This window comes from Cladosporium halotolerans, assembly GCF_011745625.1.
Source record: "Cladosporium halotolerans strain TM138-S3 chromosome Unknown Sca60, whole genome shotgun sequence".
NCBI lineage: Eukaryota > Fungi > Ascomycota > Dothideomycetes > Cladosporiales > Cladosporiaceae > Cladosporium > Cladosporium halotolerans.
Window position 1 is genome coordinate 1 of NW_027191511.1, and position 55,232 is coordinate 55,232.

Genomic DNA, 55,232 nt, shown 5'->3' on the forward strand with positions numbered 1-55,232 from the left:
CTGAGGTACGTACCTAGATACGTACAGCAGCTCGATGTCTCCGATGATTGGCACGCGAAGGTTACCGCATTGGGTACTGGTTTCCAATGGAAACCGAAGACTTTGAACCGAACCAACCAGATACATGACCAAGGCCGAACCGTAACCTACGAAAACCTACCAACTGAACCGCAAAAACCAGATTGACCGAACCAATAAGTTCACTGAGTCTACTGCGGCTTCTTGGGAACAGTGGCGGCTAATACTTTTGGATCCAACTAGGATCGAGTGGAATCGGGAATGGGCCAGGCCAAACAAGGGCTGCCTGAATGGTGGATACGTATTGTTAAGCACATTAATTCTTATACGACTGCCTCGTCCGTTCTATCTACTCATGCTTTCTCTCATCAGGCCCTTTGACGTTATCCACACTTTGTTCTTTCTTTCCATCGATCGTTGGCACAGCACTAGTGCAGCACATCCACCATGCGTTACTACAGCATGCTTGTGTCGCTCGCTTTGGCGATAATTGTTGTGATACGAGCAAAGATGCGCATTGACGATGACTGCGTTGTTATTCTTTCTGCAAAGGTAAAGACTGTCATCTATATAGATAGCGCTGATCAGGCAGCAGTGCCCAAGATCAGGCGGCAGCAATCCTTCCCAAGGCAACGACAACTCTCCGCATACAGTTGAGGCATATTCACAACAATAATCATTGAGGGTCAGGCTCTTGAGGGTCGGGGCCTGCTGAACAGCTTGACCGGCTCCACTAGCAAGATATCGGACAACCTCAGCAATAAACGTCTGCACAACATGCTCCCTGCTGTGGGCCCAATTCTCAATCGCACCCATGTTCCTGGTCGTCCAAAGTGGAAGGGAGAGGGAAGAACTGCTGGCAGCCCTGACTACCCTTACCTGTTCGCCAATCCACTCCCGATCGCAGAGACTGCCATGCCTCAATTCACCGAGGTGGTCAATGGTGTTCCTATTGACTACTACGAGATGACTATCGAGAGCTTCGACATTGCCCTCTTCCCAGGCCATGGTCTCACCTCTCTTGTTGGGTGGGTGAAATGCAAAGATGTCTTAACGACCCATGCTAATGGCTCACAGATACAATGGAACCGCGCCTGGCCCGACTTTCAGAGTCGAGAATGGCCGTGAGACCGTTGTGAGAGTCTTGAACCACGGAAACCGCACTGCTGCAATGCATCTTCATGGTATGAGTTCGCACGCCGTCTGGGACGGATGGGCAGCGGACGAGCTCGAGATCGGCCAATACAAGGACTATTACTACCCCAACAACGAAGGCTCACGCACGATCTGGTATCACGACCACGCTGAACGCCACACTGCCGTTGATGCATACGAAGGCCAGTCTGGTGTGTATATCATCTATGACCCAGCTGAGGATTCCCTAGGTCTGCCCAGCGGCAAATACGATATTCCTCTCTGCCTTTCGGACAAGACCTACCAGGACAATGGCCAGCTTGTCTCAATCGAGGATATTGACCTCAATTTCGTCGGCGAGTTCATCCAGGTCAACGAGCAACAACCTTGGCCTTACCTAGAAGTCGAGCCCCGCAAATACCGTTTCAGACTGTATGATATGTCTGTCAGCCGCCCGTATGACTTATACATCGTCGACGAGGACGCCAACTGGCTCGAGTTTCAGGTCATTGGTTCTGACTCAGGCCTTTTCGGCCACCCAGTAGCGACCAACGACCTGACTATGGCCATGGGCGAGCGTTACGACAGCGTCGTTGATTTTTCTGGAGTCAAGGGCCGGAACCTCACCTTCGCCAACAAGCTCCAGAATCCTGCGATTGAGGACTTCGAAAATACCGACAAGGTGATGCGCTTTGTTGTCGGCCACGAAGTCAGCGACGACAGCAACAACAGTGCCGTTCCCGACACCCTGAACGCCAATCTCGAATTGCCCAGGAAACAAAATAGCACTAAAGTTGACCAGGCTTTCAACTTTCAAATGGGCGGCGACGCCACCTGGACTATCAACGGTGTTGCTTTCAGTGACCCTAATGCCCGTGTTCTCGCAAAGCCACCTCAAGGCGCTATCGAGCTGTGGGAGCTCCGCCACACTGGCGGCCCCGGCGTTCACCCTGTTCACATTCACTTGGTCAACATGCAGATCGTCAGCCGCTCCGGTGGTCCCCGCGGTCTTTTGCCTTACGAAACAGCTGGTCTTAAAGATACCGTTTTCCTCCAGCCAGGTGAAGTCGTTCACGTTCTCGCCTACTACGGCCCTTGGAACGGTCTTTACATGTTTCACTGCCACAACCTTGTCCACGAGGACCATGAGATGATGGCCGCTTTCAACGTCACCCGCCTCGAAGAGCTGGGCTATAACTTCGAGTCTACCCAGGGCTTCGATGATCCTGAGGGCAAAAAGTACTCCGCTGTCGACTTCAGCGCTGATGCCTACGACTACGACGCGAAGCACTCTCTCGTCCGCTCCCTTGGCGAGCTCAACGCCTACCAACCCGCATCTAGCATCAAGGCAGCCCAAGCCAGCTGGTACGCCGAGAATGGCGACAATAGGAACCCATCCACGACCTCCGTCACCCAATCTGAATCCGTCGCGCCCTCCAGCGCAGGTGAGGGCTTCAGCTCTTCCGTCACCAGCGAGGCCCTCCCCGGTTTTGAGGCATTGCCAACAGTCGACCTACTTGACGAGCTGGGCTTGGACAATCCCCTCCGCCGCGACGACACAACGACCTCGCCTAAGTGGCAGACTCTGGCCAAGCCGACTGCCTTCCCTGCAACTACCGCTACGCCTTCGCACAAGTAGATTCGCTACCGGCCGGCTGGTTCGTGTTTTCGTATTCCAGAAAGTCTCCTTGCTCTCAGCGATGCATTCGAGCATGAAAGCTTCGCCTCGCGGTAACGGCTTTTTATCGTCTCTCTCTCCTCTTGCAAATTTCAAGGGCGGCTGTTTTGCTGGTAATCGCACATACATACGTACATTATTGGACACCAGAGTCGCACAGACTGTTCTCACTGATTTGCATTACAATCACGAGCACGGCCTTCGGCGTCCTTTTATCTTTGTGCCCAGCGTCTACCCAGAGGACTTCCATATCGTCCGCAGCGTTGTAAAGATATTCGCAACCATCCTTGGGCTTCTCTCATACATAGTGATGGAAAGGCTCTACATTTCGAAAGAGCGCGTATGAATCAGCCGTCGCACATGTTATCTCATGAATATGATTCTACTTCGGCTCTGCTCTAAGACATTGCGGTATCTTACGGCGCTGGCTTCATTAATCCTCGTCACTATATTGGAGACGAGCAGGGACTCGAAATGGTCATTTCAAGCTTTTCGCGGCTCGTTCTTTCCGTCCAAGTCTTCATCGCCGGCTGGCAGCTGCCCGCTCTATATTTTCGGCTAAGACGGCGCTTATTGGTAGTACTCCTTGGCCCCGGCATGGGCATTACCTGTATCATCTCTTCTCTCTTTGTCTGGGCGTTGAGTGAGAATGTCAGATTCCTGAAGGCTCTGATTGTGGGGGCTTGCATCTCATCCACCGATCCTGTCACGGGCCGAGCCCCTAACATACTTTTAGTGTTGCTATTTGTATGATGGGAGGTGTGCTTGAAGTATCTCTCGGGTTATGAGTGCAAGGCAATGTTCATTGTGGTTTTAGGCAGCGTTTAGGGACGGCTCGTACGGTCTCCGTATATAGCCTAAATGAGAATCATTATCATTGTTATGAACATTATCCTCATGATCGATTCCTAACAGTACACAACCGAGTAAACTGGCTCAATTAACGGGCAGTCGGCTCGGGCTTGGCCGCGGCAGTCCGTACGCGGGCCACGAAAGAAATCGAGTCGGATTGATCGTGTGTCAGGGTGCAAGTTAGATTTCAAGTGGGGCGATGGTTGCTGTCACCTTCTGTGCTCGCGTAATATTTCCTCGTGTCGCTCTTTGGAGCAGCCCTAGTGGCCCTCTTACAGCTGTTCAAATAGTTTCTCGGCCGTACGTCTCCTCGCCTTCTTCGTCGATGATTTGCCCGGAGACCAAACTGACCGCCTTGGTCCTCAGATCTAAGGTGTGATCGATTCTGGCCAAGTATGTCCTCACTTCCTGATTGCAGTCGTGCGTTATCCTCCTGCGACCGGTCCCTAGCAAGCCCGCACGCTATATTTATTTCCTCTTGATCACTTCTTACTTCCTCTTGGATTTCGGTTGCGTTGCCTTCTACTGGTTCTGGGCCAGAAGGATCATCATATGGACCTTGTATATAGGAGGCTTGGCCATTGTCTTCGGAACGAACGCGTTGATGGATAGGGCTACTAGCATTCGGCTGCCATTGAAGAATGGCTAGATAAGTGCTCCTCGGTGATTTACTGTCCCTATCGTAGCCAAACAACGAAAGAACGTTTTCTAGTCCTTATGCAACTCACTAGCGCGCTGAATCTTGGGTCGCTGTTCTTCTCTATAGAGAGAGTTCTGCTCGCCTACCGCTTCTACGACTTGCAATATTTGGCTGTCTAAAGGGTCATAAGAGACATCAAGCTCTGACGACTTCCGTATGCCCATAGACAACATCACAACAACGTTGCTGTGGCATCCTCTTCCTCGACTGTGGTGAGACTGAGAATCTCATTACCTTGCTCTTGCCATGCAGCTGTAGCCTGGCTTCTCTTTGCGCCATTTGCTCTCTGTCGGAACCGGAGTGGCCGCATGCGCTCTTATACTTGTTCACGTCGGCGATCGACTTCGGCGCTGCCGCTGTCGCTTAACAAAGGTCGGCCACGTTATGATGGCAAATCGCAAGAACCAATACTTATACTACGGCAATCTATACACCTCCAGAGACCCAACTTTGGAATTCATCTGTTTTGTTAGTGTGATTTTCCTGCATGCTGCCGCACAGAGTGGTGTTCCATGACGAGGGCTGATTTGTACCGCTTGGGATTGAAAGGTGACGCTCTTGGCATTGGCGTTGGACAACAATGACTTTGAAAACCAACCTCGTGCCCAATACACGTTTTATTGATATGGATGGAATTGATGCTTAAAAAAGTGCTCAGAGGCTTCGAATTCATCGTAAGATTAACTTCATAAGACGACCTTTGACTTCTAAACCTAAGGCGGGTTTTCCTTAATTTGTATAAACTTTGTCTCTGGCCCTACCTACACCTTACCTCCATTTCGCCCTCACCACTGCTGTTGCGGCGGCCACGCCTGCTGTTCTTGCCGGTCTTGCTTTGGCTGGACCGAGTACTCATGGGTAGATGAATGGTGCATAACCTTTTGCTCAAGTTGAGCTGCGCTGAGCGAATGACAATCGGCGTTGTAGTTGTTCAGGGAAAGCGTGAAGGTAGGTTGGCGAAGGAGACTTCTGATGAGGTCACGGTAGCGCTCATTCTCCGAGAGTAATGCAACGTTCTCCCGGCGAAGATTGATGACATCTTGAGTCGTGAGAGCGACACCACTTTCGAGCTGGCTAATGTATTCTACTCGATATGAGGATTCAATGTATTTTTGCCCGATTCGCAGCGAGACTCACCCTTCTTTCTTGAGCGGAACGCGCGAGCGGACACCTTGTTCCTGAGTCGTTGGCGCTCCTTACTAGAGAGCCTTTTGCCCTCTTCAGAAGCCAGGAAGCGCTCATCCTCGCTCATCTCTTCCTCTCACTTCTTTGGCTCGGCGATTTGTGTAAAGAGTTGTCGGCGGACTAAATTGTATCAGATGGACGTATGATGCAATCATGTATTCCCAATACAATCGCGTGTGAAGGCCGCTGGCTATGATTGCGGCTACAATCGCGGCTTTACAGTTGCTCAACCTTCTTGGCTCTGACTACGACTTGGCTTTGACTACGACTTGGCTTTGACTACGACTTGGCTTTGACTACGTCTTGGAGGTGCTATGGTCTTGGAACAGTGGGTAAGCACGCAGCTTCAAATCCATTTGTTGCGCAAAGGTTTTGACCGATATCACCAAAAGATGACGTTGGAACTTGTGTCTTCACCAATGAACAGTGGCATTCATCGTCGCTATTAACGGAATCCTCTTGGCGAAAGCGAACGATCACCCGGAAGCACGAATGCTGCCGCCTCCCTACACAATACGTGTAGAGCAAGTATAACATAAAAGCGTCATTGGGTGCGAACCTGGCAGCAAAGCAGGGTTTGAAAGATTGATGGCATAACCCAAGCCGCAAAGCGGGCCGTTCGTGGTATCATGCTGCCCAGGCAGCAAAGATTGCGAAGCAGCATTTTGAACCAATCCTTGTCTATGGAAACATGAGAGACAGTGATGACATTGCGCAAAAATATACAAAGCGATATTACAATTGCATGCAGCCCGTGCACCTATTCGTACAAGAAATCAGCTCTAAACTTACACCTCTTGATCTTTCATGATACATGAAACTCGAAGAAACCATATGGATACGCTGAGTATCACTGCTATAAACTAACTTGTTGCGATCGGTCCATGGTAAATATCCAGCTTCGAAGAGAAATCTCAAATTGATCTAGACTGTGGAAATGAGGGGGATGCGGGGCCATCTTCGTAGCAAGGACTGACGCATCGCAACATCGGCTGAGCAGCGTCATTCGTAGGGGATCTACGCCATAACTATACTGGATTACTTTTTTTTTGCTTTCTTTTCCAACCACCTTGCGACTCTCACAAGTGGCACATCAACAATCTTCCAAAACAAATGCGCCACAAGAATTGACAGCACCAACATAGTAAGCCACCCCAACGCCAACGCTCCGAACCAACCTTTTAGCCCACCATCTAAAGTCTCAAATAACTTTGGCTGCATCGCGAAGCCTGCGGAGTGCAACAAAGGACCATGGACCAGATATAGAGCGTACGAGATCTTGCCAAGGTACTGTGGTACAGACAAGCAGAGAAAAGCATTGACGTAGTAGAGTTGTTGAATAGACCAGACGATGAAAAGCGCAGAAAGAGCATGCCAGAACATGTACGGGTGCGTGTAATTGGTCTTGTACATGGGTAGGGTAACGCGGTGAAGCCAGCTGAAACCGGGGGTGCGTTCGGGCGCATCGTCGGGAAAGGATAAAAGGTACAACGCGGCTAAGAAAAATATGATCTTCATTGTCGCCAAGGCGTATGCAGTCCATCGTGAGAGAACTGTTGCTCGTCGTGGGAGATTTGTCTGAAGCAAGTCGGACTCCCTGGCTTCGTTTGTGGCCTTTTTCGCTTGCCAAACATGAGAGTCCGCAACCAGAGCTCCGCCAGTGAAAGCAGCAACATCCCATCTCTCAGATAAGAAACAGTACATCGTGACCAGGACGAATGTTCCAGAACGCCATCGTTGCGAGAGACCGGCAGAAGCAAGCAATACCACGAATAGAACCATCGATCCCCTGAACTCGACCGGAATTGTCCAGGTATGAGGATCGTACTCGCTGTAGAACAGTCTCCACTGGAACGGCGTCGACCAAGCCCACCACATACTCGCAAAGTTTCTAAGCTGTTTCACGGAACTCAAAAACCGGGGGGGATGCTGTTCCCGCCATCCGGTAAGCCAAAGAGAGGATTCCTGGAACTCATGCCCTGCGTCGAAAGCTCCGAAAAAGGCGGCAAACATTACCAGCAACATGCTGGAAGTAGCAGGAAGGTATAGTCGCATCCATCTTCGAATTGTCAAGGAAGCTAAGCGGGAGAAGCATTTCACCAGTTCTGCGTCTGTATGTGCTCTCGACGAGGATAAGAAAGCATAGCTAAGAACATATCCAGAAATCACGAAGAAGAGTGTGACCATCGCTCGCCCTCGGATAATAAGGCAAAGGATCGGGAGCTGATGTGGATGTCTCCAGTCCTGGTTGTCGAGTTCTACGCCGAAGCCATGCGTAATAGTTTTGGTATGAGGGTACAGAAAGTGAAAGTTGAACACAACAAGACAGGCAATGCCGCGTAAGCCATCGTAGGAAGCTGTTCCACAAGTTGCTCGCGAAACACTGCGATCCGGGGCAGCTGACGGCGAAGAGATTGAAAACAGTCCTTGGAAAAGCTGTACTAGTCGCGCTTGGATGGGAATCTTGTGCATAGCATCGCAGAGCCTGGTGCGAAGGACTGGTCGGGCTATCCGAGGCGACTCGAATGTCTCTACCGTGGAAAATCTTTGCATGTGTCAGCCAAAAGCCGTCATGGCAATTATTCGTTTTCAAGCTCACTCCAGTGGTTGAACATTGGCGGACGGGGAGTCACCCTTCTCGTAGTCGTGAATATCTGATCCCTGTCTCAGCGCCGAGGACTGCATCGCCTGTACATCCATCGTAACTGTGAAACAAGCAACAGTGGTTGAGGTGCGTAGTACGCACAAACTGTGAGAGTTATCGAACAGTATGCTGGCCACATAGAACACGTTTGTTATATAAGGGTTTCGCTCAACGACAGCATCTCTGTAAATACGCGTTGCCAAGCTGTATCGTTTGGCCAAGGGACCTTTCGGGTCTGAGACGACACGAGGCACTTCTTTGCGAACTGAACGGATCTGAGGGTGTACGTGCGATCGTGACCATAAAGACGGTTATCAAATCGTGCACATCGAGACGAACCGGCGAATGGCCGACTAGACTTGGTTCCAGACTCTCTCTATTGTCTTGGTCCGCTAATAGACCGAGATAAGGTTCAGTAGGATCGTTCGTGATCAATGCCAAGGGCACCGCTGTGCTTGGATGTCTTGAGTCGATGTTCCAGAATGTCATCAACCTTGAACAAAAAGTCGCGAAACAGACGACAATGCCAAATCGTACTGTCGACGAAAGCGAGGATGGCAAACAATACCAGCTTTATCGGTGCAGCTATGTCTCCACAAATGGGCTTTTGCTAAACCTGTCGATCATATTAGAGGCTATGTTGTCTGACTGACTTGTGTGTTCCAACATTGCACTGATCGAAGTCATTCTGCCCGGGCAGCTTAGGTACGCTAAACGTGAGTTGCCAAGCGGCAAAAACTGGAGTCAACCCCTGATCACCTAATCGTTCAACTCTCTTTTTGGGAAATATGTCAATCGTCCGTCCGGGGCGGCGAGGGTCCCATACACGTCCTTTGATGCACGTCAGAGATACTCGCGAAGGGGCAAAGTAATGCCTGAGTAGTGCATTGATATGGCTCGAGGAATTGCGTCACGTTTCCTGCAAGCCTCCACGATTTGATCGAGGCTACAAGTAGAAATATTGCATCCCTAGTATTTGCCTTTCGAAATTCTGTTCGCGACGCATCACGATGCATAAACAACACGCCACATGAATGCGGCCTGTCGTCTTTGTGAGATACGTCGCGCTTCAAGTGAGCAACCTTAATATACCCAGCGGCCTTATTGAAAGACTTCGCATTTCAAAACGACCAAGTAGGCTAGAGAATTGTTTGCATCGTGTCCATCCTTCTCAGTCACCCATAGTGCTCGATATTGATGAAAGTAAACTATAGGTTGGCATTAGTGGTTGTGGTATGAACACTTGTCGAGTCATTGGCTATGATCTTACCTCGATGTACTGAGGACGGCCGGAGCTCACATCGCCAATCCAATTATGTTCGTTGAAGACTGGCCGCATTCCTAAATGCTCCAGCCTCTCGAACCAGTTTACCAACTCCTGTACCGTGCTTGGAACACCGTCTTCCGATATCAGATGCAATTCGATCAGGAGTTGTCCCACAGGCAAGGTTTTGGCCCCTGTGCCCTCAATCGAATCCATTAAAGCAGCCAGCGCTTCAAATTCTGAGCCCTCGATATCCATCTTCATCACGTCGATGAAGTCATGTCCATTCTCTGCCATGATATCCCACACTGCCAGCTGGGGCGGTGATTGCTCTCTGTCGGTCGTCTTCGATATGGCCGCTTTCTTGAAATGGACCCTCGAGCTTGGCGGAACCTCCTTCGCCCAGCCGTCCACGGAGTAGTCGAATCCCCATATCTCAACGTTCAAGCGTTGCAAAAGAGCAGCCTCGAATGAAGAGTCATGCTCGACACCGAACGAGTACACAACCATGGTGGACTCCGGGTTGGCCTCTGAAGACGGTCCTGGAGTCAAGGTTTCGTGTCGCGACATTCCACAGACCCATTTCCCACCATCTCCTAACTTACCCACACGCTCCATGTCGTAGGGGCAGTAAAAGGTCGGACGAAACAGATCCCAGACGTTGTAGGGAAAGATAAAATCCTGGATGCGCTTGTTAGGCTCTTTGAGGAAGCTGTCCGAAAGCATGCGAGATCGGTCTCCGAGGGACTGCCGCCAAAGTCTCTCTGCGAGAACGAGGTTTGCACTGCCCCGGTGCTCTTCGTTGTACTCGTATAGAAGGTGTCTGGAGTGAGTGGCCGCTGATGATCGAGGGCCGAATTCCTTCGCCAAAGCGAATAAGAATGCAATGATGGCAAGCGCGAGAAAGAATGCGATGGCGAGATTGGGGCGTACGAGAGACATCTGGAGTCGAAAGAGTACATGTGGAAACCCACCAATAATGATATGTGATTTGTGAGTTATATAAAAACAGTCAACAAGTCTTGAGTTTCGTCCACCCGTGATGCCGTACGTGGACTTGGCTGGGCACCGCGTATGACCGGGGCTGTGGCATATGTCAGTCGTGCGCCTGAAACGTTTCGGTTGCTGTATGACGACGCATAGCATGCCAAAAAAGACTATCACATCAGCTTTTCCGCGTAACCAGGAAGTCGAAGCGTCGTATCCAGCATGCCAAGCGTAACCCTGCCCAAAGTTCCCAAGACAAATAGGCGGCTCACGAAACTCGGGAAAGCTTGGAGTTATGCCGCCTACTATCGCATAGCGGGGCTGAGCCGGATCGGTGGGACCACTAACACTTACTAGCCGTTACCAACCGAGCTATGACCCATACTGCCCGGGCAGAATGGCGGAAGGGTACTTTAGGTCTCGAGTCTTTCTTTCGTAGTACCACGGAGGCCAAAGAACAATATGGCTTTCTATCATATCTCTCTGGCTGGTTCTCTTGCCATCAATGCCGGGCTGGCATATCACAAACACAAAGCGACACCTTCCCCTTTGCTACTTCACAAAGCATCGGATGAGTCGCCTCAGCAAGCATGCGAAGGTTATGAATCGGATTCTGATTGGTCGACTACGACGGCAAACGATTGGGCAGTAACGTCGAGGCAGTACCTTACTGTGTACGGTCTGGCTGCGGCGGCTGACTGGTTACAAGTGAGTCGTGCCAAAAGCCAGCTCCATCAGCTTTGGTCCTAATGATACAGCAGGGCTCGTTCATATATGCGCTGTACAAACATCGTTATGGGCTCTCCGAGCCGAGGGTGGCAGCGCTTTTTGCGACTGGATTCGGTTCTGGAGCCTTGTCCGCCATCGGCATCGGATACCTGGCAGATCGGTTCGGGCGAAAGAAGGCATGCATGGCGTATTGCCTTCTCTACGCCAGCTCTTGTGCTTTGACAATGATCAACAGCTATAATCTCTTGGTTGCTGGTCGAGTACTTGGAGGAATAAGCACGACGCTGTTGTATAGTGTCTTCGAGGCATGGGTGGTAGCAAGAGCGTCAGCGCAAGAGGACAGCACGGGGGCAATAAAGCAAACACTGACTTCTGCTGCTTCTCTCAATGCCATAGTTGCAATATGCGCTGGGTTTGTCAGCGAGGCGCTCGCTTTAGTCTTTGCAACCAAAAAGGCGCCATTCGTTGGCAGCATTATATGCTTGGCAATCGCGGCTTCAATTATCGCCATTCATTGGGTAAGCACATTGCGTGCCACACAAACACAATATCAACCTCTTGTATTAACGAAGTAGCAGGACGAGAACTATGGGGGCGACCGAACAACCAACGAGCGGCAACCAGAACCGCTGACATTGTCTTCCGAGACAACATCACGAGGTATAACACCCAAGAGACTTGTGACTCACGCTGCTAACAGGCATACAGGAAGAGTGGCATCAATCACAATCATAAACTGTGTTATGGAAGGCTCGATGTACGCAATGGTATTTTTTTGGGCCCCATCCATCGAGCGGGCTCGGCCTGCCTCTACCGGCGAGGCGCCATATGGCATTATATTCGCGAGTTTCATGTGTGCAATGTAAGTGCACATAGATCGAGTCAGCCAGGCAGGAATCACTTTCAGCTGCCGCTCGCCACTGTCAACCTTATGATTGGAGAAAGATGTGCTGATGCCTGAAGGGTAGGATGCTTGGCACATGGCTTTGTTGGTACTCGACAACATCACCTAGCTCGTCGGCAAACGAGACACAGCTCGTTCGGGGTTGCTTACCGGTATCAGCCCTATGCTTGCTGTGTACCGTGCTAAGTTCCGATGAATTCGTCCGCTTCTCTGCGTTCTGGGTCTATGAGCTCTGTATCGGACTTTACTTCCCCAGTATGGCGCTTCTGAAAAGTCGAATAGTGACAGACTCGCATCGGGGCTGGACCTATGGGCTGATGAGACTGCCACTGAACGTCTTCGTGGTTTCCATGCTATGTACGACGGGCGAAGGTATCTGCCCAATCCACAACTTGTGAGTCGCGTTTACTGACAGCTCTTAGGTGATTCCTATCGCCGAAATCGGTTCATCATCTGCAGTGCACTACTCATGTGTACCTCATTGATCATATCGCCCATCTGCCCACAGGGGCGACCTGAGAAAAGATCTGGTGGTTGAGAATCGGCGACGTCGATAGCTGTCCGTTTCTGAGGAACGCACCTGGACTTATCGCCGCACCTCGATTCGCTTAGTCACAAGCAATATTACTGGTTGCATGGAAGTTCTAGTCAGCACGTGGACCGGTGTTTGGCTGTTTCCAACACATTCTGCGAAGCTGTGAAGTCCTTACTAGCGGTACATAACTACATTCGCAAAATTGCGCCGCCCATTCATAGATATGAATACTATTCAGTAATGGGAGACTAATTTTGGTTGTTTGAAAAGCTTCTTATCAGGACGACATCGATCCCTTTTCGATCGCGGTACACTTGTTAAAGAAATTGTAGGTGAAACGCACGACCTACAGCGTTGAAGGTTCTTATCCCCCGACAAATTGCGAAGCTACAGACCACGCACGGATGGCGTTTTAGCAGCTAACGTACATAAACAGGGCTCGCTACCAACGGCGATTGTCTTGCGGGTGATGCATGGGCTTCTGTGAGCTCATTTGGAGGACGAATTTTGAAGATTTGTAGCGGCACTGCAAGACGGAGACGCACTGCTGTTGCTCCGTGCCTACAGCCCTCTAGTTGGAGCTGAATGGTGTGTCGACGCGAGAGGTAAGGTGTCGAGAATGTTGTGGATCCCTCAGTGAGTTCCGTAAGAGGGAGGAAGAGACGCTCGTGTCTGTGCCAATGAGACTCAAACTCAATAGGAGCCGTCGTGAGGATGAATCTACGCTTTCGCACAGATTGCGAGCCGGTAGGGCATGGAGCAGCGCCTCCACCATCGCACGACGTCCAGTCTCGCAGGACCAATTTGATCGTCCGCAAAGGCGTACTCGTTGCGGCAGCAGCGATATAAGGGTCGGCAATGGCGTCCTGCAGAGTCGGTAGTTCGTATAAAGGCACTACAGATACAAATGTGGTGGATTCCAGCAGCCAAGATATTGTCACGTGCATTTCGTCAGGCTGTTTCGAAGCTTCATCGGCACTCGTCGAAGCTTGATGTAGATGAAAGAGAGCATCAAGGCTCATATAGTGCTCCTTCCCTTGCTGTCGAGAAGTACCCAGGTTCATGACCTTTGGTTCGCGTATCGTAACAGCTAGGCGCATTCGAGACTGAGCCGAGCAAGGTCTGCTGAACCGCCAGGTTTTGATTATCGGCGGGCTCCTGATGCTCTTTCCGTTACTGCATTTGTACTCGCCAGGAAAATCGTCGACCGATACGGGTGGTGGATTTTCGAGTGAGACGTTGGTTACACCGATGTCGACAAGGTAGCAGAGAATCTCACGCTCTCCTTGGAACAGCTGTGCCACGACTTGGTAGCGCACAGACCCATGAGCTCGTGAGCTGGTACTATTAATTCGAAGCCGTCGTGTGCCAACAGTGAGCGAAGGAGGATAGCAAGTGGCATGACCCAGAAGTCCAGTGCAGCCTTGAGACATGGGCGTTGGGACACGAAAAGTAAAGGGTATTACCAGTGACCCCTCGTCACCTGCCATATCGACCCTTTCCACGCTAGCGTGTGTATCGACGAGCTCGAGGAACTGGGTAGCAACGTTAGCCATATCAGTGGTCGCATTTTGGGGACCTTACAAGTTGTTCTAAGCTGCGCATCAGCACCAAACCCGTCGCCGAGATGCCGTAGGTAACACTGGTTTCCAGCTTTCCTGTTTGATGTTAATCCACAGATCACATGATCATGAAGTTACTCATATCACTGACCAGTTAAAGTGAGCTTAACGGCGTGTGAGCGGCATGCTTGGTCGCGATCAATGTGAACGGTACCGCACACCAAGCCAGGTAAATCGAAGACCGGCGCTGCGTTGCCCGTGGAGTGGCGCCCGTCGAAGCTGAAAGATATCGGTGAGCCTGCCATGATCCTATTCTCGATGAGAGAACAAGATGTGGTACAATTTTCAGGTGACACTCAAGACGTTCCATGGGTTTAAGTATCTCACACGTACGTAGCTCGTACATGCTGGACCGAACCGGCCCGGATAACGATTTGCGCAGTCACGAAACTGAGCTAACGATCGGTCATGTGGGCAGATGGCATGCAGACCCTATCGCTAAGTTTATGCTTTCCACGTGAACGTCTTGAACCATATTACCATAGTCTTGCTCTGTTTCTATAGTATGTATGGTGGGCATAACCCTAAGGCTGCATAATTGACAGATGATTGACTTTTCTACCACAACATCAGATTGCGTACTTTATGGTACGTCGCCAGCTGCAAGCCGTCATACATCGCTTGCACCATAGCTAAACATAAACACACCTAATCAAACACAATTACGTTACATGTAGCCCAACTCTCTGATTATTCATGACCCAACATTTCATTCGAAGCCACGCCACCTCCCCTCGCCACCAAAGACCTCTTGCTCATGACTTGACCTGGGTTACGGTCACCGAATTGCTCATCGGAACGCTCCTGAGTGCTTGCTGTATTACCCGGCGTATGATCATCTCCACTTCCTGAAAAGCCACCTGCGATTGATTTGGGAGATTCTTGGCCGGCATTACAATTTTTCTGCCGCTTTTCTGCCAGGACGATTTCGGGTCTCTCTGGCTGTCCGCCAAAACTCGCAAGGATGATGTCGGCATTAGCAGTCGGTGCGTCAAGAGTAGATAATTCTTCGACAGAAAACAACCGAGTGAGTATAATCCAGCGCAAAGGAATGAGTGCAATAATGATCACTGGGAATCCAATTGCACCAATGGTTTGGGATATGGCAACGCTCGCTGCGACACCAAACCAGCGAGTCAAGTCATGCCACAGAATGCGCCGCTTTGACAGGCGTGTTCGAGGATCGGCTTGCTGGTTGAATACGTGTTCACGGAATAGATACATCAGATTGGAGGTCATCTGATTGCCTTCAATCGAGGCCCATCCCACCATGAAAAATACCCCTGCGAAAAGAGCCCGTGGCATGGTGTGTAAGACGTCCAGGAGTGGCCCGGTCATGAGACCGCAGAAGGCAAGTGCCATCAAGAAGTGCGAGACACGTTGCTCCTTGACTTCGACGGCACGAACCACTTTGGTTGGCACAACGTTTTCTTCAGAGTCGCCAACTTTTTCTTTACGATCGATCACGACCTCCTCATATACGGTGCATGAGTCGGTGTGTACCGGCGCTTGAGGCACAAGACCGTTGGGCAACGGAACGCCGATGATACCAGCTGCAAAACAAGTGCATCCAAGAAGGAAGAAGTCCCAGTGAAATCCAGCGGGTTTGGTCAATGGAAACTGTTTAGCCTGGGCAGTGATAGAGGAGACGTTGTGGTCGTAATAGAACAATAGAGTCAATAGAATGCCCATCGGAAGGGAGATGAAGATCCAAGCAATCTCAAGATTCCAAAAGTCGATGAGCCACGGACCGGGGCCTGGGCGGTCGACGGCTGGGTAGAAGGCGCGGGTCCTGGGGATGCGCATCAAGTTGGCCTCTGTGATCCGACCAGGAATGTGCGAGAACCCTGTCCACCAGACAGTGGCAATAGGGTATGCAAAATCGGCAAGCACTTTGCGTACCCACGGGGTGAACATCTTTGTTTTGCCGATGTTCTCGAGAGCGTAGACACTGGCCCAGTAGCACAATGCAATGACGATGCTAAGGTATCCCCCGGTGATTTGACCGGCGTCTTCGTAGAACTGGGCAACAAGTTCCTCCACACCTTTGATCATGTAGATGATGCCGACGTACATGCCGAATGCCTCGCTCGAGTAGTCGGTGATGTACCGCATGTAGTCGCAGAGATTGAAGATTGCGGTGATCCAATGCGTGACAGCAGCCCAGATCGCAACCCAGGCGATGATCTGAGGATACTGATCGACCATGCCCTGAGCCTTAGTGATGTCGTAAACGGTGTAATTGAAGAGAGAGATCAGACCTGTGATGCCAACCACGGTCAATGGCTGGGCAGATAGCAGACTAAAGACAACAGCGGCCAGAGCAGAGGAGAAGAGGGCTTCATTGATTCCGAAGAAACCCTCAGTATTGCGGCGCATATCGAGTTGGAAGGCCAGCGCCGGAAGCAGGTTGACAAAAGTGATCCGGATGGTCGCAACCATAGTGCGGTAGTTGAGGCCGTCAACCCAGTCACTCCAGTAGTACGGAAGTCGTCGTCTGATGTCCCAGTAGATGCCTCGAAATGGGCGGAGAACGCGATAACGCCTCCAACCATCGACATTGTCCCATCGGTAAGGGTCGCTGGCATAGTCGTAGGATTTTGCCGTCTGCTGCCTCGAAAGAGTCTCCATGCTGTGACAACGTAGGCGTTGTACGGGCGGATATGGGACAGTATAGGAGAGGAACAAGAGGGAAGTGAGACAGGTTCGAGGTCAAACGCACGGGGCGCCGGGCAGCTGTCGACGTCACATTTTTTCTTTCAAGCAGAGACATGGCATCCGAGACAATAAATGTCTATCGTTGTTGCACATTGCTCGGCGCCTTCTGCCGGCCCAAGTCTAGCTTTGCCGTGCCGCGACGTCAAGCGCCGCACGGGCGGTCCCCTGTTCTGCCCGGGCAGCAGACCTTTGTTCGCAGCCGCTGGCCCCACTCGTCTCCCGTGTGCACTGCTAGTCGAAGCTTGTCCCGCTGGTTGCCAGGCTTCGTGCCAGTCAATGCGATGTACGATGCAGTCCTCACATCGCAGCCTCTGCCTTGCCAGTTCGGTTCCCGTGTCTAGCTGATCCAGCATTCCCGTTCGCATGCTGCTATATACCTGTGCGAGCCTGACTTTATCGGCCAAGGAACGTCTGCAACCCTCAGCATTCGCTCTCAGGAGCGCCCTTCCGCATCAAGGAACTCTCAAGCAGCCGTGTCGGCACCCAGGAAAGCACAGAACCATCTCCAGCCTCTCAGTCGGCTGACATGGATCACGCTGAGAAGCCTCCCGCCCCAACGAGAGTTCCTAAGGCCTGCGACAGATGCCGCATCAAGAAAGCGAAATGCTGCGGTGGTCAGCCTTGCTACCGGTGCCGTACAAATGACACGCTCTGCGTTTTCGGGTGAGTACACCCTTTACAACTGGAACAGTCGTGTCCATTTCAATGACTGATGGCTTGAGCAGAGACAAAGTCAAAGCAAAACGAACGCCGTACCCCAGAGGATATGTTGAAATGCTTGAACGTCAGCAGACACAACTAGTCACTGGCCTCCAAATGATGTATCGGACCTTGGTCGACATTGGTAGTTGGACTGGCGAACGATTACCTCGATACAAGGATTGTCCAGCCACACACGACATTCTGGATGCACTTGGCGTAGTTTCAGCGCAGAATGTGGAGCAGCCGGATTCAATGGTACCACGCTTCCAAGACATCCATCGAGTTACCAACTTCAAGGCTGTGGACGACTCAACAACATTCGATCTATTGGACGACAACGACGGTGCCTGTGGTTCCTCAAATGAGGCCGGAGAAATACTGTCTGGTGACAAACCATCCAGCTTACTTGCAGACAGCATAGGCCAATGGCAACCTGAGAAGGAGAGCACGCTCGTGGTGTCGGCTTTGGCTTTGGCGGAACGGTCAGCTACCACAATGAATCATGCAGCAGCCTCGCCGGGTGATGACCCGTCAGCGACATACAGCAATTCCATTTTCCATCAACCATTATGGACGCTCACCGACGACGTGAACAACACCACGAACCTAGCAAACCACGAGGATTATTTTGACACATGGCTGACCCATGTGAGCTGACGGCGAACTTATGATCCGTCGGAGGAGTGAACATCACGAGAGCGACAGTCATGGGTGTCGCGAATCATTAGCCTGGACATGTATCGAGTTCGCGAGACAGGAACAAGGCGAATGGTGTAGTCTTGACACTATGGCGCACATTTCTCGTACTTGCATCTCTATCGAACTCTGAGATGAGCCATATGGCATAGCGATTTAGACATATGTTGGCACGCAAACTTTATGGGCGCCGGGAAGATCTTGCTAAAAGCCTTACGTCAGTCAATAAGGCTCCAAAATCTCGTACCTGTCGCCAGATCTTGCGTCGAATGCCTTGTTGGCCGGCTCCTTGTCATCACTGTGCTCAATGTCCATACATCGCTACTGCGAACTCTCTGACGGATACCTATATCCCTGTCGCCACATTGACGCCTAATTCGTCATCTAGCATTCGCTCGGCGATATGGCGACCTCCACCATCAAAGCCTAATCCAAACTAAGGCAGATGCCTCGCTAGAATTGAAAGGGCTGTCGAGTCATGGGAAAAGCTGCAATCACCTGCTACCGAACTCATTACGAAACGTCCACGCAACATCCATGCTATGACATCGGCAGGGATACTCGGGTGGGATTTTTCAGTGCGCATGCTTCTCCTAGTCGAGGTTTTCAAGCGCCTAAGCTTCAACGTTGACATGGTGCTGACGGCACGTGCCGTTTCTTCCGGCCGTTTGATGTCCACTAGCAATACTACCTTATTTTGTTGGCGGTTTTGTGTGCGCTCGTCCGACCTACCGAGCTTCGGCGATGAGTGAGCGGATGTGGCATGACGTCGTCGTTGAAGCGGCCATTGCGTAGGTACACACCACGCCGGGTCTGGGCCGGATGCGCCATAAGGTATACCGCATCATACTACGCAAACTAGTGTCCAGTGACTCGAGTTGGTCATGGACATTTCGGTTCAGTAAAATATACAAACAGCTGATCTTCTATAGCTTCATTGCTGTTTGTTCTGTGTGTAACTAGATTACCAGACTCATTGAAAGCCCTAAGCCTACTTCGATAATGAAGATGACAGGTTCGAAGAGCCATCGTGCATACCAGCAAGTCGTCCTTTATATCAGATGCCTCTCCTGGTACTGCGACTGACAAATTCAGCAGTATCGGCGAATGGATGCCCATCGACCACCGCATGCAGCGCGAGTGGCTGAAAAGCGTGATCGAACATGTTGACAGAACGCCCAACGATCTCCACCCAGTGCTGGAAGACTTCAAGTACCTGATCGAGCATGACACGAGATTGTTTATACTGGTGCAATCGATGTTCGAACAAATCCCAAACAAACACCCCTATGATGCGGACCCATCAGCGGAGCACAAACAAGTGCGGGATTACAAGCATATGCTCGAGCTCCTAAATCACTTCCTCACAACTGCGCCGCGCTGGAGTAATTCTTGCAGCCAGGCCGGTGTGGTGGGATTGCCCATCAACGCTGCTTTGGACTGGCCTATGGGGACCCTCAGTGGCTTCGCTTTTTTCTTGGATCCGGCTGTTAATGCTTTCTTCAAACAGCTTCTGAACGCGTGGGGTGAGTTCTTAACCTCTCAACAATCAGCAAAAGAGGCACTCGGCAACGACGATGCAGGCTGGTTTGGTCGGTCTGGCAAGAAGCACCTGACCGCCACCGTCAACGCCGCATCTTTCAGCAACAAGCCCGTTGACTTCGAAATACTGTTTCACTGCGATCCCGCGAAGCAATACCATGGCTACACCTCGTGGGATGATTTTTTCACGCGAAGGTTCCGCTTCGAGAATGGCATACGCCCAGTGGCAGCCCCGGAAGACGACCGTATCGTCGCCAACGCTTGTGAAAGCAAGCCATACAACGTGACATACGATGCGCAACTACGCGACCGTTTCTGGATCAAAGGACAGCCTTATTCGATTGGCGATATGCTTGCACACGACCCACTCGCAGACAGATTCCACGGGGCAGCTGTGTACCAAGCATTTCTTTCCGCCTTGAGCTATCACCGCTGGCACGCGCCCGTCAGCGGGAAAGTGCGCAAAGCCTACGTAAAGAACGGGACTTATTTCTCGGAGCCGCTTTTTCAAGGACTCGCTGAGCCATTAAATGCAGCTAATGGTATTATCGATGAGTCCAACGAGACGACATCTCAGGGGTACCTCACAGCCATCGCAACGCGTGCAATCATCTTCATACAAGCAGATAACCCCGATATCGGGTTGATGGCGTTCATCGGCGTTGGCATGGCGGAAGTCAGCACCTGCGAGATCTCTGTTAGAGAAGGACAAAGAGTGCAGAAGGGTGAAGAGATCGGCATGTTCCATTACGGCGGAAGCACACATTGTCTGCTGTTTCGTAAGGACACGGCAGTGCGGGACTTTCTGAAACCTGGCCTTGAACACAATGTCCCAGTGAGGTCGCAGATAGCCGTGGTCGATCGAAGCGACGGATAGGAAATGCAATCGAAAATCTGTGATTGACAGGACCACTAGCGATTGGGAATACCATTTTGCGAATTTGAGTCATAACGTTAACGCAGGATGCGAGTTCACGCCACTAATGTGGGCGTTTGGTAAATGGCGATGGTAAGTAAAGAATATCCAGATCAATACATGCCCAATGCTAGGCAGAGTTGATGCTTATGCTCTTACTTAACCCAACGAACTCGGTCATTGCGGCCACATGTGCGCATTCAGAGCTGCACTTGACGCTGCATCCTCACATTTCTCCAAAATTCGGCGACCTCGTCTGGCAGCAGTGTATCCATAACCGAGATTTCCCAGCTGTCGCGTTCAGCGGTCACACGATCGTGGAAAGCGCACATCATGCGGTACCGATCCCCAACACCAGCAAAGTGTAGCATCATATCCCCTTTTACCACATGATACCTGTTCCAAGCCTCATCTTCGTCTCGCGGATACGAGTTGAACCATCTTGGAGGAACGTAGATGGAGCCACTGGCAAAAAGAGGGTCCTGTATCATTCGCTCCATGGCACTCTGTTCTGTGAAAGGAAGCTCCTCATCTGGTTTGTAGGTGGGGTAGGAAAGAACGTTGGTGAGCATGTTCACACTCCAAGCGTTGACGCGCATTGCAAAAACGCCGTTGTTCAATCCATTCCAGTCTTCCGTCACTAGCAGGTTAATACCGTCTAGGTCTTGGGGTGGTAGAAAGGTTTCCACGGCGATCAAAGGATTGATGACGAGAGTGTCGGCGTCAAACCACTATTCAAGATGTAAGTCAGTCACACCGCCATAGTTCCTCGTGGATAGTTTTCTGATCAGATCGGGATGTCTGAATCTGCTATGGAGGCATCAGAGCTGGAGAGTATGTTGAATGTTGGAACATACTGCGAAATCGTTAGGATATGTTTCATGTGACAGAGTATCTATCCTGGAACTTACCCATCAACCACTGCAACCGTGCGTCTTCCGGTTTTGTCATTTCGTGCAACAGCACGGCTAACAACGCGGCCTCTTTACTCCATAGACCATCGAGCAGTGGGCGGTCGAGTACGAAGACGGGATAATGGTGTATCTCACTATGTCTTAAATGGGTGTCGAATGCCGGAGACCGTCCTGTACCGTATTTCCCGTGCATGACAGTGCACTTGCCAACCCGAGACGAACCGGAGGATGCGTGGTTGCTAATAGGCAAGACATCTGATCCAAGATGGACGACTTGCGGTGCAAGAGCGGCGAAAGGTAAGTGGAGGGTCGCGAGGGAACCCAATGGTGATGGAACGGATCTTGCCGTCCAAGTCGCATTGCAGACATCATGCGTAGTGGTGAGCGTGTACTCGGTCCATGCCTCCTTACCAATGACGAAAAGTACGCATGCGAATAATGCATAAAACGAAATTTGAAGAAAAGTCTCGCGTTGCGTTCGTAGCATCTTGTCAAACGACTGACAAAGTTCTGGTTGTGTGGCCCTCGAGAGGATTTGCTTCTGGGACGGGGGGGCGGGATATCATGTGAGACGAAAGGATCATAAATGGGACTTGATTGCTTTTTGCATCAGAACACTTATCGCCTTTGGTCCATAGCTCACAACATCATGAGAAGTCGGAACCCGTATTGTGAGACGCCAAGTGCACGGTAATACGCGTCCTTGACGAGTCCCACTTGGCGACAAGAAGACCCATTGGTTTCTTGATCGTTTGCATCGCACTACGCTCTAGATAAGGCTTGAGCGAGGTATTGAAAAGCATAAAACCAGATAGAGACAGGATAGAGAAGGAGCGCAAAGTTCTCTCGCACTGTGACTTGGAACAATGGCACAGTAGAGTAGGTGACGAACATTCAACGACAATAGTATTCAGTTGATGATGGCATGAGGTAGCGCCTGGCAAAGGGCGACACTCTGTAGACTTGGTCTGAGGAAGTGGCATGATACTGAGTAGCAGCTCGGCTGCCCTACCGTAGGCACGCAAAGTTTGACTGCGCCACCGCGCACCCGCTGTCGATCGCGTTGCTGCCCGGGCAGAATTGCCTGGACACACCAAGGCTCGTGGACGGTCGACGGTGACCCGCAGTAACCCCCTTCCACTCCGGTTCGATGAGCTTGCAATACGCCTACTTGCCGCCACCATCACAGTGCAATCCTCTGCGTACACTGCACATCTTTTCTCTCGTGCTAGTAAATTTCCTGCACCACTGCCCCTCAACAGATATGACGGTAGAGTGGGAGACTGGCTGTCACACGCTCGGGCGTCAGAGGCTGGTTGCCAGCATGACCGCAAGCATCTCCGACCGGCTCCCTACGGTTCTGAGCGCCGTCCTGCAATCACATCAAATCACGCCCGGTGAACCTTTCCGTCTTCAGTGCCAGCTTTCCATTGATGCCCTGGCCAGTGCTACAGGTCACAAAACAGCATCGATACCTGTGGCATCATTTGATATCGGGCATCAACTCTCGCCGCCTCTGCAAGGATCGCAGGTGGGAAGCATCCATCAGACGAACGCTTCCAGCCCTCCATTCTCGGAGCCTCCTGTCGAGCAGTTGATTGATAAAGGGGCCTCCCGCCCGAACACCGACCATCTCCCTTTAACGAAGACTCGAAAGCGTGGCCGCTCAGCAATAGAAGCAGCCGAGGAAAGCACGCCTGCACGACAGACCAAGAAATCAAGGCAACAGACGCTCTCCACACACAACACTGCCCCACAAGAGGTGTCCTTGAAGTCAAACGACGGTGCGTTGGACAAGCTGATCACTGGCGTTTGGCAAGCTCTCTTTTCGGACACCAAACTCGATCCCAGCGAATTCTCAATATATGTTCAGACAATAGCGAACTCTGAAGAGCTTAAGCTTCTCGCCGGCTCCGAAATAGAGGAAGCTGATATCACGACGGGCGACAGCACTGTTGCTGCGCGGAGCCTCTTCAGTCGTGTCAATCTGATTGCCCGAAGAGTCAGTCAGACGAGCAGATTCTGCCGCGCGCTGGAGGTTAGCGTCCAAGCACGTTGGGTGCAATGCTTCGATGACCGCGTCCAAGTGCTATCGCGGTCCCACACGCCAGAGGTAGCCAAGAAGATGACAATGGGTGAGGCCTGTTCCGACTTTGGCTGGTCTGAGAAAGAATTGCGGAACAAAATGTGCATCTGGCGCGGTTATCAGCACATCGCAAAATGCGGAGGGTACGTCACCCTCATATTTGCAGGACCTGGGCTATATAGGTTTTGCAAGTACCGACTTTCCTTCGACGACAAAACTTTCGCGGCACTCCACGGCTTACGAGCGGCATTTGAAGTCGCGGCGGACACTTTGCAGCCTTGCTGGAGGCGTGTACTGGGATTCCTGGGCATGTCACAGGAGCGGAAGTATACAGGGCATCTGCACGATTGGGTCATTCGCGGGCCTGGCAATGAGCCTGTTCCGCTTGCGACCACGTACCATCAGTGGGACAGGAATTTTTCGTACCGCCATATCGAGGGTAGCGTCATTGACCAGGACGCATGGGGCGATCACGATCCTCGAAGTACATGTCGGCCTGGTGCGTCAGAAGCGCTAAGCTGCGAAGTCTGTCATGCACGTCAATCTGATGACAGCACTCAGAACGGCTGTAGGTGCTTTCCTGCCTTGTATGGTCATTCGCACGCAAGATTGCCGCCGGTCCAGATTATCCAAACGTCCAGCGGCAAAAACAACGGGCTCTTCGCATGTCTACCCTTCGAAGCAGGTGAGGCAGTGGGAGAATTCGTCGGCGAGCTCACCACTGGCATCACAGGCCTGGACGTCATGTTTGGCCAGACAGAGGATGCGTCTTACCAAATTTGGCAAGGAAGGTCAGGAAACTACACACGTTTCGTGAACCACTCGTGCAAGCCGAATGCGCAATATGAACACTTCAACTGGCGTGGTACGCAGCGCATAGTGCTTGTCTCGCAAGGGATTAAAGCGAGTGACGAAATAACAGTCGATTATTCTGACGTGTATTGGAAGGTCAGTCCGTCCAAAATACTTTATGTCTCCTGTGGTAGAGCTTGACGATCTTACTGACTTCTACGCCAGGACTTACGCAAGAAATGTCTTTGTGGCCAGACTGAGTGTAGGTATCGAGATCGCGCATAGTAGCCACCATTCCAAATGCTTCGACTAGGCGGTAGCTTCATATGCCTGACAAACGCGTAACTCTAGTGCCCTACTCTAGTCTTGGCTTACAGCATGATTTGGGCGCATCAACCGTCAGTGGCCACGCACATTGCCTGATTCCGCCACATATCCCATGTCCGATCAGGTGGCCTCCAACTGGGACGTGAAGCACCCTCACTGCATCTGCCGTTGGCTACACCATCGATGCTGGGCCCCGGGATTTTTTCCTTTTTCAAATCATACTGCATTCAAGCTATATAGCTTATGGCACGTCGGCTATCTTCACGACGATTTCTATGGCTTTGGTATGTGCTCTCGCGTTGGTTTTCTCCCGTACAATCCTGCTCGCTGTCCCTCCTTCAGCAAGGCGCCACGGCATTTGGGCTCAATGCCCTCCTACTGGTTCTCGCGTGTGGCCACAACTACTGGCCCTCAATCCCTGCTCTCTCCATCATTCCGACATCCTTCTCGTGTTACAGGCTGGACGTCTCCATTGACGGAGGCGTACGCTGTCTTGTCCATACTGTTTCCCCCTGGGGCTCACCAGTCGAGGCTGGAAATAAGCCCCAGAGTTGAATTCCTTGCTGTGCGCCCCTCCGACTCTTCCGCTGAAGGTGAAAGGGGCTTGTTCTCACTTGTGTGCTGACGCAAAGCGTCTGCTGTGCTTGTCTTTGTCCAGCAGCCCGTCGAGCCCATTGGGTGCTCGCGCTGGGTACTTTGTCCGGTGTGACTCATCTCATCTCATGAGCCTGTGTACTGGTCTTCCTGCGAGGTCGGGTGGGCTCATCGCGCTCTTGTGTATTTCCTGCGTGTTCTTCCGACTCTTGTTCATCTGTGATGTCGAGTCGGCGTTGTCGTTATTGCTGGCGGCGGTAGTGAAGTCGTATTGCCTGGGGGTGCGGCGTGCGCGCAGGCCTTGTCGTGTCGTGCAGAGTTTTCCTGACGGCTGGACGATAAGGTGGGCGGCCTCATCGCCCATGTCGGGCCTCGTCGATGGGGGAGGAGGTAGGCATCGTCAATTGATGACTTCGTGCGAGACTGCCACATGGGCTCATCGCTCTTTGGGTCTTGTGTAGCGCACTTGGTTTCACTGCATAGCAGCTACTCACACCGGACACCACGTGAAGGTGTGCGCTCTCTGTCCGGCGTTGACGCCTTTAGCAAACCCTCGCCCAGCCGATTACCTCCAGCGGGTCGTCCGATTCCACTTCGGGCTCGTCCACCTCTTCGTTTTCTGCTTTGGTAATCACAGGCATACTCTGCCCCCACAAATCGCCTGCCCATGCCTACGGCGGTTTTGACGGTAGTCCATAGTGCCCAGCGCGACCCCTAGATCCTCGCCCGACCTCTGCTTCACCACCTTCGTCAGCTTCGTTGTGTCCCACGGCCTGTTCGCATCGGCCCAAATGTACTCGCTAAGCCCACAGCCGTGGCATATCGCGGCCGAAAGACGCTCCATGAGCGGCTGCATGTAAATCAAGTAGATCGTTACCAGTTGTCCAACCCGCCGCGGCATAAATCGGGGAACCGCCTTCGGCACGTCCCACTGTGACATTATTCGGTTATAGGTTATGATGTCTTGAGTGATACTGCGCGATCGTGCTGTCGGGACGCCTGCTACAACTTAGTTGCCCAAGCTCTTGTCGTTGACCATAGTGTAGAGTAACGATTTATGTTCATGCTGCTGCTCTTTTAGATGTGGAACGGATCCTACCAACCTTGGATCTCAAGATAGACCACAATGATTGATGTCATGATCACAGTTGTCTGCCGTGCACGTTCGACCTATTATCACCGAGCGTATGTAACCCTCCGGGACCAGCAGGATACTCGACTAGTTGCATGTCCCAGCCCGCAGCTCTACAATAATAGAATCTACATGTGTTGTCCCTGTATCACGATTCCGTGTTCGATACGGTGTCTCGAAAGATCGTGCTGCGCGCCTTCACCCAACTTGGATGCGATAGGGATCCTCGTTTAGCAGCGGATACTCCAAGTCTCCGCCGCTGCGCTTTGCTCCAACGAGGCTGCAGACGTCTCCTTTGCTTTTGGTTGTTGGTGTCGGTCTCTGTATTGCTACCCTGTTCTTTTGAGACAGGCCGCTGATTTTCCGACCTCAGCGACTCGGTATTTCGTAATTGAGCAGACACCGATTCTGGTCTCGCGACTTGCTTCAAGCGCACAACATCTAAATCCATCCCTCCATGATTTGCCAATCGCTCTGCCAATCTCGCAGTAGTCCCTGGGTACGGAAAGGCCTCCTCGAACGGCGTTGTTTCCAATGGCGTTGTCTCGTGACCGTCGGGGGCGAAAACTGCATAAAGTTCCACGGACAACCTTGCCACCATTGCATAGACGTACACATGAAAGGCCGCTTCGCCATCAGACACAAACGACGCCGACAATGGATGCTCGAAGTGCCCAAACTCTGTGACCTTGTCGACATGCGTGTATGCGAATTCATCATCATTCCATCCTTCTGTGATCTCATCGTCGGATACTCCAGCCGGCGTGCGAAAGAATGACAGATCGAGCAGCGGAGTGTCTCCCTTCGCAGCAAGAAGCTCCAGGCGGATGGGATGTGCTGCTGAAGCTCGGTCTTTCACGGTTTCCGTGTTCCTCACGTCTTGCCCTTGTGTGCAAATTCGGACAACGTCGTTCCAGTCCTGACTGTCTGCCGCCTCATCTGGATCACTTCTCAACCAGAGCGTCACTGGGACTTCCTTGACCGAAAGTATACTTGGCTCATCTGCGATCCGCATCAAACCTGCGAGAACGGCGGTGCTGTCGTGGGCGTTAAGTCGAGCACTTTAGCCTATGCGGATGGCACTTACAAGTGAGCTTCCTCATCCATGTGCACAGTCGCAACAGGGAACTTCTCGAGGATAACGGTCTTGAAAGACCTTTCGAACGTAGGGCTCCGTGATCCACCACCAGTCAAAAGCACGTGGAATCCAGATCCTGCCAAAGCAAGTGCCTGTGCGAGTATCTCTCGTGCGAGGTCAGGTCGGCGCTGATCAAGGTTGCGGTTCGCAGCACTCGCGCTTTCCGTGACCTGCTCTCATTCCTCTTCTGAAATTCCGTAGCGCGCGGCAATTTTCGTTTCTGGGTTGGGCTTGAACAGCTCGTCGAAGCACGCTGAGACTTCCCAAACGTTTGCTTCGCAAAATTTGGTACCGTTCGCCCTGTTGATAGTCCGCACTTTCTCTTCAACTGCCATGTTGATCTCTCCGGCACCAGCAGCATACTCCTTGTATTCATGGACTTTGTACGTTGGCCCGTCGGCGATCTCCACAAGGCCTACGTTCTAATTGATGTCAGAATTGCGTGGATGAGGGCCAACAAGCTAGCAACGTACCATCGTTGAATGACCGCAGTTCACCACCACATACACCTGTCCAGCCACCAGCTGGTCCGATCCACTGGAAATACAGCCCACAATACTGCTCAGGCACTCGTCCACGTTTTCGAATGAAATGTCAGCCCGAAGGCTATGGAAGCTCAGCATAAGCTCTTGTACGTTGCTGTTGGACCATTGATCGCTGATGTTCACAAGTATCCTGAACGTCTCGTCCGTTCGCCCAACGACCTCGCTTATCATGTGCCGGAAGAATGCGATGGCTAGATCTTTCGACGTCGTCCCAAGGGCTACTGCTTTCTCCTTCTGCAGCTCTAATGTTCGCAGAATCTCGGGGGTTGTCCCTTCATCCATAAAGACGAACTTTGGATACGTAAACATCTCCCAACCAGAAGGGTCCTTCTTCCGAGCCGATACCGCGGCGTGGCCATGGCGTATGTCTAGTGGTTCGCCGTCTCGCCCCTTTCGGACAGCCGTCAAAGCTGGTATCGCCTCTGCGCCTCCAACACTGCTTGGGCCAATACCTTGTGCCCATCTCACTAGCTCCCATTGACTTCCCAGCTTCTTAGTCCACGCTTTTCCACTCGACGCGCCGAGCTCGATGACCGCTGTTCATACAGCGCTTGCGGCTGTCTCTTGCGATCTGTTCGTTGTCGCTTGCTGCGAAGGTCTTCGACTTTTGACGTACTTGGTGCGCGCCATTAGACCAGCAGTAGCCTCTACGCTGTGTCAAAGGAATAGTTGGAGATGTTCGAAATGCTGGGCTCTTCGCAGCACGTGGGACGCGTTATGCAGATCACGCGACGTTCATGCAAGTTGCTATAGGAACCGTGAATGTTTGAGCGACCGACGTCGCCCAGGCGTATCATGCATACTGGCTGCAGCGCGCATACTGGCCACGGTCAGCCATTCCTGACTTTGCTTGTCATGCTCAACACGGTCAGATGCTCTCCCGTATTCAAATTTGCTGTTTACCTTTTGGTTATTCTCGCAATTGGGAAACATCTATGCAGGAAAAGCTTGCGGACGTAATGGATTTCCACTTCCCTTTTTGCGAGCGGGCATCTATTTGGCTATTACGGAAAGAAGCCGCACTTCCGCAGATATGCATACATTTGCAATCTGTTGATCCTTTCCTGCCGGATATTTGCCTCGGCAACTGCAATGAACCATAGAGTATTTGGTAAGTACAAGGAGTGGGGGTATTAGGGTCTGCTGTGCGGTGACAGAGATTGAGAACGCTTGGAAAGCCACCTTTGAGTGTAATGTTGAGACAGATCAGGTTTAATGCGGGCAGCTAGACCTCGAAGAAGCTGGACAACTCTCCTCTATTGTGTGAAACTGTAGACCAAGCAAATATTTGCGCCTTTAACAGCTCAGTTGCAATGCCGAAGAGGCTGTCATTGAGAAGAGATCAGAAGACCGTGGTAATAAGTTAAGGTAGGCGTTACGACATGGAGTTACTAGGGTTGTACCCGTGGAACTTGAATGACTGAATTGCTTGACGCGAATCAAGCCACTAGACCAACGAGCTCGATGAGAAAGACATCCATGCTAACTTCAGGTGGTCTCCCGGTCATTCGGGGGTGCGAGGAAACGAAACAGCGGACAGTGCAGCTCGAGAAGCCTCTAACTTGACGGGCCCACCGACAGTACCGCGGGACAAACGGTTGGGAGAGGCTGAAGGAGTGATGGGCCTCATACGCGACGACATAGACCAGGGACACGCTACAGCGAATACATCCAGACTGCCAGGCCAGCATACCGGGAAGATCGACCAAGCACTACCTGGCAAACACACCTTACAGCTCTACGGAGCACTATCGTCAGATCATACGGCTATATTGATTCAAGCGCGAACCGGCCACTGCCGGTTAAACAAACACCTTTATCAGAAGGGATTGAGGGACAGTGCGCTATGCGATTGCGGGAAAGGCGAGGAAACCATCGAGCATGTTATCCTGGCTTGCCCTAACTGGACAGAAGCGCGGAGAGCTCTACGTGCTTCAGTGGGCGATCGGTGCAGAGACGTACCTTTCCTCCTCGGAGGTTGGGGAACGAGGAAGGTCGGGCAACCAGACCAGTTCTTAGATGGTCAAAGGGAACAATAGAAGCCAGATCTACGCGTTGTCAAAGCAACGATCGAGTTCCTAGAGAAGACTGGCCGACTGACGTATAATTGTGCGTCTGAGGAAGCTAATTAAGTTCGGGAGTTTCATCTACCTTCAAAAACATTAGAATGAGTTAAGGCAAAAGGACTTTCATTAAGGGACAAGGGAGAATTTACAGGGACGGCTCATACGGACACCGTGAATAGCCTGCAGGAGCAAATCAAATCAAATCAAACCATCGTGCTCTTTTTTACAGCGTTCATCGGCATTTCCAAGGTCAGACGCCACGTCTTTGTAAATCTGCATAGTATGCTATTGTCTGCGTGGCACGCACCGTGCGCTGGGCATGACCGCACGAATGAGTGAACGAGTAATCGATTCTGCTTCCACAAGCGGCCCACAAGAACCATAGCAGCGCCTTCAGTCAGCTCATCGCGACAGCTGAGAGCGGGACTAGAGGCATCTTTTCGGACAGCGGTGTCAGACACGGCCTGCTCGACCCCTTGACACCATGGGCTTGCGCCCAAGTATATTGTGTTTGACCAGGCAAGGATAAGGGTAGTGATGACTGGCTTGCAAGCGTGGTGTTGAAAGCAGTACGTCCACGGTTGTGACCTGCTGCCGAGTGTCGATAGGCATGACCCAAGTTGTTTCTCTACAAATAGCTAACACGAAATGGTTTCCTTATTCTTATCGCATACAGGCAGCAGGTATGACGTCCTTGACTCGAGGCATACTTATCACCACGACTTACTTAGCCGTACTAGACGACTGCAATAAGTCGCTCCCAAAAATTGCTCGAGCAGACGAGCGGCCTAGAATTGACACTTGTGTATCGTTGGTATGTTTCGCTTCTTCAACATCCTCCATTGCAGATTTGACCCCATCCATCGTCCCTCCAGTCTGCAGGTCATCGAATGGACGATAACACCAAGTACAGAACAGTCAGGGGTTGTCAAGCTCTGCAATTCAAGTACAATTGCCATTATCGGAGTTGCCCTCGAGTTGCGCAGCATGTATCGGTCTAGTTGCCATAGAACGCCTCAGGATCTTCTTAGCTGTCTGTTGCCGCTATAAAGACCTCTGCCAATGCTGTCGACACTGCACTAGAGACATAGGTCCCAGGCTGAGCTAACCATTCTGCAAAGAAGTCTGCTTCATAGATTCGTGTGACTTCGTTGATAAAAGGCTGAGCGACATCGCCGCTCATGGTAACACCCACATCTATTCGAGCCCCAACCTCCAGTGATTCAAAGACCGTGAACCAGTCCGATCTGCTTCGTAGCGTCTCAAAAGCATAGAAGGCAAAATGCTTGACTTGTTGGATATGTATTCCTTGGTGCGTCTCCGTTGGACCAGGGAAGCTCGCACAAGAGCTCAGAACAGTGACGACAAGCTCTCTGTCAGCGAGCTCAAGGGTATGCACCACTTCGATAACCTTTCCCTTGCGCCCGCGCGTGGCGGTAATGTCTTTAGCGGTGACGATGAAGACCCGAAACTCGCCGAACTGTCGCAAGCCTTTTACGAACTCTTGATGGAACCATCGTTCCATGGTCTGGGCCACTCGTCTTTTGCTTGTTCTGCGCTGGTTCGCTTCGCACTTCAAGTGCTTTGCCACGTCAACTACTGTGGGGCGCATGATGATATGCTCGCTACCACAGCTGTGGGTCCGCTTCAATACTCCAGCTTCCTTGAGGAGACAGACGGACGTGCCATTACACGTGACCGGTCGAAATGACCAACCCGGTGGCGCAAATCGGGCAATTTCGTCTAACGCCCGGATGTCATCGATCTTTGTGAGCACATGCTCAAGTTCTTTCTGATGAAGGAAACGCACGCAGGAAGCCTGGTTCATAGCCCTTGATAAGTGCGTATATGTCCCTGATGACCGCAGCGTACTTCGCGTCATAACGGCGCCAAGCTAGCAACAAAAGTCCCCCTTGCTGTAAAACCGACGAATTCCGCAAAAGCTGCGACTGCATCCACTTGGCAAGCCGAAAATAAACCTCGCATCTCGACGTATCTGCTAGGATTGCTACAACAGCCCCTAGATCATTTCGGTGTAGACGGTGAAGCTTCACCGAGCTTCGATATGATGGTGTGCTTGGAAGGGTTAAACACATCGTATCGAGTGAGGTCTCTGTCAGCGCGGCTCACCACGGTTTTATCAACAATCGATCGACTCGTTGCAACAGGCGATACTGTACGTACGATCGATCGTTGCAATTGGGGGTGATTCTGCCCCGCAACAGCTCTGCTGTACGCACTGCACTAGGTGACAGACATAATCGTCGAATGATGCGAGCGCTCCGGCAGGGTAATACGTCACGGGTTCTGACGTTCGCTACTGCCTAGATTTATAGCAATGTAAAGCTCTCAGATATCTAAATCCTCACAGTAAACTTTGAACTTTCCTACGTCGAGTCAGAGCTATCACACGATAACAAGGCACTTCTTCCACGAAACCATATCAGTATCTCCGTCATGACCTCGCTTCTCGGCTTCGTCGAATTCGATGCGTTAGCGGTCGTCGAACCATATATCTACCGGCATCCCTACACAGGTCTACCCACGATAGCACAAGACCGCCGCTGGGAGGTGTTTAGGCCGATGACTACAAGACCCGATGGACACGCAAGGCATGCTTTTAGAGCAGCGATCTGGGTGAATAGCCGGTGCAGGGCCACATAGATTCAAGCTGATAGCTACGATGTAGCAGCAGTACTCGTACAGCTGAAGAGGAGGAGGCTACTGCTAGTCGTCGTGTTACGAAGCTCGAGCAGCAGACACAGAAGCAGAAAGGGAGCGGGACCTCGCAGCCACGCTTTTGACTTTGAAAACAGTGATACAGAAGTCACAACAAGAAGTAGGGAGGGAGCAGCTTGAGATCATGATCTGTGCAGACCTCAACAGATACCACGTTTTGTGGGGAGGCTATCACCAAGTGAGGGCAAGGGAAAGGAGAGGCGAGGGGGACGCCATCGTCGACTTTATACAAGAAACGGGCCTACACTCCCTCCTCCCTGCTGGGATTGTCACATGGGAACACCAATCCATGAACATCACATCTACAGTGGATCTCATCTTAGGCTCTAAGGCCATACAGAAAGAGCTGGTATACTGCAGGATACACAGCCCAGACCATGGCTCCGATCATAAGCCGATAGAGATCGAGGTCAATGTCAACTCGTCTATGGAAGCATCAGCCCAGGGCAAACGACTTTATAAGGAAGCGGACTGGAAGGGTATTAGGGAAAAGATCCACAACAAGATTGGAGACGGAAGAGTGCTGTTCCGGACTACCAATACTCACCTTCTAGACTTTGCAGCTTCGTTCTTCACAAGCCAGATCAATGCAGTTCTTGAGGAGGAAGTGCCTCGGGCAAAACCGTCTCCCTACGCCAAGCGGTGATGGACTCGAGAGCTGTCGACGTTACGGGATGATTTCACTATGAAGCGCAATCGAGTCACAACCTTGAGGCGCCGAGGCGATGACACTACGGGGGTGAGGCTAGCAGCCCACATGGCGCGAAGATTGTACCATGACGCGATTGACCGACAGAAGAAAGAGCACTGGAAAGAGTTCCTTGACGACCCAGAGAACTTCTGGAAAGCTGCTAGGTATACGAAAGCAGCGAATGTAGCAGTGGCCGTCCCCGATCTCGTGGTCGGAAACCGAAAGTACTGTACAGACGAGGAGAAGGCGGATCTGTTGATGTCTACGTTCTTCCCGGAACCACCCGACCTATCTGAGTCTGAGGAAAGTCAACGACAGAATAGGTGCCGGCGAAATAAGTCGAGCTGGCCACTACTGACAAAGCACGAAGTGGAACGAGCCATCTTTCGAAGTAGTCCAGATAAAAGCCCAGGGACCGACGGAATCACTTTCTGAGTCTGGAGGGAACTATTGCCAGTGGTGGGAGACCATATCCTATGGCTATACTCCCTTTCTCTCGATCTAGGGCATGTGCCGAAGGAATGGAAGATTGCGAGGATTGTCGCGATTAGGAAGCCTGGGAAAGCAGACTATACGGTGCCGAAGGCCTTTAGACCGATCTCACTACTGCAGACTCTTGGCAAGGGCCTAGAGGCGGTCGTAGCAGCACGAATGTCCTACCTGACGGAGAAGCTTCATCTATTGCCAGAGAACCACTTCGGCGGGAGGCCGAGAAGGTCAGCAGAACACGCACTGAACGTCCTAGTTGAGCGGATATACCAAGCGTGGAGGAAATACAAAATCCTGACCTTGATCTCGTTCGACGTCAAGGGAGCCTTTAATGGAGTCCACTCGGAGGTGCTTATTCAAAGGCTGAATGACCGCCGTGCGCCAGAGCAAGCCGTTCGGTGGATAGCAGATTTCTGCAAGGGCAGAATAGCAAGAGTTGTAGTAGGGAGATATGAGTCAGAAGAGAAGAAGATTGACTTCCCAGGCATACCTAAGGGGTCGCCGTTATCACCGCTGTTGTATATCTGGTACAATGCGGATCTTGTCGATCGGAAGATCGATACCAAAGGGGGCGCCTTAGGGTTCATTGATGACTTCAACGCGTGGGTCACAGGGGTGGACGAAGAAGAAACGACGAGGCGCGTCCAGGAAGAGATTATCCCACACGCGAAACAGTGGGCGAAAGAAAGCGGAGCCATCTTTGAGGCGGACAAGACGTGTCTGTTCCACTTCACAAGGAAGCAACAGCAAGACGACTCCAGGCCAGTGTCGTTCGACGGGGTCCGAGTCCTTCCGCAGAAGTCGGTCAAAGTCCTTGGATTGACTCTCGATAAGAAGCTGGGGATGGACGAGCATATTGCCCGAGTCGTCCGAAAAGGGACGCAAGCGTGCTTATCACTGCAAGCTATTAAGGGCATGAGGCCGACACAGCTTCGTCAGCTGTATCGTGCGTGTGTAGTCCCGATCACGGACTACGCCGCATCGTCGTGGTACGGGCCAGGCAAACCTGGAGTTGTCAGACTCACAAATGCACTTGACAAAGTACAAAAATTGGGTGCTAGAGTGATACTCAGGGCGTGGAAAAAGGTAGCGCTGCCGGTCTTGGAAGCAGAGGCTTGTCTGGAACCCACCGTGGTACGCCTACTCCGAAAGACGTCGAAACATGCAACAAAGGTCCTGTCGCTACCGACGGACAATCCAATAAGGCAAGCTATACCATGCACATTGAACGTAGCCAGACAGAGGTCGCCATTAGACGCCACGATCGCCGCTTGCAAGAAATATCTCAAACCGGAGCGGTCGGTAGCTCCGCTAGGAAATCCGGCATGGTTGCATCCACCCTGGATCAGCCACGGATGGAGAGTAGTTGTCCAGAGTAGGGAAGAAGCGACGAGGGAGACAGGACTGGCTGTGGCAGCTCGAGCCATGTGTCTCTACACAGACGCATCAATTGGAAAACGGCTGGCAGCAGTTGCAGTCGTCCAGAGGATAGGCATGCAAACAAAGGTCGTCCGACAAGAGGTCATAGGGTGGGCGAAGACGTGCTCAGTCCTGGCGGCAGAACTAGCCGCGATTGCGATGGCACTGGAGTACGCTAGGGACCATATCCGCCAGACCCTGATCGTTCTGTTCTCGGACAGTCAGCAGGCCTTGAAGGTTATACAAAGCGGGAGCATACACGGATCCAAGAGAATGCTCCTATACAGGATCTTCGAAGCCGTGGCTGAATTGGTCAAAAGACAAACCGATGTTAGGTTCAGATGGGATCCTGCGCACGAAGGAATTGTAGGAAATGAGATAGCTGACGAGGCAGCTCGGGAAGCATCAAGTCAAGGCGGCAGGCCAACGGCGCCAGCACTAGAGAGGGTGCGGGAGGCCGAAGGCATTATCCGCTTGATGAGTCGGGCCAGGAGTGATAATCCGACCCCGTTCGACTCCACAGGGCTTGCCGGTCAGTATACGTGGAAGATGGATCAGGCCTTGCCGGGGAGGCACCCTCCGGCTGTACGGGTCGCTGACCTCAGATCAAACGGCAATTCTCATACAGGCACGGACAGGGCACTGTCGACTAAACCAGTACCTTGCGAGGGGCGGTCTGGTTGGAAGTGCTCAATGCCAGTGCATGCAAGGTGAGGAGACTATTCGCCACGTGATCCTAACGTGCCCGCTGTGGGCGGATGCAAGAAAGGAACTGTGGGCAGTTGCTAGAGAAAGGGGAGGGGATGTTCCCTTCCTCCTAGGCGGATGGAGACCAAGAAAGACAGCAAAGGTCGATTGCTAGATGGTCCAAAAGAGAAGTGGATGCCGGACTTGAAGGTGGTTAAAGCAACGATATGGTTTCTTGAACAGACTGGAAGGCTCACCTACCGCCCACGGGCAGTAGAAGTCTAGTAAGATTGGACAACTCTCTTTCTGAGCAAAGGCGTTTGAATTAGTATTGGACTAGCAAGGTCACTCTCTAGGGACGGCTCATACGGTTACCGTGAATAGCCTGACAGAATCAATCAAATCAAATCAAATCATATACTGTTTAGGTTAGGCGCGGGCACTAACCCTAATCGGGAAAGGCAGGTCTGCGTTGATACATGCAGGATACTTCGTTCGGTGTGATGGAGTATCTGGGCTACAATCGCCAAATGTTGATTCCCTCGTACATCTACATCTCCATCTCCGACCCGGTCTCGTCATCTTCTACCCTACGCTCACGCGATCGACTTGTCTGCAAAGTTTTCCTTCGTTTAAGAGCGGCTAAACTTGACATCTTCCGTCGCGTTTTTGGACCTTTCTCGGAGAGCGATGCTGTCCGTAGCTGAATATTTTCATCATCCGGAACGTCGACCTCTTGCGTTTCGCTAGCGTGTGGCGGAGCAATGTCACTGTTCGTAGCCCCGTCTTGCTGGCTTATACGAATTGAAGGATTCAGTGAATCGGTATCTTCTGGTTGCTGGCTCCCCGTTGCCAAGGTTTCCTGTGCCGCATCGGCTTCGGGCTGACGGCTTTTCGAAGGTTGGGTTCCTAGCGCATCCATGGACAGTGATTCTGGTCTTGCCGCTTGCTTTAGCCGCACCATATCCAAGCTGACATTTTGGTACTTCTTCCATTTGGTAGAGAGCTTTCCCTTCTTGAGTACTTCATCGAAGGATGTCTTCTGGAGTGGTTTGACAACTCGCCCATCACGTGCAAATACTGCATAAAGCTCCACCGACAGTCTAGATACCTCCACGTATAGATATACGTGGCAAACCCGCTTACCGGGCTTGACGGTTGATCGCGGTAACTGCTGCGCAAACCTTCCAAACTCAGTGACTTGATCGACCTTTGTGTAAGCGAAATTCTCTGTGTTCCAGCCTTCGATGATATCGTCATCAGAAACTTCGGTTGGCGTCCCGAAAACTGACAGGTCAAGCGAGGGCGGCTCATCATCGGTAGCCTGCAGTTCGAAATGGATGGGATGCGACGCCGACACTCTGTCTCGCAGAGTGGCAGCGTCATTCTTGTCTTGACCCTGAGTGCATATTCTGACCACAGTATCATGATCTTCTCCATTTGTGCTTTCGTCTGGGTCGCTTCTCAACCACAGTGAGACTGGTACCTCTTTCACCAAAAGGATTTCGGGTTTATCTGCAATGCACGCCAGGCCTGCAAGCACAGATGTGCTATGATATGTGTTAGTAATTGCTAAAGTCCGTTTCCACGCAGTACATACATGTTTGTTTGCTTGTCTTCGTGCACTGTCGCAGTCGGGACTTCCTGACTAACGAGGTCTCTGAAGGCTTTCAGCGAAGGAGGGCTACGTGAACCACGCCCAGTCAATAGCACATGAAGCCCAACGTGATCTCCCAAGCGATTTGTCAAATCACGAGCGTCCTCGAGTGTTGGTCGCGCAAAATCAGGCCGCCGCCGATCTAGGCTACGAAGTGCCAGTTTGGCGTGTCCGATGACTCTGTCCCATTCTTCCTCTGAGAGCCCACAGCGCGGGGATATTGCAACTCCTGGCTCTGGTTTGAAGTACTCGTCGATGCACTCAGAGACTTCCCAAACGTTAGCTTCAGCAGATTTCGCGCCGTTAGTCCTGTTGATACTCCGCACTGCATCTTCTACAGCCATATTGATCTCGCCAGCACCAGCAGGGTAATCCTTCCATCGGTGAACCTTGTATTTCGGTCCGGCCGTGACCTCGGCGAAGCCAACATTCTGTCTAAAGCGTCAGATTGGACACGATAATTCTCGGACTTGAAGCATACCATGCCAGAATGACCGCAGTCAATCACCACATATACCCCTTCAACCGACTCACTGCCAGTGATACTGGAGATGCGGCCTATGATGCTGCTCAAACACTCGTCCACGTTCTCGAATTCAGCATCGAACCCAAGGTTCCGCAGACTGAGCATCAGCTCCTGTACATTGCGGTTGGGCCAGCGATCGCTAATGTTTATTTTTATCTCAAAAGTCTCGTCTCGCCCTCCAATGACTTCGCTGACCATATGCTTGAAATATGCGATCGCTATCTCTTTGGACGTCATTCCAAGGGCTGTCGCTTTCTCTGTTTGAACATCCAGTGTTCGCTGAACGTCAGGGGTAGTCCCTTCGTCCGTGAAGACCAATTTCGGATAGGCAAAAATCTCCCAGTCTGCAGGGTTGCGCTTTCGGGCGCGCACCGCGGCGTGGCCATGAAGTACTTCTCTGGGCTGTCCGCTTTTGCGTACCGCCGTCATAGCCGGTATCGCTTCTGCTCCTCCTACACTGCTCGCGCTAACACCTTGTGGCCATCTCACGAGTTCCCATTCACCTCCCGGCTTCTTCACCACCGCCTGGCCGTTGGACGCGCCGAGTTCTATCGCAGCACTCCATGGTTCTTTGACTGTCGTTGGCGGACTTTTCGGTCTTGCCTGTGGGGAAGGTCTCGATGGTGGAAAGACTTTGATGCGTGCCATGGAATCGTGGGTTTGTACAAGAAGTCGAAGGGCGGGGTGCAGTGTTGGACGGTTGCGACGCAGCGTGCATGGACTGCGCGAGCAAGTCGCGATGCACACGAAGCGTGGAGACTTTGCAGGTTGCCGCGGAAACTGTGTGTAAGGGCCCCTGCGCTTCGTCGCATGCGTATATTGCAGACTGGACGCAGCGTGCATACTAGTGATGACAAAACACTCCAACACATCTGATCCTTCTGGTGCATACAAGCAAGGTAGTTGACATAATCCAGATCTCATACTTCACAGGTGGCCTGAGTCTACATTGAAAATTTGCGAAAACAAAGTGGCAACCCTACCGGAAGTGAATTCTCGAATGCGCTCCGGCCAAGCGTGAGCGGACAGGCGTACATCGCATACTGGCTGTGTTGTGCATACTGGCTGCTTTGTCAGTGCCTATGTTTCTTTGCTTATTGCCATTTGCTTGGTGGATTGTTCGACAATCCTGCATATCGCTGGAAGCTTCATCTCCCAACTGGCTCACTTGCTATACTGGGCCACTTGCGCCAATCATGGTGACCAGCGCTAGCCATTGGCCCTCGACGCTATTCTTGCAATCGGTCGACTCTGACCTGAAACGAAGCTTTCACGGGCGCTTTACGAAGACGAGAGAATCATACGACATGCTAAAAGAACACGAAGTCACAACGGTCGTTGCAGAAAGCTCCGGTTGGAAGCGCCTAGGCAAGCCGTCCTTTCGACGAGATGTCCATACCGGCATAGTGTTTCGCAGAGCGCCACCCAGCCGTCTGCATCCGGCGGGCCGCATCACGATTTGCGTTCCTCACGAGCTGAATTTTGACGTTGCTGTAAGTCATGACCTATTACACTGCATCGGCATAGATATCTCGGGGCTAAATCAATTGCAGACTCTAGAGCACCTTCGAGCACATACGCTTCTCTCAAGAGGCGAAAGGCCGGACAGTGTTGACTCGGCTATTGCTGCAAAGTACACGGGAGTCCACCGGGACCACTTAAGATACGTCAGAAAGCATTGTTTCCACTGCAATCCTAGTGCTGAGAGTATGTTCAGCATCGCAGTGGAATGTACGCAGCTGTTACGCGATCTCACGACAATACCTGATACTCTACACCTAAAGTCACCTTCACCAGAAATGCTCGCGGGCACAGATTCTAGTCAAGAGCAAAACCTTGCGGCCCAACGCAAGACCAACAACGCCGTCTTCAGCTCTTCAGCTCGATACTCCACCGTTCTCTGGATTGGTTTGGAAGACAAAATGTCTGAATGTCTTTCCACCCAGATCATTCAACACAGATATGTCACAGCCGCGAACAGTGCACATGTTCCTAGCTGCTTTCTGCCTTATCGGGCAGCAGAGCTACTCCGAGTGTCAGGGCCAGCTTTCATGGATGTGGACCGCGAACATGTTACAGCCCACCAATCCATAGTCACTGCTTCTATCTTGGAAGATGATACAAGATGTCAGGTCAACTATCAAACTGCTAGCTCCTTGCAGCGGCAGCTCGCGCATGACCCATCAACTTTGGACCCCAACACGATGATAATGCCAGCTTGGCGACGTTACGACTCAAATCATCGTGTTATACAGAAAATCTACTCACTGGTAGAAGCTTACGAAGCGGGCGTCTTACGCGTTTTCCCCAGTGCGAGTGAGTACGAACATGCACACGGGAAAACAGGCGACATCTGGGCCTTAGACTTGATCGCTCAGGGCGCACCGTCAGACTGGTCTTTTCGTCCAACCACGTGCGACTGCACATCTGCATGTCGCCTTGGCAAAGCCGGTGTGCTAAAACGTACGCACAGCTGCGGCAGTGAGCACGTGATCGTGCGCCCGACGAGTTCCGATATTTCGAGACATCTGGGGTGCTTTGTGAACCAGCGCAGGGCGAGCAAGCGTCGGGCAGCGCAGAGTACTGGGCAATGGTTTCACCAAGAATTCGTTCAAGGGCTACAGCAAATCGGGGAGTTCCGAGTTTTCATTGCCACAGTGAGTGATGCGAAGGTGACACGCGGGCGAAGGGGAGAAGTGATTGAAGTGGTACACACTTTCGAGCTCGAAGATAGAGAGCTCGTTGTGACTGTCCTGACTTCCAGCTCGATTTGGTCAGGTAGACCCGACACTTACGGCAAGGTAGATCTCGAAGAGCTGAAAGGATTTGCCCTGTATGTGTTCGGCGCTCTGCGGAACAGACCTGACTGGTCAACAAACTTTGAGTCTCTGGAAATCGGAGCTCGAATAGATGTCGGCATCACCTTAGTGAACGAGTCGTGTCGGTTTTTCGTCAACGAGGTCACACGAATCTACGAAGCAGACTTTTTCGCAGAGTGGTTGGCTCAGCCTGGAACGCATATCTGCAGGGAGGTGTCTAAGGCTCTTGAAGAAGTTTTTTTATGTCCGGCGCATTGAGAGAATGTTGATGTGAACACCGAATATCGTGTCCTAAGGTTGATTCACAATGAGACTTGGGTCCTCACTCTGACTGTCCCAAGTAACGAACACTTTGTTACATGGCATACTAAACCTATGTAGCAGCACGACACTTACGCAAAGAAGCGCAAGTGATGTGGTCACATGTACCTCACTCTGGTATACAGCTGCTCGTCTGACCTTCTTTTGTGCGAAGCTGGTTATGGCGGAAAATCGTGAAGCATAGTCAATGTCAAACCCAGATTAGATACGCTGCACTGGTGCGAAAAATGTTTAGATCTGGTGGTCAATTGCGATACTAAGGCACCGCTCGTGGGTCGGCTTCGGCGTTTGCTGCATCACAACTTCGGGTGCCACGATCAATCTGTTCTGAATGACACGCGATAACGCAGAGGCACGGCGGAGTAGCAAGACTCAAAGATTGTTGAAGCATTGGAAGAAGAAGCAGTGCAAGCGATCATCATGTACCTTTCGCGGACAAGAAGCTAACGCCATAGCTTCCAGTGAAGACCAGCCAACCGGTGGTTGCTACGCGTTGTGTCCGAGAGCCACTGGGGTATACATCCATAAAAACCCTATAGTACTGCATTACGATATCTGGCATGTGCTATCAGGCGTTGCGCAATCAGCTGTGTGTCTTCACCGGTCGACGCAAGCAGTGCTGCAGCTCGGATCCGTGCGGATGACGGGAGTCGCGCGGCAGCCGATTTGATTTGCTCCTGCAGGCTATGCACGGTGTCCGTATGAGCTGTGGGCAGTCGATCAAGGATGGCACGCACACGAAGGCTACTGCAACCCTAAGCTAACGCTAACCCAAATTAAGATCACAGCAGATCTTCCAGGATGCAATACCGGAATAAGTGCACTCGCGATCCGTTCGGGGTTGCCATTTGTGCGTGTCTGGCAAACTCGGCGGAAATCCGACGCATTCCAGCTTGCATGATAGAATTGGTGGCGAGGGACTAGCAGGACGCAATACCTCCTTCTACTCATGTTGAGCGGATCAGTTGATATCACAGCCCCGCATACAAGCTTTATCCAATGAGAGAGCACAGCTGGGATGGGCCGGTGAAGCATTGCAAAATATAACAGCCCAAACCGGAGACATCTGCAGCCATTTGATCCGCAACGAAACCGAAAAGGCCTGGAAAAAGGACGCAATACTTTTGATGATGAACATCAAGGTCCAAAATCAGTGCTGTCAAAGTCAAGAGCTAGATCAGTCAACGCTGGTCACCAAGCTATTCGAAATCGAAAGATTCCAGACCCCAAATCATAAGTCCTTGGAATGGATGGAAAACCTTTCATGTTTGTGGAGGAACTCAGCCCAACCACGAACGTTACAACTGGGGTCTAATCCATGCAAAAGCGTTGAAGGAGACTATGTCGCTGTGTCGTATTCATGGGCAATCACTCCTGGGCTCGAGTCTGCATCTAGCGGCGGATTCACCATCACCGATCCAAAAGGGAACCATCTTCGCCAAAGTATCATCCGCAATGAAGTGCTCGAGAGGGTGGTTCGTTATGCGGACTTGAAGAGAATTTCAAGAATCTGGATCGACCAAGAATGTAGCCCACAAGATGATCACAGGAAGAAACAAATCGCTATGAATTCGATGGATCTCGTCTACCATCATAGCAATCATTCAGTCGGACTCCTGGCGGTAATTTTACGAACTCAGGGCGAAGTCAATAGGCTGCAACAACTTATGTTGGGTCGTTCGATCACACAAGACGGTGATGGCATGTTTCCGACTCTGGCCTCTCCTGCGGATTCCCACGCCTCCATCGGGGTATTTGATGTCCTTCATCGTCTCTATTCAGACCGTTGGTGGACCAGAGCTTGGATTTTCCAGGAAGAGTATCTCTCATCAACAGCCATGCATCTTCTTGTTCGCCGCGCGACTTGTACCGCCTTACGCCATGAATTTGGATCTTTGCAGGACGAAATATGCCTCGAAGCAATCACTTTCCGCAAGCAGGCGACCCTCTTTCTGCTCGCTTTTAAGCGTGAGGGCCATCAGAGATACACCAGAAAATGCGTCAGGATGCTCAAGCGTTTCGGCAGATACGAAGTACAATATCACTTCCAGCACGACTCCATGAGGAAAGCGATGTCTCCAAGGATTTTCGCCGATATCCAGCGAAGAAAGATCACAGATCCTCTCGATCGTTTGCCGATTGTAGCGAACAGCTGCAACTATGCAATACGTATCGCCGCACGACAATCACTCAGTGGTATATACAGTGTGGGCTTGTGCTCGCTTGCAATGTTTCTTCTCAATGGGGAACTTCTGCGAAATTCACGAGATATCAAGAAGCTTCCAACAGAGATGGACTGTGCCAATTATCTTCAATACATTTCGTTCAACAAATTTGAACCTCCTGTTGCGAAGAAACAACTGTCCTATCTGAAGGGGTGTCGATTCCACAAAGTGTTTCTAAATCGTCAAGGACGAATGACTAGTGGCCATCTGTGGACCATCACAGGCACATTGCTGCCCTCTGCATGGCCATCCCCGCCGCGAAAGAGTCAAAAGTTCCATCGGCTTGGTCTGAACGACTTCCAGCGCGACAGTCTTCATCAGCTAGCTGATATACTTCGAGCTGTAGGCTGTGTACGACCAGCTTCAGCGGTAGAGAAGTACCTCGACATTGACTCCATCTGTGCCAGACCTACTGCAGCAAAGCGCCACATGGATCTCATGGCAGAGTCAGTAGTGGAAGCGATGCGCGTTGGGCTGCCTTTACAAGTGGCTTGCACACAAAATCCGAGTAGTGCTTGTGGGATATTCGTCGATTGTCGAAGTTCCCTAGAGATATTTACCTCCTGGCATGCTGGCATTGGACCTGATGTTCGATGGCGAGAGACTCACGTATCACTTGGGGTGGAAATACAGGGCGCCGGGAGTGCGCCAATTCTCGACACAGTCCGATGGATAAATGGCCTTACATTTTTGGCAAAGCGCGATGAGACGCCAGTCATCTTTAAGTGGCCAAGGGCATGGGTGTGAATCTGAGATTTTCGAGAAGAGCTTAAACTTGTCACATTATGTCCATAGTATCAGCTGAGGGCGAATGATGATGGATTTGCCTTGCAAAATAATAAGTCTTCCCCACTACTTGAAGACCGTTCAGACCTTACAAAAACAGCGTAAAGATACACAGCTTTTGGTGGCAAAACACAAAACTCCCTCTCGGACGGTCTAAGTTCAAAACTGGAGTAGCTTTGTCAACGACATCACCTCTTTGAGACAGTGGAATGTTGTTTTTGGCTGGAAAGAGAGCTAGTCATCAGACGCTAAAACGACTGCCGTAACTTAGATAGTTAACTCATGTTGTTTGGCCACCCTGCCCCAACCCTAACCCTACATGGGCTGAGACTTGTAATGAGGAACTTCATGAAGCTTGCGACTCGTACTCCTCGCTCTAAATCGCAGGAATCGCAAAAGATACTCTCGACGGCCGAACAGGAGGCTCTCATAAAGCGGATAAAGCAAATGGGGCCGGCAAATGTTTACCGTATCGCTTTGGTCAGCTTGCAGGTGTCAGACTCAGGTAAGGAAGACTGGTCTGCATGCACCCATGTTCGATTGGTGATCCCTTTCGACGTATCCTCAACCGTGTGACGTGTAATCGACGTAGACTAATGAACCCTCATATTGCAGATTGTAAGGATCAATGACCACAGCACTTAGGCGCATGCTTCACCGGTTCATACTCCGCTTTGGTGGCGGAGAGTTCGTTCGGCAAAAGACCATGACTATGTGTAGTACAGCGCATGCATGGGTTTGCGCGTGACCTCTCAAATCCGCTAATACATACCAGCACTATGCAGGAAGGTTATTGTGGGAGCAGATACCTGCGTTCCACTTGTCGGATCTCAAATCAGGCCATACTTTTGTGACAGTGCACGCCTAAATGGCACATGTCCAAGCACTTCGTGGCACTCATCTTGCAAGCTAGTCCCAACATAGCACCACTCTTACACGATCTTCTTGTCGGTGGGTCTGTTGAAGAAGCCGTCATGCGCATACCCGATGCTGAAGTGACTCTAGGCTGACTTTAAAACCAGTGGAAAGGCTTCGTGACATAACGTTACATGAGATTTGGAGGCCGGAAGACAAATACAGCATCCGTCAAACCACGGCCGAAGCTGGGAACATCAGTATTCATTCGTTGGCCTTAATCGAGAACAGACTCGTTCATCTATTTCTGGGCATGAAGGATAACGGAAATTTCGTGATAAGAGACGAATCACTACAACGTCCCGGTTGGTTCCTCCATGAACGAGGATGACGCCGCCTTCTTTTCCTTCTTCTTGCTCTTCTTAGATGTAATTACACCCCAGGTGTCCTCATCTAGAGGAGTCGCAGAAGGCTCATCTAGAGGTGCTTCTGGTGCGACAGCTTCTAAGATGTCGAAAGAGGATGCTTATGAATGTCAGGTATTTGAAGTGCGGAATGGATTCAAGGCCTCATGTGGGCGATCTGGTGCTAAAATGAAGTGTGGCATTTTAGCGCAGAAAGCCCAGAACGCCCTTTGTCGGACGAAATGGCAGATGTTCGAAGGGGTGCACTGTAAATGGATGACAGTAGTGAATCTCTTATACGAAGAGAGAACATGGCGCTGTGTTGCGCCGCGATATCAAGTTCCGGCAATATTCCGCCAATGTACAGGGATTATTTTGTCAGGTCGGGCCTAAAGATGCACGCATGTGATGGATGCTCTAACGAGAAGATGCACGCCTTGCCACATTTCCATCCTATGGCTAGGTACGGTGTACAAGATTTGACAAGTATAAGTACGGGTGCTCTGGCCTATCTCCAGACTCCTGATCATAGACTTCCTCCACACAGCCTCTACCAAAGATCAAACTAAAACCCAGACATCATGTCGAGTGACAACAAGCAAACTCCAGCATACATGTCGGGAGACGCAGCCTCTCGAATCCAGTCTGCAAATGTAGGTCATTACTTTACCCACCCAAGCCGGCTTACTGACTCTCGTAGTCCGGATCGGGCGGAAACTCTGGCTTTTCTTCGCGCGCTCAATCGGCCGCAGCAAACAATGCCAATGCTGGTCGCGTGAGCCAGAACGGAAGTGCCAACGGGTCCAAAGCCAATGCCAACGGCAACACCGGGAAGAAGTGAGACGGTCAGGGAGAGTGGGTCGCAGAGGCATGATGGATTCATCAGCAGCCGTGCGTCGGAGACGATCGGAAGGGGATGCTTTGAGCATTAGGTGCAATCTTACCTGTTGCTTGTCCACTCTTTTAGTAGCGTGTCGAGGCTTTGAAATCACGACTAAACCCTTGACCACACCCTGATTTTGTCTTGTCCGCCTTCCCTGATTCCCCGCCACTCTTTCACATGATGATGTGGAACAGCTTTTCGCAGTCTCAAATACACTATATCGCCGAATTGACTCCAGTACAGTAATCACGACAATTGCATCCACAGGAAGAGCACGGCGGAGCTATGAATTTCGCGTACAGACGGACGATGGCTGTCTTTCCCATGTCTGAGCTACCAAGAGGACAAGCAAAGAAGCGCCCCATCGACAGGTTGCCTTGATTGTAAAACAAAAAGCCTGGTAGACAGAGATCCAGTCAAGTGGTTGATATACGCTCGCCCAAGTGCTCACTCTTTGAGGCCATGCGTTCTTCTGAAGAGCTAACGCACCGCTTTCAAACCGAGAACGAGCAGAAAATTCTCTGCCTAGCCAGCTGAAAGATGGCTGAAGTCGATACATCCAGATGAAATACACTTTTGTGGAAATGCAACTTTCAAAGCCGGCATACCGGGATGGTCCAGTCTGGAAGAGCTATAGCAGTATTAGAATAAACACCTCCAGTGATCTAAGACGAGAGCATAATTCGTCGTTGGGATATACTGTCGCGTCGCGACCACTCGCTTCCAAGCCGAGATATCCGAGCATCCAAAGCGTCGCCTGCGTACTTTGCAGACTGGCTGCAGCGTGCATACCGACGACAAGTACAATTGTCTCGTCACATGCAGACCAGCTCAATCATATCAAGATTTGCATCCACCCAGCATCTGCCCGGTACTCAGATATAACGAAAAACAGATAAAGTGGCTTTGCTATTGAGAACATCAAAGGCAACATGTCCTCCCGATCTATAGGAACGCTAAAGACCCACTGCTACTGCGATGTATCTACGCCTTCAATCCCTCATCGTCAGGTTCCCGAAGTCCCGCTCTATGTCACCGGCGTGCTGGACGCCAGCTGCAGGCTGATGACTTGATCCTCCGATTGGAGCGTTGCACTGAGGGCAGCATGCCGTCTGCATGGGCATGCCACATTCGCCTATCGTGAATGGATGCCCGTTTTCGCACCTGTACCAATGCCCAGTACCACTGAACTCCCCTTGCATGGCAGCGACTACCATCCTCATCTGACTCTGGTACCCAGCTTCGTGTAGAAGACGACGGACATCCTCGCTCTCAGTCAGAACGCTGCTCGTTTGGCCGGGATAAGTCTTGCACAACACCTTGGCGCTGTCTAGGTGCTCCTCGGCGGTGCGCTTGATCCCCTCAAAAGGTCTGCCGGTACCACTACCATCCCGGCTTTCCATAACTTCACACTCGAGCCCTGCAAAGTGGGCCCAAAATATATGTCCCTCCGTTTGTTGAAGGATGTTGGAGGTACTCTTAGCGAAGCTCACCAAAGCCTCGCAAGAGTGTCGATCTCTAGAGAAGTCAACTTCCAGTGATCGGTCCTGCCGATGTCGCTGCTCATGAAGCACGCCAATGAAATCTGACACTGCCACGAGCTCGCATCTTATCGCCAAAGCGGTAGCCAAAAGTGATCCGCGTGTTTGGACGAGAACATGGTCAAAATCGAAGGCATCGATGGTCTCTCCAGTGTTGAAGCGACGCCGACGGAGCGCTTCAACAATGTCATGCACACGCCGAAAGGGTTGCTCTTCAGCTGCAGTCTTCTGAAGGAAGACCTCGATCTTCTTACGTAAGTATGACAATGGGCGATAGCGCTGACCGACTCCAGACAACCTGCCAAGTACCTCGACGTGAGATCCGTGAGCCATTACGATGTTGCCTGCAGGGAGAACAACTTTCAGTCGTGACTCGATCAATCGTCCTTGCAGAGCTTGCATCGATTCCGCGTGCTGTAGATGTTCTCGATTGGACCAAGCGATGAACTTCTTTGTAGACTCATCCAGAAGCGCACGTCGGACAATGCGACCGTAGCGAGACACAAGTCGAAGGGAGCTTCTGCAATCTGGACACGTCTTGATCTCTTCGTATGAGAAAGCTTTTGACTGGCCGATGAGAGCGGTCGGCATACCAGTCGCAGCATCCAATTTGTAGTAGTCCGACATGGCCATGAGGCCGTCTAGACTTTCGACGTTGAAGACGTGGCCGCAAGGCAAGAAAATGCAAGGGCTTTCTGACAAATCGATTTCAGCATATGAGCTGAGCATGATAACATCGGCTCGAAGACTCTTGATCTCATCAGGAGCACAGGTCTGGCAATATCTCTTGCTTGGACATTCAGCGCCGCAAACTGAGGGGCACTGATGGCCGCAATCCAGTAGGTTGGTACATCGTTGTGAGCACGGGACCCAGTCGCATGGAGCGGCACACGGCATGTTGCACTTGACATGCGGGCAGCAAGACGCACACTCTTCTTCGGCACACGGAGCACACGGTTCGCTGCATTTCTTCATACATCTCGCGTGGCTACACTGAACGTCGCAGACTTGATCGCAAAGCGGGCATGCTTCATCACTGTGGCAGGGAGCAGTGCAAGAGTGCTTGCAATTGGTAAAATTGCGCCCGCATTGCTGCCTGCACTCGCCGTGTTCCTCTTTGATGATGTTTTGACCCTCGCGCAAACGGCACTTGCAACACTTGTCCTTGCAAGTGTGACCGCAAGGCTGCAAGGCGCCACAAGTGGCGGTACAGACGTAAACCGGAGTGTTGAAGTCGAGAAAACACGGCAGTGAAACTGTGTGATCACAGCCAGGAATTGTACGCTCGACCTTCACGCTGCATTTCGCTTGTTCCGGGTGTTGATATTGCCAACATGGCAAACTGTCAACATGGTGTCCGCATGGCAACTCCACGTCGATGTTGCGGATAGTGACGGTGCATTGTTTGTCGCAGGGACGGCCGCACTCATACTGACAGTTGTGATTGCAGCCTTTCTTCACCCTGCTGCACGGTTTCGTACAGTAGACCGCTGTATGAAGACCATCTGAATGGCACTTGTTGATACACGAATGACCGCATGGAAGTCGCCGTCCGCAAAGAATATCGCACCCGGCCTCTGGTGAAACTCTGGAAAAGTCATCAGGGGTGGTGACTTGAAGTAGCGTGTCCGGATGGCGGGGACAGCAAAGCTGGAGGTCCCTGCCAACATTGCCCTTTTTCCTGAGCATATCTAATACGCTGCCCCACATGGGCACGTGAGAGGATGTCTCGGTGTTGCCGATAATGTACATCCCGTGCTGCGCTCGGGATAACAGGACGTTGATACGGTTTGAAGTCCTCAAGAAGCCACACTTGCGTTGCTGATTGCAGCGTACCAGTGAGACAATAACCACCTTAGCCTCTTCGCCTCTGCCACAAATAGTCAGTTTTATACATGTGATAGCGTGTAAAGTTTGACGAACTGGAAATTGTCACATGTGGCTAGCCGGAGCGATTGAAGCAAAGTACTCTTTCGCACTCCTAAGCGTGGCGGGAGGCGAGCCCTGGTGGCGACCTCTGAGGTCATCTCATCTCCGTTCTCTTTGTAATCGTGATCGTCGAGAACCAGTTCATCACTGTCTCTGTCGTTGATGACAATTTCGGCGAAGCCGCTCAAAGAGCATCGCAACTTTCTCAACTGTCCGAGGTAAGGCGTCAGGACCGCGATATCAGAGGCTTCGTACACGCCTTGTCTGACCAAGTGCCTGACAAGCGCAAAAACAATGTCGACTTCGTACTTGTTGGTGTGCGATGTGGTGTCGGAAGCTGCACTCTCTCCGTCTTCGAGGTGGCTGTGGTCGAGCCAGAAAAGCCTCTGCCGCATTCCAGAGACCCCTGGGTAGTCGGAAACCTGGGGAGAGTCCTGCAGATTCGGATACAACGTCGAACGGATGAGTGCCGAGATCGAGGGGTGCATGCGCCGCTGAACTTCGAGCGTGACATACGGGACGGCCGAATCTTCACCACCCTCCGGGCTCACAAGACGCTCGAAGAGTGAAACATCCAACTTGATCTGCGATCGCGGATTCTCGCATGATAATTCGTAGTTTTGCGCCTTAGGCCTCAGCTGTTGATGGTCACCGATCAGTATCGCATGCTCGATGGAAGGAAGCAGCGCTGTCAGCATGTGTGCTTCCAAGACCTCGCCTGCCTCTTCTACGAGCAGTACTTTACTGTTGAGCCTGCGTAGGAGGTTGAGGTTGCGTGCCAGTCCCGAAGTCGTGACACCGATGACATTCGCATTGGTGAGTACGCGAAGGTCAACTTCAGCACGGATTTGATCGAATCTGGCCTTCGCATCTCCATACGCCTTGAGGTTTGCAAGCAGAGACCTCTGGATCGGTTCGGCAATAGCCTCTTTCCATGTCATGTGCAATCGTTGTCGCTGTACTTTCGTGAGTGAAAAAATGTCGATGCTGCCACCATTTTGAGGCGTTGACGGCGACTGCAGACTACCATGAAGCCACGCCGATAGGCCCTTGGCCGCTTGTTTCGACCTCACTACTCGAAATCCACTTTCGTCAATCTCAGGCTCGGAGAGCTGAGAATGGTACGCTGGATATTCCTTCTCGAGGAATGACAGCATCGATGACTCTGAATGCGCATTACGTAGCTGAGTGAGATTGTTGTTCATAGACCTTCCGTACCGCTCAAGCTCGTTCTTGCATTGCCATCGTTCTCTCTTCTCCAGCTTCGTGAGACATTCGTTTCGCGCAACAGTTCGGAGATTCAGGGGGATCAAACGCTCACTCTTAGAGCGTGAGCCGATACGGACAATCTGTTTGACGCTAGCATCGACCAGATGCTCGAGGATTTGATCAAGCGCATGGTTCGTGAAGGTGACGCAGAGAACCGGACCTAGACTTGCAGTGGCTTTGTTCGCCATGAGAACTTTCATCAATGCTACACCAGTGTAGCTTTTCCCTGTACCAGGAGGCCCCTGGATCAGTGCCATCGACTGAGATAAGGTTGATATCAAGGCTTGGGCCTGCGCGTTGTCGAGTTCTGTCTGGTTGCTGAGCGTACTTGCATCCATGGGGCAGTCGATGTCCAGCTCTAATTTCTGCCCTTCGGAAGACAGAGTCGATAGGTTGTAGCGAAAGTTTCGCTTTTTCGTGTAAGCCGGTTTGCCGAATCTCTTACCTTGCTGGGCATCTTCAGTTGGAGCGAGTAGCTCGGGAAATGGCAAGTCTTTCGACTGGGTCATCTGCTGCAAGGCAACAAGGGTGTGTTGAAATGCTGGCAACAACACTCCTGGGAACTCTAATAGTAAGAATGAAAGCTCAGCACCCGACTGCCCGTGACCGAGGCCGAACCGAAAGAGCACGGTTTCAATGTCTGCTTCAGTATGGTTCGCCAGCTGCACAACGGCATAAGCGACATTGCCATCTCCAGAACGTGGATAACGCTTCTCAATGGGACTCTCCGTCTTCGTGATATTCGATTCCGATCCAGTAGGAAGTGCGGCAGTAGCTACAGTCAAGAAGACGGCTACTTGATCGGATCCGAGCAACATGATCAAGGCTTCCGAACCAAGTCTCTTGGATTCATCCCACCACTCCTGTCGCTGTGCTGCGGTCTTGCCGTCAAGTTCGTGAGGTTGGGAAAACTGGAGGACACAGAGCATCCCTTTACGCTCATCGAACTCAGCATCAACAAGCCGGACATGGTGATAACTGTGAGTCCGAGCCCCAGATTGCTTGGTGACCATGCTCTTCACTCGGTGATTGTGGATACGATCGAGTTCAACTTTCGCTGCGTCACGTAGCTGTCCGACGGTATCCTCACGGATCAGGCGGAATTGTCTGTCCAAGAGACCGATTACGCCTGGTAAATGCCATGTCGAAGGATCGCTTCCCGGTAAATATTCTGCGCGGTCGCCCAAAATTTCCCCTATCGTGGGCAGAATCTGGATGTCTTCGATATTTTCGAAGTCATTGTCATGACGAGCACCGTGCTCAGACAGATGACCTGGCTGATCTACCGATAGCTCGAACGTGGGTCTTGGTTGATGTGCCTCATCTTGCTTCTTGTTTTCCACAACCTTGATGCTTCCACCTAAACCCAAGCGTAGGCACATCTTTCTGTGGTATTTCAGAGAGTTGCCACTCAGCGCGTGATCGACCGTGAGCGCAATCATAGTCTCTACGACAGCGCGCAGATCGTCATTGACCTGTGCAGTAGTATTGGCCTCCAGCATTGCAGATAGTGCAATCAGACATCGCTCAAAGTCGGCTCCGGCCTGTTCATCATCGTACGTCAAACCGCGAATAACCGCTCCAAAGACCGATACTGAGCGACGACCGTTCACTCCGTAAAGGTAGTTGAGTAATGTGGCGTGCCGTGTTTCCAGGACCGAAGACGATAGTACGGTCTCGTGTGCGACGATGCGCATGAAGGGAAGAAGTTGCTCTTTGAAGACCACTTGTAGCGCATCATCGATCAAGTCGCTCCAGTTTCGGTTCAGCATTTCGCCCAGACGAGCGAGCCCTCCTTCGCTTGACAGAGTTGTGATAACTTCCTGCACAGTATCGATGTTGTTGACAAGTGTCAGTGCTTGTTGTATGAAGCACGGAAATGCTCTTCCAAATGGCTGCGCCCTTTGGATGTCCCGTTTCTCTTTCTTGACGTCTAATCGCCATCGTACAAACTGATCATACGCCGAAGAAGCCGGACCGCTTTGGGCTCTATGATCTTGTATGGCGCTGCTTGTCTGCAAGATAGGGTTGTCGTGTGAGAATTTGCATTCGGGACCACGGCGACACTCTCCCTTTGCGAATTCGTGACAGAGTTTCTTTGGTGCTTCTTCATGACTGTATTTGCATGCTTTGCCAAACCGACAAGTGCCGCTTTGGAAGTACCGACATCGTTGGTTCTGTATCGCCATACTAGCATGAGATTGGTCCTATGTTCTTCAAGTTGGTTCAGAAGAAAAAGCGTGTGAAGAAAAGCAGTTGTGTCGGTGGGAGATTAGGGAGTAAGTAGATATGCTGTCGCCACTAATGACAAGCTAGTTACATAGTACAGCAGCATGGGCGGCCACTAGCGTTCAATTGTAGATGACTTCGGAGTTGCGTTCACTTGGCGGCGCAGCAATCCGGCGTCCCCACAGTATGCATGTGGTTGGCTTCTCGACTGAAGCTCGTGACACCAAGCTGTTATGGTGTTCATGCAAGAACACGCGAGAGTACCAGCGAAACTACCCCACGTCGCCACTGGTCACTCTCTTGATCTCGTGTGATTGTCGAGCCAGGTTTGCGTGTACTTAGGGTACGCAAATATTTGCCGAAGTTCACTGATTCAACTGTTGCTGGCAGTCACGCCGGATTGGAGTCTAGATCAACGCGCACCACGTTTCAGCTATGTAGTTTCCGGCAAACGTGAAGAGCGCCACTAGAACCGGCCTGTCTTCTTGCGTCCGTTGTCGTGTGTCGAGCGAGATCACTTTTTGGACAGGTGCAGGTCCTCCCCGCAGCAAGCCTCCTGCGCTGACAGCGAGCTTCATGCATATGACAGCGTTTTATCACTCAGCTTGTTTGGACGTACATATGTTCCATGCATGGTGCATGTTAAAAGGATGCGTATATGAATCAATCATCAAGTAACGGAACAGAGACTAGTTCTAAAGTTTGTTGGAGTCACCGAGCTTTAACTCTGAGGCAGCTGAAGAAAGACTATCTCATCCTCTTGACGCATTTTGTTCAGATCATTCGGGAATAGGAACTCGCTACTGGCAATTTATGACCACTCAAGTCGAGGAAATTGTCACACAACCTGACCACCAGATGCGCTGATCGTCTTGGCGTTGACCCTCCCACTCGAGACTATCCAACAATTTGCCATCCAGCAGACTTCCCATTTGCGTTTTTTCAATTCTTTCGCCATTACGTCTGATTTTCGACAGGAAGACTTTGAGGAAACTCACTGGACTGCTCCTCATATTAGACTCTCCACCCGGCTGACCTTGCGCATCACGAAGTATGAAGCCGTCTGCGTCCACTTGCCAACCATCATGCTCCATCTCGCTTGTAAGTCTACACGAAGAAATACCAAGAAATCGGCAGGTATCGAGATAGTCGGCGTAAGAGCTCATGTAGAGCTGACCAGCGAATAAACTTAGCTGTGTTGTCAGTGCTCGTGGAATGGCCGGTGGCGATCTGCTGGCTGAAACGGTATAGAGCGCTAGATCATCAAGTGCGGTATAACCTTGGTTCGTACGCGGTTTGTATGCGTGCAATGCGTTCTCCGAATCTTTCATGCACACATGCAG

At 51.5% G+C, this 55,232-nt stretch overlaps 13 protein-coding genes across 13 annotated transcripts; 5 read left to right on the forward strand and 8 right to left on the reverse strand.

Moving 5' to 3' along the window:
* The first annotated feature begins 902 nt into the window (after window positions 1–902).
* Window positions 903–2,880, forward strand: WHR41_09184 (uncharacterized protein). Its single transcript, XM_069377788.1, has 2 exons — window positions 903–1,046; window positions 1,096–2,880. The coding sequence occupies exons 1-2, from the start codon at window positions 934–936 to the stop codon at window positions 2,789–2,791; spliced, it is 1,809 nt and encodes a 602-aa protein (XP_069225299.1). The 5' UTR covers window positions 903–933; the 3' UTR covers window positions 2,792–2,880.
* Window positions 2,881–5,017: 2,137 nt separating this feature from the next.
* On the reverse strand, window positions 5,018–5,750 carry WHR41_09185 (uncharacterized protein). The gene is made up of 2 exons (XM_069377789.1): window positions 5,520–5,750; window positions 5,018–5,466 (listed from the first exon to the last, which is right to left on the reverse strand). Exons 1-2 carry the CDS (start codon window positions 5,632–5,634, stop codon window positions 5,168–5,170), a joined length of 414 nt encoding a protein of 137 aa, XP_069225300.1. The 5' UTR covers window positions 5,635–5,750; the 3' UTR covers window positions 5,018–5,167.
* A 3,562-nt stretch (window positions 5,751–9,312) lies between these two features.
* WHR41_09186 (uncharacterized protein) lies at window positions 9,313–10,417 on the reverse strand (the record flags this gene model as incomplete). Its single annotated transcript, XM_069377790.1, has 2 exons — window positions 9,313–9,419; window positions 9,482–10,417. The coding sequence occupies 2 exons, from the start codon at window positions 10,415–10,417 to the stop codon at window positions 9,387–9,389; spliced, it is 969 nt and encodes a 322-aa protein (XP_069225301.1). The 3' UTR covers window positions 9,313–9,386.
* Window positions 10,418–12,844: 2,427 nt separating this feature from the next.
* WHR41_09187 (uncharacterized protein) lies at window positions 12,845–14,527 on the reverse strand. Its single transcript, XM_069377791.1, has 3 exons — window positions 14,344–14,527; window positions 14,215–14,288; window positions 12,845–14,165 (listed from the first exon to the last, which is right to left on the reverse strand). Exons 1-3 carry the CDS (start codon window positions 14,495–14,497, stop codon window positions 13,050–13,052), a joined length of 1,344 nt encoding a protein of 447 aa, XP_069225302.1. The 5' UTR covers window positions 14,498–14,527; the 3' UTR covers window positions 12,845–13,049.
* A 415-nt stretch (window positions 14,528–14,942) lies between these two features.
* WHR41_09188 (uncharacterized protein) lies at window positions 14,943–16,883 on the reverse strand (the record flags this gene model as incomplete). The annotated part of the gene is made up of 1 exon (XM_069377792.1): window positions 14,943–16,883. One exon carries the CDS (start codon window positions 16,881–16,883, stop codon window positions 14,943–14,945), a length of 1,941 nt encoding a protein of 646 aa, XP_069225303.1.
* A 396-nt stretch (window positions 16,884–17,279) lies between these two features.
* Window positions 17,280–18,904, forward strand: WHR41_09189 (uncharacterized protein). The gene is made up of 2 exons (XM_069377793.1): window positions 17,280–17,633; window positions 17,696–18,904. Exons 1-2 carry the CDS (start codon window positions 17,497–17,499, stop codon window positions 18,327–18,329), a joined length of 771 nt encoding a protein of 256 aa, XP_069225304.1. The 5' UTR covers window positions 17,280–17,496; the 3' UTR covers window positions 18,330–18,904.
* A 466-nt stretch (window positions 18,905–19,370) lies between these two features.
* Window positions 19,371–20,787, forward strand: WHR41_09190 (uncharacterized protein; the record flags this gene model as incomplete). Its single annotated transcript, XM_069377794.1, has 2 exons — window positions 19,371–19,408; window positions 19,467–20,787. The coding sequence occupies 2 exons, from the start codon at window positions 19,371–19,373 to the stop codon at window positions 20,785–20,787; spliced, it is 1,359 nt and encodes a 452-aa protein (XP_069225308.1).
* Window positions 20,788–22,884: 2,097 nt separating this feature from the next.
* Window positions 22,885–25,165, forward strand: WHR41_09191 (uncharacterized protein). The gene is made up of 2 exons (XM_069377795.1): window positions 22,885–24,774; window positions 24,844–25,165. The coding sequence occupies exons 1-2, from the start codon at window positions 22,891–22,893 to the stop codon at window positions 24,901–24,903; spliced, it is 1,944 nt and encodes a 647-aa protein (XP_069225307.1). The 5' UTR covers window positions 22,885–22,890; the 3' UTR covers window positions 24,904–25,165.
* A 906-nt stretch (window positions 25,166–26,071) lies between these two features.
* On the reverse strand, window positions 26,072–29,090 carry WHR41_09192 (uncharacterized protein). The gene is made up of 3 exons (XM_069377796.1): window positions 28,283–29,090; window positions 27,759–28,231; window positions 26,072–27,708 (listed from the first exon to the last, which is right to left on the reverse strand). Exons 1-2 carry the CDS (start codon window positions 28,661–28,663, stop codon window positions 27,986–27,988), a joined length of 627 nt encoding a protein of 208 aa, XP_069225306.1. The 5' UTR covers window positions 28,664–29,090; the 3' UTR covers window positions 26,072–27,708; window positions 27,759–27,985.
* A 2,357-nt stretch (window positions 29,091–31,447) lies between these two features.
* On the reverse strand, window positions 31,448–32,248 carry WHR41_09193 (uncharacterized protein; the record flags this gene model as incomplete). The annotated part of the gene is made up of 1 exon (XM_069377797.1): window positions 31,448–32,248. One exon carries the CDS (start codon window positions 32,246–32,248, stop codon window positions 31,448–31,450), a length of 801 nt encoding a protein of 266 aa, XP_069225305.1.
* Window positions 32,249–42,895: 10,647 nt separating this feature from the next.
* WHR41_09194 (uncharacterized protein) lies at window positions 42,896–44,740 on the forward strand (the record flags this gene model as incomplete). Its single annotated transcript, XM_069377798.1, has 1 exon — window positions 42,896–44,740. The coding sequence occupies one exon, from the start codon at window positions 42,896–42,898 to the stop codon at window positions 44,738–44,740; it is 1,845 nt and encodes a 614-aa protein (XP_069225311.1).
* A 3,173-nt stretch (window positions 44,741–47,913) lies between these two features.
* Window positions 47,914–48,324, reverse strand: WHR41_09195 (uncharacterized protein; the record flags this gene model as incomplete). Its single annotated transcript, XM_069377799.1, has 1 exon — window positions 47,914–48,324. The coding sequence occupies one exon, from the start codon at window positions 48,322–48,324 to the stop codon at window positions 47,914–47,916; it is 411 nt and encodes a 136-aa protein (XP_069225310.1).
* Window positions 48,325–49,888: 1,564 nt separating this feature from the next.
* On the reverse strand, window positions 49,889–53,162 carry WHR41_09196 (uncharacterized protein; the record flags this gene model as incomplete). Its single annotated transcript, XM_069377800.1, has 3 exons — window positions 49,889–49,967; window positions 50,033–50,332; window positions 50,386–53,162. The coding sequence occupies 3 exons, from the start codon at window positions 53,160–53,162 to the stop codon at window positions 49,889–49,891; spliced, it is 3,156 nt and encodes a 1,051-aa protein (XP_069225309.1).
* Between the last annotated feature and the right edge of the window lie 2,070 nt (window positions 53,163–55,232).

Coding starts and splice junctions, on each gene's coding strand:
- WHR41_09192 (XM_069377796.1), bottom strand. CDS start 28,663: ATGTTTACGTATCCAAAGTTCGTCTTTATGGATGAAGGGACAACCCCC. Junction 28,232..28,282: donor ACTGCGGTCATTCAACGATG/GTACGTTGCTAG, acceptor GACATCAATTAG/AACGTAGGCCTTGTGGAGAT.
- WHR41_09185 (XM_069377789.1), bottom strand. CDS start 5,634: ATGAGCGAGGATGAGCGCTTCCTGGCTTCTGAAGAGGGCAAAAGGCTC. Junction 5,467..5,519: donor GTTCCGCTCAAGAAAGAAGG/GTGAGTCTCGCT, acceptor CATATCGAGTAG/AATACATTAGCCAGCTCGAA.
- WHR41_09187 (XM_069377791.1), bottom strand. CDS start 14,497: ATGGCAGGCTCACCGATATCTTTCAGCTTCGACGGGCGCCACTCCACG. Junction 14,289..14,343: donor CGTTAAGCTCACTTTAACTG/GTCAGTGATATG, acceptor AACATCAAACAG/GAAAGCTGGAAACCAGTGTT. Junction 14,166..14,214: donor TGCGCAGCTTAGAACAACTT/GTAAGGTCCCCA, acceptor GTTGCTACCCAG/TTCCTCGAGCTCGTCGATAC.
- WHR41_09191 (XM_069377795.1), top strand. CDS start 22,891: ATGAGCTTGCAATACGCCTACTTGCCGCCACCATCACAGTGCAATCCT. Junction 24,775..24,843: donor ATTCTGACGTGTATTGGAAG/GTCAGTCCGTCC, acceptor CTTCTACGCCAG/GACTTACGCAAGAAATGTCT.
- WHR41_09189 (XM_069377793.1), top strand. CDS start 17,497: ATGGATCACGCTGAGAAGCCTCCCGCCCCAACGAGAGTTCCTAAGGCC. Junction 17,634..17,695: donor GACACGCTCTGCGTTTTCGG/GTGAGTACACCC, acceptor TGGCTTGAGCAG/AGACAAAGTCAAAGCAAAAC.
- WHR41_09184 (XM_069377788.1), top strand. CDS start 934: ATGCCTCAATTCACCGAGGTGGTCAATGGTGTTCCTATTGACTACTAC. Junction 1,047..1,095: donor GGTCTCACCTCTCTTGTTGG/GTGGGTGAAATG, acceptor AATGGCTCACAG/ATACAATGGAACCGCGCCTG.